The sequence below is a fragment of the Dromaius novaehollandiae genome, chromosome 2 (genome assembly GCF_036370855.1).
Source record: "Dromaius novaehollandiae isolate bDroNov1 chromosome 2, bDroNov1.hap1, whole genome shotgun sequence".
In the NCBI taxonomy this organism is placed as follows: Eukaryota; Metazoa; Chordata; class Aves; order Casuariiformes; family Dromaiidae; genus Dromaius; species Dromaius novaehollandiae.
In genome coordinates, this window is record NC_088099.1 from 118,058,597 (window position 1) to 118,130,685 (window position 72,089).

The following is a 72,089-nucleotide window of genomic DNA, read 5'->3' on the forward strand; positions in this document are numbered from 1 at the left end:
TAAATTTACATCACATATATTTAAGGAAATCTGTTTAGCAAACCAGCTACACTGCAAGGAGAATAGCTGAGCCAGACTGACTGGCAGTTTCTAAACATGAAGTTAGATTTCTGGCTGGAATGGCACAAAACAATGGGAGCACACCTGTAAACCTACATGACTTTGATTTTCATGATGTCATATGACAGAGCTAATTTGATTGTACTTAAAAGCTAACCTTTTGAAGTCTGATAAAAAAGTGAATGTTCCCTCCACCCGCATGGTTGCCTCCATGATCTTTCTTGTAGAATTTGAGATATCTATTTTTTAAAATATTCTCATCTTCATTTTCCAGTGTAAAATATTGCTTAGTCTTAATTACTTCAAACTTTTAATGCATGCAAAATGAAACACAAATCTTTCTGTGTTAAGACTGCCACAAGAAAATGCCAGGTTGCTATGGTAAATAGCTGGAGTTATCCACTCAGTAAAGACTGTGGACTGATTCACACCAACATAAATTACTGGCTGCGCTTATTAAAATGTTCGTTTGTCGTTTAATGATGACTTTAAATGAGAAGTTACCTAGTTTAATATCTTATTAAAAATTTAAGAGCTACATGCCTATCCATTAATTTATATATTACCAAAGATAAAATGTAAGGAGATAAATTCAGGTAAATGTATGGGGCTATAGAGCTTAATCATACTAATATCTCCATCCAAGCTCAGGGCTCTGCCTGCCAAAAGCTGGTAGTCTAAAATAGAAACTAAACCAAAGATCATAGTTTGAAATTCTTTCTTAAATATCTTCATCAAAAAACTTCTGACGCCTTTAACCAGAGCAAAATCAAATCAGTCTTCTGGAGGACTTTTGAAAGTGTTTTTCTCAGACATAGAAGTAGAGATGTAATACAACTGCAAGGACAGTGAATTCCCCACAGGAGGTATCTGGCGAACAGACCTCTCGGACATGAGGAGTACTCATATGTTGGGCTAGTGAAGAGGTAGTTAGGGGACAGTGGCGAATCCACTGGCAAGTTACCAAGAAGTGTCCAAGAGCCTGTGATTAATGGTGCTGAACAGACTTTTTACAAATGCTAGGAGAAAGAGGGGTTGAGGGTAGCACATTTTGCAGTTGACCTCACTTTCTTTAAATCAGTCAGAATTAGAATAAGGATAAAGATGGAAGAACTGACAGTTTAAATCTAGGTGGCTGAGCAAATTAAATTAAATTTTGAAAAAGGAAATCAATATACATGAGCATAACTAATAATAATAATATTCTCCAGTGCCTGCCTGGGAACTCACAAATACTATTAAATAAAAGAGCTTCAAGTCACTGGGAGCCATGTGACAATAATTACAACAACTAAGGTTGAGAGCCATGATCAGTTTTCACATGATACCCATATCTCTCACTGGTAGAAATAAGGGGAAAACAAGTGGAAACACTCCTCCCCCCCACATTTGGAAGTAGATAAATCTGAAGATAAAATGAAAAGCTAAGGTTGTTATAATCCAGAAAAATGTGCTTTGCCTTCCCGGAATAAATAATCCCAGAGCAGCAGTCCTCAGCAGTCCTCCAGCCCCTCTCCTTAGCCCGAAGGAGATCAAACTGTGAAAGACTACATAGGTATGATCAGTTTGAGAGGAACTTTGCTATTGATTTTCCTAAGGTATCCTTAAATGCTTCCTCACATTCACACACGGTCATACCAATGCTTACGGTGCCCACGGTGTTGCAGGCATAATGGTGGCTTGCTGGATCTTGCTAAGCCCCGTCAGCATCTGTGCCCAAGCACCAGCACTCACAACCACAGCTGGTGGCTACAGATCAGAAATGGCAATCAGCAGGGCTGTATTATCCTCAGGGATGTGGAAATCACACATTTTGTTCGTTAAAATTCCTCAAAACTTGCCCCCACCAACAGTTAACAAATAAGTGTGATTGGTCTGTTTTACACCCATCTTGACATTTTATCCTTCTCTTTGTTGCTATTTTTTTTAATTTATACATGGATCTTGCTTAGAGAAACAATTTTTGCAAAATGCTTCTGATTTGAAAGGGAATTCATGCAGATAGTGACAACATGGCCCTGTTATGTTTTATAGGCTAGGAAGGTAGGAAGCAGCAGTGACATGTTTTCCCTGTCTGTGCTTCAAGGTAGCTATTTTTTAGATAGATTTTCAGTAAATCTTGACCTGACAAATGCTCGATCTTGATCTTAAGGGATACATCATTTAAAAAAGAAACATTGCATTAAACACTATCATGCAACTTATGAAGTAGCAAAAAACAGTTCAGTGCCCTCAACATGAAAGGGTAACTGCACTAACATAGCAATTTATTTCTGTTTAACATAAGATTACTTGTCATGTTTGTTGAGTAAAATAACATTAAGTATAATTTGACTAAGCAAAAATTATATATACTAAATACAATTTATTGTACCAACTTTTGTATTCTTTTCTTACATTATCCTTCTATCTTCTAATGCCACTGGTATCACAAGAAGCTGTGCTGATGATTCATGCATTTATCAGGGCTTCAGCTCTACAAAACTGTTTCATCAGCTTGAACATTTAGTTTGCCTCTTTGTTTGCTTCTGTACTAGGATTGCATTTGCTTAATTATCTTGGATGATGAACAAACATGACAAAAAATAAGGAAGCGAGGAAAAAGTTTGAGGAAGTTCAAAGAACGGTCTCTCCTCTTCACTGCTCTTTTAAAGTCCTGTTTAGGCCCAGCAGTGAGACTAATGAAAAGAAATCCATTGATTTTTAGGAGGTCCTATTTTTTTATAGAAACAAATTCCCCACTTGAAATTACATTGTCTATGTTAAAAATTAAAGTAGATAGCTTATAAATCGCCAGCAAATATGAGGCTGTTGACTCTCTGACTTCCACCTCTCTCCAGAAAGGAAGGGTCTTTATGTATCTTCATACATGTTTATCCTTGTGTATCTGTGGGTTTGTGATGGTGGATCTCTCAAAGTATGCCTGCTTTTTTTCCCTTGCCTTCACTTGTGGAGCCAGTTCTGTTGAGGAAAAGCAATCCAGTAGCAGCAATAGTCTGTAATAGTTTGATTAATGCTGTCATTCTTGATATTTACATAATATTTCTGGTTTACTGTACTTCACCCACGAGTTTATGTTCCTTCAGGAACTGTCAGAAATGTTCCTAATATTGTTTAGTGCCTACTTTTGCATTTGGATTTCTTAGTGAAAAGATAACCGCCTGACATCTCCCAAAGGACCTCTGCCATTTGTCTGGAAAGTTCAACGACATACTCTAAAATAAATGATTTGAGTGAAAATGAAACTGTTTCACCAAATGAGTTTTTATCCATCTTTCAGCAAATTCCAAAAGCTAAATATGAACCCCAGTATTCAGGGACTCTGTGATTTGTGACTCTGCTATTTGTGACTCTGCATCCATAAACAAACAAATGGATTAAAGTGAAATATAAATATTGAGAGTTATGGGAGCACTTAAGCCATTAGTAAAAGAATATTTTTTTTACTATCCACAGAGGTAAAAGATTGACTTCTGATTCTGCTGCTGCTGCTATCTTTGGTACCTTCAGAGGAACATCCTTCTGAGCAGTGTTAGACCCTTGGAGAAATGAGTGGTGTTGCCTCAGAATGCAATGTTCTTTAATTCTTCTGCTCCTCTGTTTCTTTCTTACTTTTTATCAAGGCATTCCCAACTCACATGCCTCTGGTGACCCCAACTGTGATAGTATTACATGAAACAGAGACATCCCTAACCATTTAGACCTTCCCTGATGAAAGCCAAGATATTAAAGCCCACCAAAAAAAAAAAAAAAAAAAAGAAAAGAAATGCAAGCACAGGTAATTTTGAATGCTCGTGTCAGGTATGCTAGTAAGATTCTTTGCTCTGTAAGGGAATTGCCTCTTTTTGCAGTAATTAGGTCCCATGTTGATTCACACTGTTCTCTTTTGCAGAATGTATTGCATTATTACAACTTGGAAGACAGCAAAGCCCTACACTGTGGACAGAGTTCTCCTGCAAATGAAAATGCTTGTACTTTTCTGGATTGTCCTGCTGAAGAAAGCTGTCATTGACAGTACTGCTAAGTGCCTTATTGCTCAGGAATCGATAGGACATAACACTTCATTTTCATTAGGAAGATCTCTGATTCTAAAGCCTTTCCCCCCCCCCCCCCCCCCCCCCCCACTGTTGAAGCAACATCTTTTTCTCAGGACAGGGAATTTTTGAGTAAAAAGAAACAACATGACAGACTCATTCAAGTAGAAGGACTCTCCATATGCTCTTTATATAGGGTTTGCTCTTCACAGCCAGCTTTAACACACCAACATGGCTATTTTGGTCTCTAAGGGGCAGAGACAATTTACCTGTGGCTGTGATTCATGCTGTAGAGAAAGGAGGGAGTTTAGACATGCCCTTGTGCCTATCATTCCTATTGCCTGGTTCAAGATAGCCCTTAATCAGCATGTACATTGCACTTCAGAGGCATCAAACTCTCTGCTGATGGGTGGATGGGGCTGGGAGGGCTTTGCACAGGTGCTCTGTGTCATTGTGTTTTCTCAGGCTGGAGATGCCTTAATACATGTTCTGGCAATAAAGAGACAGGGGAGCAATGCATTCAGTGAAAATGAGACTGCTTTGTTCTCTCTCACTCAGAATTTTAGGACTGGGAATGATTTGCAGTTCTGGTGTGCATTCATGTCCTCCCTCTCTAGACAATTTAGTAAAGTGATTAATCTCTATAGACTTCCTTTGTGTAAAACAGGGTTCTCTCAAAGTAAGATACATATTTAGACCCATAACTTGGGGATTGGGGGAGGAAGAAACAAACAAAAAAAGCCTGCCCAAAACCCTTTGTAAGTATTCAGTATGAAAGGTGAATTTCCTGTGAAAATGTTGTGTCTATCTTTAAGTTGGTGTAGGAAAACTGATAGGCTAACATTCTCCTGTAGGCAGCTTTGCCCACTAGGTCATGTTGCTCAGTTAATCCCAGTAGGCTATTTTTGACTGGTGTGGGAGACCCTTAATATACTGAATTGGAAAGAGAACATGGCTTTGCAATCAATTCTCCTTAGAACCATATATTTCAGCTCAGCTGCAACAGCCTTCTGGAGAGGTTTGGTAACATTTCATCATTTTGGCTCATGAGGCAAGTCAGCTTCCAGGTTCTGCTGATATACATTTCTACCTCTTATATCTTGTAGTCACCTAAGTGACTATTTATGGGTACAAAAAGGGTACACAGCTATATTGCTTAGGGAACTATTGAATTTTCCTCCTAAGCAATTCTAAGTACACAGAAAGAACAGATAATCGTTAGAGACTTTTACTAAGGTGAACTAGACGCCTGTGTTACCGTCACAGATTTATCAAGCAGAGTGGTATAAATACAACCAAATTCTCTGTTACCCTCAGTGGGAACAAAAAAAACCCCAAAGAAATCCTCAGGTAAAAAGCTCATTAGAAATTTTACTTGATACATGCTGCTATGCCTTGTAGGTGAAGAAGTTTGCAAATAAAATAAAGCCAGCCTTAACCCTGTGTGGAAACCTGTTTCATCTTCTCTCTAGGTCTATTTAGACATTTGAAATGAAGAAAATATGAATATACTTTACTTGGTGCTTAGAAAAATCTCCTTTGTTTTTTTTCCCCTTTCTTCCAGCCTTTGAGACTGCTTCCCAAAACCTTTCTCGTGATAAGAAACTGAGGAAAAATAATCTCTGATAAATATGTACCTGTGTGCGTTTTTGTTGCTAATTAGACCTGAATACTTTACTGTTGTGGAGAAGCACACATGGCATTTGCAGCCCTTGGAATGCTGCTCTTTACTGTGCATGGGAGAAGTCAAACTGCACTGCTCATGGAATTAATCATGTTTAACATTTACCAGTCCATGACAGAAATTATTGCAACAAATGTCTGTTAATACGCAAATGAGGCTCCTATTGCTTCAAGCATCATCCTGTAATTACTCAGCTGTTTCTCAAGTGTGATTTATTGAATCAGCAATTTATTAAGATGGAGTGGCATAACCTAATCTACTTGTGGAGCTTCATTAATGATTAAGGGGTAGAAATATGCTTCCTGTCACTTTCACGGTAGTATTTGTTAGCACTAGAAGTTGATATGGGTCATTTAATTCGTCTATGCTAATTCACCTACAGCATATTTGGGGATCAGCAGCTTCTCAACAAGCATGTCTCTCCAATGTTTCCTGCAGTATTCCTGCTCATGGTTTGAGCATTTAGCTTAAAGACAAGCTCTGAGAAAACAGCAACAGCTGGTGCTAAACAAAATGTAAATGGTTAGATTAATTGAGTAATACAAATATTGGTAATTAGTGAGGAACTGACTGCATTCCTTGCTATTGTGCCATTGCTGAACACAAAGCTAAATGAAAACTGAAGCTAATGTAGTCTAGATTTTGAAACAACATATGTAAAAATCAAAATAATTGTGCACTGTAATTTTGTTAATGACCAATAATATGCTAGGGATCTGAGTGTTGAAGCCAATCACAGTTACTGTTATACAATCACAAAAAGATATATAATATTTGCAGCTTTAATTCTGTTCCTTCAGTGCTCTCCACTGCTGAAAATCTCAGCTAGAGGAATGGATGGATAATGCAGATTAAACTGCACAGTCAGGTCCTACAAACAGGTATATGTATTTTCAAATCACAAAGAATCTTTGATTTTCAGGAAATTGTTCTGTTCTTGAATCCCTTTTCATCATTTCAGTCTTACAGTCTCTGCTCCATACATCAATAAAAATTGTTTATTTAACAGTTTCTCCATTTACCCCTCCTTTCAAATTCTTTGCTATATAAATTCATTTTGGCAACATTATCTTGATTTTTTGTGATGTCGATTTGGCAAATCTGTCTGTATTTGAAATTCAGCAGACAAGGTTAATGATGGCCTCAGAGTATTTTCTCATGATATCGATGGCACTATTACGTTGGAAACTCAGATCTTCAGAAGAGAATCTGTGGGTATGCTGTCAGGTTTTATACCCCAAATTCTGGGGCAAGAGTCTCTATGTTTGTCTGCAAGTGACTTACCACAATATACACTGCACAGTCAGCAGAAGCAAATCACTTAAACTTTAGGGAACTTGTCATTGCTCATCTGCACTCACAGGATCAAGTTCTGAACAGCAGATTTCTTCAAGCTTTCCCTCACTGTTTATTTCTTTATTCCAAGAAACAGGCCTTTGATTAACAAGAGATCAGTTATGGTATAAGAGGTTATTCAGCCCAAGAAAGGATGATGAAATCTGGCCTTAATTTAAAGAGAATATTCATTTAAAACATATCTAATTTGAAGATGGTATAAAGAAAAATGACCATGTTACAATGCTAGTTAAACACTGCTATTGCTATAGAAAACATAAAGTTTTAAAAAGATAGTTGAAACAGGTAACTAGGTAGAATCGAGCATTTTATACCTCAAGGCTGGAGAATGATTATTCTTTCCTGTCTGGTAAATTATTTTAAAACCTCTGACTTTGTGCAGGCAGCAGAAACATTCATTATTACACATGACAAAGAGCTGTCTTTTCAAAATGTTTCATTTAATCACCAGCAGAGTTTGGTACCTAGTTTCAGTGTGTTGGAATAATGATAACCAACTGCTTAGCCATGTATAACGGATGCTACCCCCTCATGAAAGGTCAGAGGAAGATCACAGGATGCCAGTTAATAATGCACATCAGAAGAGATGAACCTTATGGGACCATCAAAACTGCAATGGTCTGTTGAGAACTGTGTTTTGTTTTGTAAACCAGGCACTGATACTCAGGCTTATATCTTGACACAGGAATATTAAAAGATGGCATTGGAAATATGGGTCCTTTATTTTACCTCTTGTTGCAATTACTGTCCAAGGAGAAAAATGGCTTTTTCAATATCTCAAGAAGCAGTTTTTCTGGTTTTCATACATAGTCACAATGAAAAAGTGAGAAGCAAGGAATTTCCTCAGAAGTGTTTTTCCCTTAGAAAGACTCTTCCCTTGATCTGTGTGAACGTGGTCATCTGGCAACCACAACTTTAAGTATCATTTTAAGTAAATGATACATTAAAATAGCAACATAGCACGTTTATTGTCACGATTGAGGAAGATAGGAAGTGGAAGAGGCATTGTGACATGCTGGGAGAGCTGGGCAACTGGCTGGCCACACGGTCTCAGGGATATATTAAAGAGTTGACTTCAGTCTGAAACTAAGATAGGAAATCCAAAAATGCTCTTAAAATCATTTTCCCCTTTTTTTCCTGCCCTCCCCCCCACTCCTTCTCCAAGTGTTTTGTTCATTCATTCCTAATCTTTAGGAGACTGGCTAATGGATAAGAGCTTGGGCATCAAAGGAAGCAGATCTCTGTCAGGGTCCTTGGTCCTGCACAGCTCACTGCGTTCTTACTCATTTCACGTGCGAAGCTTTACAGAACTACGGTGCCAGCTGGGATGAAAAAGTTGGCCTGCCTGGACTTTATTCAAGTGAGAAATGGTGTCGTCTGAACCTTTCACAGGACCAGTTCCCAAAAGTTCCTTCCAGAAGTACAGAGATACCAGCTGAGCTTCGCAAGGACTCAGTGGGCAGGAGAGGACTGGTGATGGGGGAAGGTTACGCTCAATCTGTTCTCATTAAGCTGCTTTTCTCCAGATGATCTCCTTTTGTTGGTCCACTGGGGCTAGTAACTGAGGGACTTGCTTTACAGTGGAAAAAGCTACAGCGCAAAACAGTGCTGGGATCTCCTCCAACTCCAGTTCAGCTCCTTCTCCCATTCACTTGTAATGTGAGTTCACAAGTGCCCATTGCCTCCACATGTGCAAATGCCAGTGCTCTACTCCTGGGAAGGGTGAAAGTGCAGGGAGAGGGCTCAAGATACTCCTCTAGTCCTCCCTCCTTACCGCTGCTGGGGCAGAGGTGCAGCTCAGCTCTGGAAGCGGCAGCATGCCAGAGAGTAGTAAAATAGGCGTTGGACCAGCTTTGTTATGTGTTACTATGCACAGTGTCGGCATCTAATTGCTTTGGCATCCTGCAGTATAGTGGACAATTCAAATTGTGATATTCCAGCAATGCCATTGCCTATTATTATTCTGTTCCTAGGTCTGGCACTGACTTGCCTTGGGAAAATTACACAATCTTTATGCCTCATTTTCCTCCATCAGGAAGCTAATATAATTCTAGAATTATATTACATTACAGTGCTATGGGGACATAATATGTCAAGTTTTGAAGCAGAACACCTGCCTCCAAGCAAAGCAGTGCTTCCTATAGTAAGCCCTATCTCAGTATTAACAGCCTCAGACATCACGTCCTCAAACATAGCTCCTCTGCTATGGGGGACACAAAGTCACTTGGGTGTCTTTGCACCTAAGGTCATCAGCCCATCTGATTCTCAAGCAAGCCAAGTTGAGCGTTTGCTGCTGCAGAGAAGAAGGGACCCAAGAGCCACAAAACATGCTCTAGACTCAGGAATGCAAGAAGGCAACTAGATCTGGAATCATCTCCTCCAAGGCTGATTTATTTTCATAAAGACACAAAAAAAACCACAGCACAATTGCATTAATATCAAAACATGCTTTATTACAAATATACTGGTGCCTGCTAACCTAAGACCACAGGCTAAGTTTCACTGCATGTCCTTCACTGAAGTAGTAACACCAACATCAGCACACTTTCTGCTTGCATTCTAGTCTGATTCCCCTTAGCTTTTCCACAAATTGTATGACTGTTGGACCAAATGTACAGTAGCAGGACTACCTGTACCCAGACAGCAAGACAGTAGGTTCATAATCCCACCCTCTTATGTGTGGGGAATGTTACATTTTCTTTAGCTATCTCATCAGAATGCCAACAGCATAATGATGGGGAGTACTGATTTTAATATGAAACAAAACCACTGCTTTGCTTGCACGCAATGCTTCTAGATGTCCTACACATGAAACTGAGAAGTCCTCACCTTCCTGTACAATATAGCAGATATACTGTTGGTATTAGGGCATCTATCTCTATGAGACTAGCGGTGAAAGAATTTGGCTCCCCAAGTGTACCTGTGGGCAGCTCCTTCTTATGAAAGCATCTGAACTCATCTCCTGCTGCCCTAAAGAACTTGGTAGTGACTTAAAACTACTTCAGATACACTCAGAGCTGACAGCTGAGGCACTTGCACTTAATAGGACTTCTTTTGCAGCATGGACCAGGCTCTGATTCTGGTCACACTCAGTAAGAATCCCAAGAGGCTTCAGAGTTACTCTAAACACATTCCCTCATATTTGTCTGCAACTGGGAAGAGTTTTCTCTTTGTGTTCTGTTCACTCAGATGTATCATATCGTTTTATCCTGCTAACAGTAGGTAGAAGCATTAGGTAAGAAAGAAAAAACTAGGAATTCATCATTCTTCAGAAATATGCCTTTAGTTTAGAAATGATGCAATTCTGTTGTGGGATCATAGTCCTATACAGATGGATGGCGCTAGTATGATACTATGCAGGTCTGGAAAAATCCTCTGCAAACAGGATATCTGAATCCTCCAATTAGACTCAAATATGCAGCCTGCCAAAAATGGCAAATTAAGAAAATAAAGGGTAATACAACATCCAAATAATGAGAACCCTAGAGAAGTGAATCCAGCCAATTTAAACCAAGGAGGCAATAGCAGCAACCTTTTTAATAGTTCTAGAGACATTTGATTATTGCATAGGGATAGAAGATATCTTCAGGAACTTGCCTTTTATCATAAAAAAGTAAAAGGCAAAGAAAAAAGTCCACTTTTCCCAATAACAAGGAGGAGTAAGAAGAACAATTTCCACTTTCTGAACTAATATCGCAGAGAAAATTGCCAGCCTCACATTAGCTACAAGGAAGTGCAGAAGACTGTGACCTCGCACCAACACACACATATCAGGGCCAAAACTATAACCCAAAATATAGGAAAAGAGGAGAAATTACTCCCTGGACACTTTCAGAAATGACCACTTTCCTTTCCAAAGTCAGTCTTCTGTAACAGCAGAACATGGAAATCTTTCAAATGCCTCATACCTCTTGCTTCCCTCCCAGATATGCAAAGTGCATGGAAGTGCATGGCACCACTTTGAATAAGCATCATGCAGCTCTAATAAACAGAATGCTAAGCAGTGGAGCAGTAAATCAGGTCCTCAGCATCTAAGATTTGACATTTCAAATCTCTTGCCAAAACCAGAATTAATTAAAGATTATTAATTACTATATAAGTAAGGCCTTCACAGGATAATAAATACATAAGTAAAGGAGATTGGAATATTTGACAACTGATGAGGGACACTTCTTCATTTCATCCACTCTTTTTTGTCTTATTGCCATATTTCAAACTGCATGAATTTTTGATTACAGAGAAATAAATGCACATTTTTATGCTGGCACTAATTCTAATGCTGAGCTGGAGTTCCCATCCTTCAGAAATCTAGTACTATCTCTGAAAGATAACAGAGCATTTTAGAAGTTTAAATCTAAAATTTTAGCTTTACTTGAACTTGAACTTCAAAACCAAGAGCTGGTTTAAAGAAAAAAAAAATTATGATGTATCTTTTTAAACATCAAAGTACTCCATTCTGATATTCTCGAATCTCGACTTTTTGGAACAAAATACTGAAAACAATGTGTCTCATGAGACTTTTTGAGTTTTGACAGGCTATTATCTCTAGGTGAATATATTTCATGAAAACAAAATACTGAATGGTTATTCATTCTTTGAGTACAAGCCGTTTACATAAAATTAGAATAGAACAACTCCTTTTTGTATTTCTCTTTTTCTTTCTCACCTTCTGTAAAGATGATCCTCAGAACAACTGTCTGTAAAATGTTTCCCATCTACACTAGCTGTCTTAAAGCTGAAATTCTTCTGGAGTTATGAATTCAGGTTGCTTAAGGCAAAATTACCCTTCTGCTTTCTAGGGGAAGGAAATGTAAACTCCTACCTTGAACTAGGCCTGCCTGAGATCTTTACAGCTGTTAATCAAACTGATTGCATTGTTTCCTACAGAGTTAAATTGATTCAGGCCACCCGGGCTTCCTGCTCTTCTCACACTCACAAAGGAGACTCTTTGTTTGTGTGAATCACAGAACTAGTGACATAAAGGACTTTTCATTATCATTATATAAAGTTCTCTGAATTTCCCATTCTGAAGAGATTTTGAGCTATTTAAACCAATATTAGAATTTATTCTCAGCTATACCATTGTTAAAAATTGGTCAAAGAAACATTATGCATTTAAAAACTGTAATGTAGGTTCTCCTCCAGATAATCCACAATTAAAGCAAACATTTTACGATTAGACTACACATTTTTATTTCAAGAAAAATTTGTGAGAGAACAAGAATTTTATTGAAGGATTTTAATAAAGACAATATTAGAAACCTATCCCTTTCTAATCAAAACCTTAAATTCATTACTCTGTGCTCAATTACTTAAATCCAAGAATTAAGAGAATTTGACCTTCAAGAAAATAATTTGTGTACTTCTACATTTTCAATATACAATTGTAATTTGCAGAAAGTAAAGCTTGTTGATGTTTGCCATCACTGTCAGGAACATTTCAGGATTTTTACCATCTACCATTCCAGACTTGTTGCAATTTTTACTTGAGCAGCTGAAGATATTCCAAATATTAAGTAAATATTCAGTTATATACTACTGCAAAGATGAGTTAGTCATATTTGACCCAAGGCCACTATTCATATCTTTTCTTTGACAGGAACTGAATTGTAAGCAGAGAGGGATGAATCAAATGCATTTTTTCTAAATCCAATAGAAAACAGGAGGGGATAGTTCTTTTGCTAATGGAGCTATGTCTCTTTCAAAGCTCATCACAAAACTAGTTAAAATTAGATTGTCCATGTCCTCCCGAAATTTGAATCCACGTACCATAGTTGGATTTGCCATGGTAGTCTTTGTCCTGTTTACATCCCTATGTTTATTTCAAATGCACTTAACCATCTACTTTTGAAGTTCCTGCACAGTTTGCCTAGAAGATTCCCCCATTTCCCAATACCCTTTGCTTAGTGAAACAATAGCTACATGTCCATATAAAATCCAAAAGAGTATGCTACACATAAGGACAGAATTGAAAAGAAAGTGTATTCGCTTATCAAAGAAAAGACCTTTTAAGCCCAAGACCTTCCTTTGCGAGGTGTGGTAACTGCTCTTTTTGTCATATTCTGAACAGGGAGAAATTACCTGAAAAACCTTTAGAAACAAAACAGGGCAAAAAGTAAAACACAGACAAAATCATCATACCCTTTGGCTTTGGCTTTGCCTGCAGCCCTACCCATCCCTTCCCCTATTGCAACTCAGAAGTAACCATTATCCCTCACACACGCAAATTAAAGGGAGCTTCCTCACCTCCTGGCTAATCTGTGATTCTCACTCTCATCCATCTGGCCCTACAGTAACCGTTAGGCTAATTACCCTCAGTTTCCCTCCGTCTCTGGGCTAATTGCCAATATAATCCACCTGACTTTTCCTATAAGAAAGAAAAAAAGAATTTGAGTAAGGGGAAGGATAGCTTATAAGTAGTCAGCAAGAAAGGGCAAATGAAAGACAGGACAGACCAATCTGTCATGTCCCTTTGTTTATGTCAATTAGGAGATTCCCCTCTGGAAACAGGCCATCTAGAGCTAAATATTAATTTAGGTGACTAAAGGCTGACCATTTTCATCTTGATGTTGTTGTTTGTGACTCTCATCCAGTGACTTGAGGTGGGAACCCTGGTCTTGATTGAATCCTCTGTAATTAAACAGATAGTCATGTAGTATAACTACAGCCATACTGTGCAGCTGCTATACAGTCACAGCAACCAGGCTGGCAGCAGTATAGCTCAATATATTGGTGATTCAAAACCATACACATCAAAGGGGAATTTTACCTGAAAAACCATCCTGGTCTTGCATACTAGTATTAAAAGTAAACCTAAAAACATGAAGAAGGTTAAAGGAAGCTTTTTTCTTGCATTTTTCAAGTGTGCAGAGGAATACTCTGCTGCTTGTTTCCTTTTCCCACTGGGCTCTCAGTGCATTTCTTTCTCTTTGATTGGGACTTTCACTCAGGAAAACAGTGACTGCCAAACCCATACCTTTAGCAGTTGAAGCAGTCTAAACGGTGGGTTTTGGCTGGGCTGGCCATCTGAGGGGCAGAGGCTCCCAGGCTGGCTGCGGGATGAGGAGCTCATAGGCTGAAGGAGGCAACCACTTCCCCTGGCGCAAGCTAACTTGCCTTTTGGGTTTACCCAGGGTGAGCCCTGGGCAGGTCCGCAACTAGATGTTTTGTCAGTGTTGCCTTAACATATTTTAGTAAAACTGAAAAATGCATTAAATTTAAAAGTGTATTTTATTTTAAAGTATCTCATGTGTTTTCCCACTGTTGCGTATTTCCTATTTAAAAGAGTATTTTCTTGCTTCAATCTGTTGTGAACATTTAAACCTGTTGATAATTACTGACATCTGACCATTTTATTTCTATTTCTGTGATAAATGATAAACAGTAAGTTCGACTACAGTTAGTTTAAATAGTGTTTTTTTATTCAGAGTATCTATTTGATAAGCTATCTTTATCTTTGGAGCACATATAGCGAATATATTTTACGGACAAAATCAAATTGATATTTTCCCTAGCAACTTTACAAGAAGAAAGAAATTCCAGCCTCCTTCGTGTTTACATATAGTTTTCTATATTTACCATGCAAATAGCACAAATATCTTCCTCTCAAAGAGGAAGTTTCATTAAGAAAATAAAGGAATTGATTGGCAACTATAACTAATAAAGCCACATTCTGCCTATATTTCCACTGCAACTGTGATCCATGTTCTGATGTTTGCTGCCAATGCTATTCTTACTATTGTGCTAATATTAAGTGTCAAAGGGGAGCTGTAAAAAGAGAATACAGCGCTTATATAGCATTTTTCTCCTCTCTCCTCTACAGTGTATCATGAAAGATGTAAGATGTGTGAGAAGCAAAGTGCCTGAAGCATCTTTCATGTAAAATTAATTATAAGAAGAGCCAATGAAGAAAAAAACTCTATCATTATCTCCTCATAAAAAAATGCCGATATAACCAAATTATACCAGCTGATTACATCAGGATCTTCATAATTATCCCAGGCTTAATAAATCATCTATCCATGTCCCTGTCCAATATGGCACCAGTACTTCTTTCAGCAAATTGTGAAATGTATGAATACAGGTGAAAACCAGAGCACAACTGAAGGGTGAATTGCTTGAGGTTCAAATATGCATGTGAATTATAGCATGGACAGACATTAGTACAGAGAGAGCCCACAGGTCCTTCTTCAGTGTTTGTTCCTCATCTCACATACCTCACTGTCTCTCCCACCTGAGTCATTTCATGTGATGCCCGAGCAGGCTGTCATTTTTGACTCAGTTCCACACAAAGTCAGTGAGACTGCTGTCAGCTCTGAGTTAAAGAAAGCTGTGCCAGATGCAAGCTCTTTGCAGTTCCAGTTTCCTGTTCCTATTCCTGCTTCTAGCCACACATCTTTTTCCGTTATTGACATGGTTCTTACATTGTCTCTCTTCCTGTGGTCATCTGTATTTCTGAAAACTAGGATCGGAGGTGAATTGAGGAACCTGTGGGCTGATGGACTACTATTAATCTCAGTAACATGTTTGGTACAACTGGCACCATACTGGACTGCTCTTTGTCCAACTAGTAGCATCCTCACATTCAAGAGATACCTCCTGAGTGAATCTCCTAATCACAGCTCACACTTCTTCCTTCCTGCAGGAGCTGACACCACTTCAGCACTCACACAGAGATTTTCCAAGAGACTTGTTTTGGTGGAAACTTAAAACCTGCTCTCCATGACTGCGCAGTCATGCTTCCTTCTCTTTCAGCCATCATTCATGTGATCATATATTGATCATGCACATGTTCATAAAATTCACATGCTCAGAGTACACCCAAGTAGGCAACTGTATTTTAAAAATTAAGGGGAATAGGTCTGCAAATTTTACTTGAAGCTGCACAAAGTTTGTGTATCATGGATATACAATTCATGGATAGAATTCACATCTTTTGACTCAACTATTTCCTCAGGTAATGTTGTTGTTGCTTGTTTTATAAAGAAAATATCTGATCAGGACAATGTGAAAGAAAATGCTTTTGCTGAGTGAGCCATCATTGTTTCTTACACAGATACTTATTAAGGCAATAAGTGGAATTTTTTTGCAAGGAGTCAACATTCTGCTGTTTTGAAATATGATCACAATATAGTTGTAAATCCTAAACCTAAAATAGAAAATGGAACCTGACGCCAACATTAAATCATTGTATATCTTAGACTGTTAACAAGCTCTATAGCATCATGACAAGTGTAGATGAAAGATGCAACATCTAATTCATCACTTCAGTACTTACAATAAATATGTCTTTAATCTTAAACTGTTTGTAGCAAACACATTATGTGACAAACCATGCTATAAAGGATAGCATCCTATCCACTCCTGGGTGGATACAAATTTCAGACAAAATTTTCAGAGAAAATACATGTATAAAACTTATTTCTTACAGAAAACATTGATGTGAGCAGTGAAGGCACCTACCAGAAAAAGTAGTATATCTTGTAGTGATTTTGTTTCTTCTCACACAGGTCTTATAGCAAAAATGCTACATGAGGCCTCAATGACTGTTTAGTGCCCCAGTGAAGTCAGTGGGGTTGTACATGCACCCAAAAACCCTGTGCTAAAGCATAAGCTCTGCAAATTGCAGAAATCATGTTTATGGATTTGTCTCCACTTTCACTTGTTACTAACTGAAATTGTTGTGTTTTATAGTTAGACATGAAATGCCTGTGTGGGTGTCAATAAGTGTCCTTGTGTAGATGAATGAGTTTATAAGCATGAATAGCAACAAAATATAAAATTAAATGGTTTCCTATGGACATTTTGGTGGGTTTCTTTTGTTTTTGTTTTTAGTCAAAGCTGTTTTACAGTAATGGATGGATCTTTTCTACAGTCCATGGGAACTTATCTGGCTTTTAGAATGAAAGATACAATTATATTTGATGACTTTCCTATGTCCATCACTTTATGTTTTTAAAATTATCCTGGTTTACATGAAAGCATGCAGTTAAGAGAAAGGAAATATGAAAGAGTCAGCTCTCCATAAGGGAACACAGGTATGGAGGATTCATTGATGGCTTTTTTTGCCTGGCTTTATTCAAGCTGATGGGAGAACCTAGGATTAAAGGCAATACTAAATATTAATGGATGCAGGAGCCTCAGAAAAGGAGGTTAGATGAGCTGATTGTTAGCAGCTGAAGACAGGCAGAAACTCAGAAGAGACCTGAAGATGCAGAAACTGCAGAAGACTGTACCTTTTTATCAGTCCAGAAAAGAAGGGAAACATGGCTGATGAGAATGGACCAAAACTTGCAAGACCAAGAGCTAGGTAAGGAAAGATATGAATATACAACCTTCTTTCTCACTTTGTGCATGAGATGTACCTTTGCGCGAATAAAAAATTATACAATGACATTTACAACTGAGTGAATAAACACATTTGAGTGAATAAATCAAAACTTTGTTTCGAAAAAGCCAGATTCAAGCTGTAGTGTAGATTCAAACCACAGATTGCCCTGTTCCCTGGATAGGTTACCATAGATTCCCTGGATAAGGGAACTGGCCATGAATCTGAACGAAACATCTGACCAAAAAGGAAAAGTCAGTAAAAGAGAGAGTTATATATGAAAGTCTGGATAAGAATGAAAATCTATAAAGCCTCCAGGGTAGCGAAAGCAAGCAGGACTGAAGAACTGAGGGACTTGAAAGTTCTTGAAGTTACAGAAAAAAGGGAACTAAAATGGAGAAAAGAAATTGGTTAATAAGTAAAGCTAGCAACTGAAAAAGGAGGAACAGGAATATGGCATTCAGAAGGCTCAAAATAAACAAAGACCCAGGGGAGAGGCAAAGAGAACAGGTCTAGACAGCAAGTGTCTTGAACACAGAGGGGGAAAAGGGCAACCAGAGCTGCTTTTAAGACACCAGCTGATGGCTCTACATTTTGAATAGCTGTCAAGATACAGCAGAAATGGATCTGACTAACTCACACATCAGATACTTTTTGTAACTCCAGTGCATCAGAAATGGTTCTGTCCCAGTGACGATAGATGATAGGTGTTTGGTTAATGGACTAGAAATAAATAGTCCTTTTTTAATAAGTGTATAAAGGGACAAAGGGAGAAGCCTGAATATTTTCCCCCATTCCAGTACGAGACCACTATTTTTGGAACATGTTGGGAATTTTTGTCTGAAATATTATTTTACTTGAAAATTTTAGTCAGTTAAAAATGAAACTTTTTATTGAATTAAACTAATACTGCGGAGTGGCACAATTTCTAGGAAAAAGAAAAAGGCAAAAAAAGAAAACCATGCAGAAAAGTCAGTAAGTCAATGGGCTGAGCTTCATATTAATCAAGCAGGGTATACAAAGCCTTATTATATTCACGCCTCCATGCATTTTGTTTAACTGATAAATAAGCAATTACAAAGTTCAGAAAGAGAAATCTGCAGGAGTGTTAAGAGTAATAAAGAGTCTTTTCAAGTTTATTAGAATGAAAATGGAGTGCTAACATTACACTGTTACCATTATTAAATGGAAATTAAGCACTCTCAGTAATAGTGTGGAAAACTCAAATTGTCCCATAAAGATTTGTGTGAGCATTTCATGAAAAAGCCATATGATACAGATTATGAAGCATTTTCCATTCCAGCAGTGACTAAGGAGAATGTTAAATATCAGTCAGACATTTTAAAATTATCATGTCCATACAGCTTGTTTCTAGAAATATTATCAGAGCTGGCTCTGGAGCACTGACATTTGATTACAGTAGGTCTGGGGATGCTGCAGGAATTGCAATATGTTGGAAGAAAGCTGCCATTGTGCCACGTTTTTAAGAAGTGAATGGAACTGTGAAAATACCTATAAGACTATCAGCCTCACACAAGGTCTCAGGTAAAATAATGGAAGAAGTGACATGGGGATTAACTATTAAAGAATAGAAAAATTAAAATACAAAGCCCTTGCCTTCTCCCCTCCCACACCCTATTTCCTCATTCCTTCCAGTTTTGATCCTGCCCACAGGCCTTTCCCCATTCCAGGCTGAGGGAGGCACAGGGGAGATGTTAGGGAGGGGAGGAAGGCCATTTTCTTAGAGATGGGTGAAGGCTGGTGGATATGGAGACACGAGGGGAGACAGGCAGGTCTTCGAGGGGAAGAGAATGAATAAAGGAACAGGCAAAGGGTGGCCTGGATGCAGTTTAGGAGCACAAATATGGGATCATACATTTAATAGTTAAAGGGAGTCTTCACCTCATAAACAAAGCAGGGGAATGCAAAGCCAGAGAAGCACAAACTCTTGAAGCAGCAGACATCTGCTGGCCCACAGAGTGGGCATGGTGCATTTTCCAAAGGTCATCCCACAGTTCAGTCAAGAAAATCCTGCCTCCAGTAGGGCAGCCAGAATAACTGCTTCCAGCAGCCTGTCCTCTCCTCTCACAAGGTGTTTTTGAACATGACTTCTCATATTGGATTATATTATATAGTGTAGCACTTTGTTTTATGTTTGATAAGTATACATAGAAGACTTGTTCTTTCCTTCTTTCCTACAGTATCAAATGACCAGGCATGAGCTCTTGATACTTTTGTCAAAATTTGAAATGACAGATCAAAAACCAGCAAACAACAAATTATAGTGCAAAGCACATTCAAACCTGATTCCATAGAGAGGAAAGGTGCAATTAAGGCACAGGAGAGAATTAAAGAAAATTACCAGCAGAGAACAGCTCACCAAATCAATTGTGTTTTCTTGGTTGCTGCTTTAGATTTGCTAAGACAATGCTGTTTGCATGAAAAACAACTTCTGGAAAAGGAAAAGACAGAGTTCAGGAGACACCTCAGTATCACAATTTAATTTCGTTTTAATTCGAAACTTACATCCAACCTACACTGGGATGATTTCAATATTTTAACCTGAAGCTTGCTGAGCCCTCACCACTTTAACATTTGTCGTCTATGTTTTCAAGACAACCATGTCAAACTTTTTGCTCTGTTTTTCTTTTGACTTTTGGTCCTAGCATGTTCATTGCAAAAATATCCTAATGAGTGCTGGCTGATGCAAAAGGAGTTTAGGGGGGTGACATCCACAGTATTAACATACAGTTCACCTCCAAACATTTGCAGAGCCCAGGGGAGTAGAGAAGTTCTCCACTTGATCATTGGGAATCCTATTTTATTAAGGTGTTCAATTTTTTTTCCTTGATAAGATCTGAATGGGCACCTCAGATACCTGAGGCCACTCATCAGTACTCTCCACTTACAGCTGCTAGAGCAGACCATCACCCGTGTGTCCAGCTGACATGGGCTAGGTCCCTCTCCCGGCTGCCTGCAGTACCTTCTGTCTCTTCCCACTTACAGCCTAAAGAGGGAGGGAGATTTTAAGTAGGAAGTGAAAACAAAATACATTTTATGAGAAAAACATAAAAACAGCTCAGCTGACAATTCATTTGGAAGACAAATGTATAAATCCGACTCCTACAGAGAGTGAACATTTTCTGAACAAATTTGGATGCGTATTTGGATGCTTGTGACTTCAGGCTCAGGTCTTAGTACTGCTAGCCCTCTGTGGGTAATTTTCAGAGCAGTAATAAACAGTCCTATGTTAAGAATAGGAACACTGGTATTCTTATTAAACGTTTTCCTTATTTATTAATTAATGAAATTAAAACATGTATCTTTACACATAAACTGAGACAATACATGGGCACGCTCATTGCTGCAAGCTAGTGATCAAAAACCACGTTACCACCTGGCTGGATTGAGGTTTCCTGTGCATTTCTTAACTTTTGAATTCATTTAACATTCTTAAAAATAATATATAATGTAGTAATACACAATATAATGACTTTATTTAATTATTTACCCATCATGTAAACAAGCTGTTCTTGGTTATCAATATAACGTGAATATATGGTCAGTGTCAAACTTACTATGGGGAAACAAACTTTTGTTCTCAAAATGCTTCTACATATGCAGGAGACAAATCTGAACTGCGCAGTGGCTCACAGGGCAGAGATGCCCAGTGAGTGGAAGGAGAGGCGGCCAGGAGGCAGGGCCAGGAGCCAAGGTGACTGCTCCCTTTTACTGCATAACACCACCGCAATGCTTACACAGCCTATTTTAGTTTGCTTAGTTAGGCATGCCAATACACCTGAAAACCTTTTAGTTAGCTCTGTTGATATAAAGGGGCACTTAACATGAATTAATTGAACCGTGCTCAGCTCACACTGGTGGAAGTGTGTGTTTTTGTTGTAAATAAGAGTCAGGGAGAGAGTTAGCTTATAGATAAAACCTGTTATTTCTGCATGACAGTGCCTAGTGTCTCTACAGTGTCACTGAAAAAATGCCGTGCCTGAACGCTGCGAGCCCTCCCAGCGGCCACAATTTCCGTGGGAGCTGTAGCTCGGCCATTGATTTCGCTTATCGGCCTAGCGGAGTCTCGCTGCGAGCAGCACATCCCCAAAGTCGGCGGGCGCCGCCGGCAGTGCAGGTGCTGCAGGGTGGCCATGGGCTGCGCTGGAGGTGGTGTGGGCAGATGGCCTGCCCGCCAGCTCGTCACGACCCACCTTTCGTCGCCAGCTGGGCACGGCACCTCTGCCCCACACCCAGCCTACCCCAAATCGCACTGCCAGCCTATTTCTGTGTGAACCTAAAGGTCTGAGGTATCTTTAAATTATGCTATTGTATTACCATATGTCTACGTTTGCCTCACAGCTGCTGTTTGTGCGTTTGCTAAGGAGGCAACGGAGAGCTGAATCATAAACATCCGCTACCCAAAAATAGCTGCTGTGCAGCAATTATGACAGAAGTTTATTTATGTGATTTTGATATCATCATCAACCTTAATCTACCATACCTGACTGTAATCAGAGATCCCAAGGTAAACGCTGCCCAAGTGCTGCTCTGTAAACAAAGTTACAAATAAAGTCTTAATTTTCATTAGCTTGTTGTTAAAACAGATTTTCTCATAGAGAATTTCTTAATTTCTGGTTTCCTCAGATAATATATACAAAGTGTGACCAGATTTTGTGACTAGAGACCTAATTTACAGATAAATGATAATTAAGGGAGTTAAGACTCATACTACAAGAATGAATTGACAGAAATGAACATATAATTTTATCAACTATACAGGCACAAAGCCGCTTCCAGTTACCCATGTGAGTCAGATGTTGCCACAGATTATATTTTCATTCATTACCACTACACCTTCTTTCTCCCTTGAATCCCTTTGTCTGGTTCCTAAGCAACCGTACCCATGTTCCTGTTCAGAAAGGCTGTAGTCATGACCCCAAAACAGGATTCCTCAAGGTAGATTGGAAATGGTCTTGGGAATTTCAAATGCCTACCACAGGATCTCATCAGGAACTGAGTAGCTCACGTTAAAAGCATAAACTAGAGACACCAACACAGGGCGAGAAACTAGATCTAGAGGCTTTGCCCAGACTATGCAATGGATATAATTGCATCAGACGTTTAGCTATCTGCTGTAGCTTAACTTTGCAGTTTTGCAGACTGAAAGAGACAACTCATTTATTTATCATGTACTTACTAGATATAATTATAGCCACCCAGCAAGTGACTGTTCAATTGAATATGTTAGCTATATAGAAAGACAGTTATTTTTAGTGACTGTTGAGGAGCCAAAAAAAAAAAAAAAAAAAAAAAAACTTTACTCCAAAAACGCCAATGGCTGCCTGTTGGACTTTGAGTAGGTTTTAATTTTGGTTCCCCACGCCTCAGTTTACTATCTGGAATTGAAGTATAATGCTTTCCTACCTCACAAAGTTTGTATTAATCACTGTCTGTGAAGTTCTTAAAGTTTCCTAAGCAAAAGACAAGACACACATGAAGAAAATACAAATGGGAAATGTCAGCAATATGATAACACTTGATCTTTTTGATTCATTTTTCTTAATGCACACACTTCTGGTTAGGCAGGGATAGGCCAAGCTAATCTCCTCTTTTTAACAATGAACTGAATTTTGCTTTGAAAAGTTGCTTTTTTCCCTCTGTCTCCAAATGTAAGGTACTATTGAACATGAGGGGAGAGGACAAAATCTGACCTTCAGGGCCTTTTCTTTTCTTCAAAAATACTCTAATTTTAAAACCAGTGTTAGTGCTTGTAAAGTAACTGACTCCTGATCACAGATTTTTCTGGAACCAGAAAAGTTCCTCCTGAGTAGGCGAAGAAATGTTCTGTTTCCAAACCTACATCTCAAAGTCATGTTTGACATCTTCAGAAATGCCTATTGACAACAAAGTCCTAAATTATACTTATTTACATCACTGTACGTTCCCAATACCTTCCTCTGACTTTAATGGAGCTTCCTAAGATTCTAACAGTTTCACTCTTTACAAGATAAAATCTCTTTCCTGAGATTTTAATAGAGTTCAAGTAATACCTTAGAAGAAAATTTGGTCTTAGAAACCAATGCTGGTTGGTAACATAGTCTTAGACAAAACAGTTGCTATGGCAAAGAATGCATATGAAATTTTGGAAAGAATGGACATTTTTTTGGCAATTTTCTCAATGGAACTTTCAGAAAGACACACACTGCATTTCTCTTTTCCATCCACTTTGTGCAAGGAGATACTGCATGTGACATTGGACTTGTACAGACTGAGGAATAGTAGTAAATGTGATTGTATCTAATAGTGTGTGTCTTCATAGCCCTTTGGAACAACAAAGCAATAAGAAGGAACTGTTTATCCTCTTTCTTTTACAAAAAGATATTTTAAGCCTTACTGTCATGATGGTTTGCAGACTGGTTGTAGGAATATAATAGCTCTAACACTGTCTACACTGTTTTTCTATAATATTAGTTTGAAGAGAGATAGAAAAGCCTTTCAGGCCCTGAAGTCTCACTTTAAACTTATTTTTTCTCCTTTTCTCTTGTTCCTCAATTTTTGCATTGAACGATCTTTTCTTTTTCATTTCAGAGCTCTCCAAGAACAAAACTTCTGAAAAAAAAACAGTATCCATCACCATTGCTGATATCTCTGTCCACTATGGGATTTCTGCTTTTGGCCTTTATCCAGTTTTCTATTTCTGCTATCCCCTGATCCAAATATTTTCCTTGTTAGTCAACTGCAGTTAGTGTTCCTGTGAATATAGTATCCAAACTTGTACAGTTTTCCCTGGCTAGACAGTTCAGCTCATTTCCTTTTGCAACCGATCTTTTATAACTGCAGTCAGAAGCAGTTTTGCTGTTGCTTAATACAAAAAAAAAGTTTCAGCCATTTATTTTGATTTCAGTGTCATCTAGCTCCTCTTGCCCTGTAATATCATGTGTGGGTAGGGGAACTTCCAACTCAAGCACAGTCACCTCTAATTAGCCCTGACATCCACCTTGTTGACTTACATTTGTTTTGATAATGGCTTTCTATATGCCCATGGTCTTCTGCATCTCCAGAATGTCCAAATCTGTTTAACAATGCGTCATCTACATTTGAGATGTTTGACTACCATGCTGGAGGTTGTAATATTGACCCTACCACTTATGCTTCTTTCAGGTATTTCAGGTTTCCACATTATTGTTCAAATCACTCACTGTCTAAGAAGAAATGTCAGTCAGCCTGTGTGCAGTACCCAAGAAAGGCAGCAAGATTGCTTAGGCAAGCTTAGCTGTTTCTGAAATCTCTAAACGGCATTGCCTTATGCCATATAAACATTGCCTACATATCCAAATACAGGTAACACAACTCCCTTTTTTTGTTGCCCTGCTTGAATTATGTAAGTCAGGTCACCTTCAAAAATGAAGAAATCACAAGGAACTTCAATTCTATGAGCTTATCAATTAAGTGCAACCCCTCCCTTTGAACCTCAGGAATAAAAACCTGTACTCAAACAGCATTATCCTTATTTTCTACCCAGGTGTCATTATTGCCATCCCAGGATGCATGGTTTTCAAGCCCTCATGAGCTGCACAGGACCAGCTCCTTGGTGAGGTGCAAGGAAGGGACCCTGGGTGGCACCAGGGTAGGAGGCACCCACAGTTTCCTGAATTTCCACGAGCCTTACCTTGGTCTCCCAGGGCTGTCTGCTTGCTCATGGTCTCCAGTGGCTAGAAATTCAGATTATCCAGCCACCAAATACTTGGACAATCACTCCCTCAGGAGCGTAGGGGAGACAGAATGGCAATCTCACTGAAACTGCTTAAGAACAGCAACACCTGATGCTGCTGTCTTCATGATGTCATTTCCAGAAATATGTATTTTCTCCATTTTTGGCAGGATCCTGAATCTCCTAAAATCTGTCTTGAGACTTCTCATCTTCCCTCTGTTCTGATTCCTTTTTCTCTCTTTCATGTATCTTTCAAATTAACTCCTCTACCTACTAGGCTTCCTCACATTGTTCACTGTCAAAATGTGGCATTCATGCAGGGTGCTATACATTACCTGCTTCTTCGGGATTTCTGGAGCACAGTTTGCGGAACTAGAAAAGTTCAGAAATGTAAAAGTGATTATGTTTAATGGGGGGCATTCAGGATTCAAAATAAAATGGACATTATACATGGAAATATGTGGTAGCAGTGACAAAGAAATAATAAAAGGCATTTTAGACTTTTTAATATCTTCCTGTTTTTGAGCGAAGACAGTTCTTACCGTCTTACTGGATGATAATAGAAGAAATGTGTTGGAAACATCTGAATGTCTTATTTTACTGATTTTTAATGGTAATGAGAAAAATCATCTTTTCTATTTATAAGAAAGCCTGCTTTAAATAGTAGATTAAAAAGGACTGCAGCTGCTAAGGTTATTATGAAATATGTTTTGACAATTTGCATTTTATGTAATACACTGTGATACTTTATCTCTTTACTTATGTCTCTTCTATGAATGCATAACTTTATTTATTTGTTTGATTTAAAAAGCTTGCCTTTTGATTCAGCAGCCCTGAAGATGCCGGACAATAGGGAATTCTTATAAGGGCACAATTCCTGGCAGTGTCAGCAGGCGTTATGGTGCTGGGCACGGTACCCTGCAACTGAGATGTAAAATGAAGACAGAAATGGAATGATGTATTGCATGCTTAGTGAAGTTAATCCTAGCACTTTTACCTCACATTCAGCCCACCAACTTTTGGGCTAAATTTCGTTTTGTAATTCCCAGCATTTTGCTTACCTGTAGAAACATCCACAGGCACAATTATGCTCCAGTCCTCTTCCCAGTCTCCACTGGTTACTGTGAAATTATGACAGATGGCACATTTTACTGAAGTAAGGACTGCATTTCCCTAATTATAGTAGGTGGCTTCCTCTAAATGCAAAGAGGTAAGCCAAGTGCTCTCTATGTTACTGATAAACATAATTCATGATTCTAATCATGTATTTTCTTCTAAGGTAAATGCACAGATCTCTTAGGCAGTGCGAAAGGTGGATTCAAAGTGGGTCTAACCAGTGGACTAACTATGTTGTCTATATGTTGTATGGGGGGAGACAAATTGGGTAGACAAATAAGATAGTGAGTTCTAAAAAGGCTACTCCAGAAAAAAAGTGTCCATTTAAAATACATAATCGGTTTTCAAACCTAAGTATCAGTTAAGAACCCCATCCCCCCAGAAGAGTAGAAAGTAATTTTTAAATTAAAAAAAAAGCCTACTTCCAGATGGGAGAAAATATATATTATATAAAATCTGCTCACTGTTATAGAGTTGAAACTAGAGAAATTTCAGCTGGTAGATCACTGCCTTGGTCCAATAGTGCCTACTCATGAGAAGAGCCACTGGACTTTTACCAACCTGGACAATCTTGGATTGCATTTTCAACTGATTAGTACAAAACCAGTCCTACCTCCTAGGAAGTTCAGAGAGAGTTATCCTGTCAGGCATGCAATCAACAATTTGGAGAGGAGAAGCAATATGACTTATATTGGTTCAGTATTTTTCTTTACAGGTAGTTTGCTTGTCTCTTCCCACACTTGTGCTAGAACAATGTATTTCCTATCTGTTGTTTTGTTGCTCGAAACAAGTGGAAAAGTCACTGTCCGAGCACAAGTTAAGTAAGCCCCACATTTGCCTTCTCTTATTTAATGCAATTTCTTTGCAAAATTGACATAACTATGCATGCCCAGCAAAACATTTCTGAAAGATGCATATTTCTTATTGGCATTAAGATCACCTTTGATTGGTTTAGTCAGGTTTAGCAAACCCAAGCTTAAAGCAAAGAACAGACATTTTTCTTTTAATTTTCTTCTCTAATAAACAGAACCTATTAGAATCCATTGCAGTAATGTATTTAAATCTACAAAAAAACACAGTGGTGTCAAATTTCATAGGAACAGCTGGATTTCTTCTCATTTACCTTGAATCTCCAACAGTGTAGCTTCAGTGAGTTCAGCAGACTTATGCTGCCTGTCAGAGGGAAAAGACTCGAGACCAATTTGTTTGTGTAATGCATACAAATAATACCAACAATGCAAGTTTGTTAGTACAAATCCCATTTCCTTTCCAGATTCTTCACGAAAAAAGAAAAGGAAGAAAAATGCCTCATAGGTGGAGTAAAAGCATTCACAGAAAAATTCTTAGATTTTTACATTTTGAAGAAAAATCAGTACAGAAGCTTTGACTGAAATGTTGAAATGACTGTGATTTGTGCTATGCAAGACTCCACACTAGATAATCACAATGGTTGCTTCTGGTCTAAAATCTATGAATTTCTGAATAAAATAATTTAGATAAATGTGAGTTGAGGGAAAACCTTTCTGTCTGCCTTAGCTTAATAACTCTATTGTCTGAGCTATTTGAGGGAAATGGAGTAAGTGGAATGCAATGATTGAAACAAATCATTGATATAATTTTTATAATATCAGTATAGGAAATAACTTGTACTGTCAGTTCTGTCACTAACTGAAGGGGTCAGTAGGAACAGATGTATGCATTGCACTCAGTTCATTTCTTTATAAAGTATTTTATATGAGAAAAGTAGATAGAAAAATCATTAAAAATGTCATTCAAATCTTATTAAAATTTGAAAAAAGAGTGCTTAACACTGAACATTTTCCCTTGAACATTCCACAGTGCAAAAGATCAAATTCTATATTGTGCATGTTATTTCAAGCAGGTGATATAGTAGTTGCCACGGTAACAAGACTTTTTTTAAAACCTAAAATAAAGGATGTTGCTGACATGACCCATCTTAACAATAAGTCACGTGACCATGGGTTTCTCGAAGACCTGATATCTAGGGAAAAAACACTACAGAAAAGTAAAAAAAATCTTAGAATTGTATCTAATCTTCTAAAGAAGTTTCTTCTCTCTTGTCTATCAATGAAAATAAATGCTCAGTCTTTCAAAGTTGTAGGCAAATATGTATGTCTGCAGGTAGGGTGGTACTTCAGGTAAGGATCCACCCTATTTTCACGGTGCCTGGGGAGCTGTCCCCGCAAGCAACTAGGCCTGTGATGGCAGGAAGGAAATCCCGCCTCCCTGACCAGCTCCCGTCCTCAGTGCTGCCTCCTTTGGGAAAGTATCTGCGTCGGCCTCCACTGCTGGTTGCTGACTGAGCTTATTTCCTATAATTTTTTCCATAGCTGAACATTTGCCTGGAGGCGTGTTCTGCTACTGTTCATGAAGAATCTGCAATCTGTTAATAGGTAACTAACAGGCATTGCAAGAAAAGTATTGACATAAAAAGTGTATTATAAAATGCAAGAAGAAGCGCAGCAGTACTACCAAAGATATTAAGCCCACATGTCTAAAGATCACCTATGGCACTAACAACATTTGTAATAGGCATTCATAGTAATCTCCAGTAATATGTTATTAAAGGTTTATTAGCCCTTAAAAGATGCACAATAGTGGATCTACCACGGGACCAGGGTGGATGACTTGACATGAATTAATGCCGTCTGGGATTATGAAAGCTCTGTGACTGGGAAGTAGCCCTCCAGCGCCATCCCCGTCATGGCAGCAGGCACCCATGATCTCCGACCCAGGTACTTTTCCTAGGTGCAGAACAAATGGTGATCAAAACTGCTTTTGAGTGATCCCTAATGTTCAGTTACCTTCATGTGTGACTAGACTTTTTTTCTAAAATTCCTTCTCTTTTGATTCATTTCAATGATGATAATTTCTTCACATCGTTATTACACATTTCAGACTATCTGTGACCAATGATAACAGGGGAGTTTATATGTGCACACATGCTTAAACACATGCACACAGACATATGTATTCACACATATGCATGGTAAGATGAACTTTTCATTCATTCATTCATTTTTTTTCCTATATGAAAATCAGCTGTAACCTGTCAAATAGAGCTTTCCCAGTATCCCTTCAATTTCTATGAAGTATAATATATATATTCTCTATCATTGTGACTGGGCAGAAAAAAATGAAGACCACATTAGTTTTAATGCTTTGTACCTTAATCTTTCTTTTTGAACCAATCAATCACTGTTTGTATTTATAATTTCTGTAATATTAAGTAACTGACACCATTTTGAAAAATAGGCACAACATGTGTTTAACTGAATTATTAGAATGAATGTGGCTGAAAATAAAAGAAAATAAAACAAGCAGTGGTTTACAGTTCATGTAAAACTAATGATAGGGAACTCACCAAAACTGAGATCCAGTGAAACATACTATCACAGTTATGTCTTCATACCATTAGTAAGAAAATACAAAATTCAAACTCATATTCAAAAAGAGACCGGGAGACTGAAAGACCTCTTTCATGGATTAGCTCAGCAGTTGTTTTGAAGTGAGGGAACGCAGCTGAGTGCTCAGCCGTAGGAACTTTCTGAATCTTTTTCTTCCCCTTCTCCAAATGCTAAGAGTGGTACATGGCTGCTTATATTTTATTTCTGCTTACAAAGTTAGTGCAGAAGTTTGCTTAAGGACAAAACTGAAATTTTTGCCTAAGCACCTAATTGGCACATTTGTTATAAGTCTGTCCATTTGGGACTAAAACCAGAAACTGAGTCAGAAATATCCAGAGTTCTCAGAGGAGAATGTCCATAAGTCATGTTCCCTAGCAGCAATTACAGACTATTTCCAGCCTATCATACCCAGATTTTACCCTTTTAATGAACTTTTACTGTAAATCCTCCTTTTCAAGTGCCCATAACTTAAGGTAAGTATAAGTTCTTCTTTAGACTTGCTCTTACTTTTTCAAGCAACTAACTCCTTTTTTACAAGAAGGGTTCACAAGGGTGAAACTTATTAAAATTTTATTTAACTGTTCTGAAGTTCTTAGAATTAAAGAAAAACCCTTACAAAAATCAAGAAGGCTTTCAGAGGCATTTATGTTATTTTCCCTGCCTCAAATTTTTAAAAAACTATCCTTTCCAGCTTTAGAGAAAAATTGGCTGAGAAAAAAAGGTTATAAGTAAGTTGAAACAGCATGTGAGACATACGTTGTGTTCTCCGATACCATCTTGTTCTTGAATATCACCTTGCTTACAGTCACTGAGGTCAACTGATATATACAGCAGACTTAATGTGATGCCAAATGTAGGTTCTTAGCTTGAAATACAGATGTATCTAGTCCCAGCCACCATCTCCTAGCTAACCCTTGAAAAAATCCTGTATGCTCGGTAGAGCAGGTTAGTTGTTGCTTTAAATACATTGATGAAAATACAAAGTAACTTTGATATTAATGGAATAACACTGAATTAAAATTAATTTTGTTGAAGGAATGGCAGACACAGATATTAAAAAAAACAGTTTATTGGCACTCTTCTGCTGCGAGGGGAAATGCCATGAAAGGAGAAAAAATAATCTTTTTTTATATTGATTGTTTAACTTTGTATCATAGAAAGCAGAAATTCAAAACTAAAGTTATCCATTCTGGTTAAGATCTAACAGAGAACTGTAAACAAAATGTTCTTGCAGTTTCGTTGCTGAAAAAAATGAATATTAAAATCAAAAATTATTGTGGTCAAACAAAAAATTTACTTTGACCCAAAATACAATTGTCATATTTGATTTTCATGTTCTTTAAAAAAACTTCTGAATTAAAAAAAAATTCTAAACATAGTTATTTTCCTTTTTGAGAAGGAAAGAGAGAGAAAATGGCAACCTACAAAAAGCAGATCAGGGAAAATCGTTAAAATGCTAAAAAGATATAGGAGTTGGTAAGAAGTTACCGGGCTGCTTGTTCTGATACGGCATAAGACCGTAACTTGAAACATGTCCTACTGAGTCAGACCTGTGTCCTGTCACCTGTGGCAGCCAAAGCTGAATACCAATGTAAGTATATAGGAATGATGAAAATTTAGAGTGACATTTCCCCAGAATACTCTCCTAGCTTCCAGTTCTTTGTGGCTCAGCCCGAGGTGGTTATTTAAATTGAATAACCTGAATGGGCTTTTCTTTTTCGAATCTCTCTTCTCACTTTGTGAAGCCGCACACGTTTTACATCAACTACATCACATAGCAGAGAATCCCAAGCTTAACTATGAGCTGTGTCAAAATCCATGTCCTTCTGTTTGTTTTGAACTCATCACTTCTTAGTTAAATATGATTTTCTCTAGTTCTCTTCCTGAGAGATACAGTGAGTAGTTTCTTTCCTTGTTACACCCTCCATGCTATTTGTTTTATAAACATGTATAATATTTCTTCTCACTTGCCTCTTTTCCTGACTGAAGAAGTCCTATTTTAGTCACCCTTCATAGGAACTCCATCCCATATCTCTGATCATCCTGGCTGTCCTTCTTCTAAACCTCGTCCTGTTCTGCTGTATGTTTGCTGAGAGGAGGGACCAGAACTGCATATGACAGCTGAGATGCCGGTGTGCCGTGGATTTACGTGATACATTAACGATGCTCTTGTTTTCTTCCTGCTCCTTTCTTAGTGCCTAATATTGGATTTTCATTTTCTGAGCACTGCTAAGCAAACCAAACATTAGGAACTCTCAGGAAAGGACTGTGCTGAGAGGATAGGTTGCTAAGGCCTGGAGGAGAAAGTTTGAGCGACTGAAGCAGATTAAAAAAAAGTGGATTTCAAGAGAAGTCTTATCCAGATATACTCAAAATTTGCATGGAGACAACTGGGTGATGCCTACCTCCTGCTTTCTTTAACTACATCATTGCAGTGCTTCATGTTGGACCCTGGCCCTCCCAGTGCAGAACTATGATGTTACACAGTAAGGATCTGTGTCAGCTTGAATTAAAGGAGAGCAGTCGCACAGACGTAAACCCTTCTTGTAGTGTTCACAAAAACTGGTGATGGCAAAAACTGAGGGGCAACATTTCCCTTTGCTTTCTGAACACTGTCTTTGTCTTGTCATTCTAAATCAGCCGAGCTGGGAACAGCACCTCCTTTCTGTAATTAATGCCTCCCATAAAGCAAGCTAATAGAAAGGCTGAATTTCAGTATGACTGATAAAAACACAGTTATGAAATGGTGCATTTTGCCAGAAACTGAATTTGATTATATCTGTTAAAAACTCTGAAGCAAAGTTATTAATTCTGAGTTTTGTCCTCTTCTTGCAAAGGAAATCTTACATAAGAAAACCTATTGCATTTATTCAAGGTTTGTTTAAAATATTTCAATTCATATGTCTGCTCAAAAGAAAGTAAAAGCCTCATTGCCTGCTATTTTCGCAGATGTCTCTTTGAAAGGGAATATTATGTTCTTCTAGTAAAAATAAGAAACAATTTGAACTTAGTGCATTGAAATTTTAAACAAATATATTTCCCTTTTCCTTTTTCTGCACCCCACAGGTCACTTGCATGTGCTGCAATCTGTCTTAGTGGGCCTGGAAGTCACTGCTACTCTTGTGGCTCTCTTCAAACTGCATGAATTTCTGGACTTTTCTAGGTTCAGATCTTAAGAGAAATTAAATCCACAGACAATCTGAAGAAAAGTACACAGGCACAAGAAGAGGAAAACGAAAAAAGAAATACTTGGAAATAAATACTTACTGCTTTCTGTTTTTTGAGGAGATTGTATTGTTCACATTCAACAAAGGGTAAAGCTGGAGATTATTAAATAAGTACTTTTGAGATTATATATTTTTTGTAAATTAAAAAAATGCACTTAAAGTTCCTTGTTCTAAAGAAGGTCCTACCAGTCTGTTCATGCTCTAACAATAACAAACTAAAAAAAAGATATGAACATTAAACACTTGAACAATCACTTACAAGCAATATTTGGTGATGGTGAAAATGGGAGATAAGGAGGAGGAAAAGAGTGGGTGGAAAAATACAAGAGGACTGGAGAGAAGGCAACTGCAGATGCAGTGGAGGGTGGCGAACAGCCGTTTTCAAGGTCTAAATTCTCTATTAGCTTGCAAGGAAATGAAGTAATATCATTTAAAATTAGCAAGGTGGGTTGCTGAGATACACACAGAAAGTAAACTTCAGGAGCTTCAGGAACTTTCAGAGGAAGCGCAAATTATCTTCTGAAGATCCGAGTGTCCTGCACTCTTCCCATTCTTTTAGTGAGCAGGGCTCTCTGCATGAAGAAGGAGCTGCAAATAAATACACAGCTTTATGTTGAGCCGTGTTTTTCTCTCTGTTGGATGTCAAGTGACAATATTGTAAAAAGCACAGGCTGTCATGACCTTGCTCGTATCTTTTTGCATCTAGATCCCAGCTGAGTATTTAGCAAACCTTCAAAAATACTAGCTCACCCATTTGGTGTACCATCTGAGCTCCAGCAAGCTGAGAAGCAAGCCTGGGGTGTTCACCGTTTTAAATCTGAATTATTATCCATCAGTGCTTTAGTGTGATAACTTTTTACAGGAGTGAAAAGCCACACTGGTTTGAAAGAGACTATCTGTGTTTACATGAGCTCCTGGAACGTACTCTCGATTTTTATACATGCATTGATTTCTCTTTGCAAGTGTCTCTGTTCCTTTTTGACAGTACTTTCTCTATCATAGTGAAAGGATAAGAAAACTTTCAGAGACTATGAAAATGTGATATGGCAGAATACAATGTAATGTGAAAAATTATGCAGAGGTTAACAGTAAGTCCCAAAGATGACATTTACTTTTTAACTGTTTTTTCAAATCAGTCTTTATTCAAAGAAGTTAGAAGCAGTTTGTCTATTAGTGAAGAAAATCCAGTCACAGCCAAAGGAGTTCTTTCTCCTTTAAAAAGGACAGAAACTGTCACTTGCTATTTTAAAATTAAGATTTTTCCTTCCAAGTGTATGTCATTATCACTAAAAATAATTTAATCAGCAGATGCATTTTCAGATAGCTACTGATGCTGAGGGGGGGTAGTGTGCCCAGGAATCAGTTGCTGCATACGCAATGTTTGTTGCCTTTCTTGAGTGACCCTCAGGGCTTGAGAACACAGACAGCCCAGGAAGATGGATCTTTGTTATCGATTTGCCTTCCGTTGGTGATGATCCCCATGAATGGCAGCTCCTTCTGCCTTGGGAATCTTTTCTGCTCTCAGTGCTGTTCTGACAGACACATAGGTAGATAATCAGGCATGTTTATGATCATGCCCATGTTTCCCACTCTTTTTACCCAAATGAGGTAGTGGCAGAGAACATTTTTCCTAGTATGGTTTATTTCCTTCATGGGAATGCATTCATATGTCTCTTCCAAACAGCATGGTCACATGAGAAGGGGCAGGAGGCTCCAGTGGAACAAAGCTGAAGCTACACCACTTAGGTGGCAAGGAAATCTGAAACTCTAATATGGTAAAATAATTTAGTCCTGTTGCCCATGAAAACCTAAAAAGCATCAAGACCAAGGCAGGCATAAACTGTCTGCTATAAACTTCTGCAGCAAGCTTTTTCAAGCATTTGGAAGGAACTCCGATATCCTTTAAATTAATTTTTTCCCTCTCTTCATCCTTTCCAGAGAGGAATTAGAACTATTTCTCTGCTAAAAATCTCCACAAAATTTTTTTTCTTTTTTTCTTGTTGTTTGGAGCTAAGTTCTTCTTAACAGCTTCATAAGGTTATGGCTTACTCCTGAAACTACAGGGCTCAAAGAAGTACAGAATATGGCTGGTTGAAATTTTGGTACCTAGTTGCCATTCACTCTGTGAGCATCTTGCAATGAAAGTCCCACTGATAGAAAACATGTTTACAGCATCAGACATGTCTTCAACAGTTATTTCACCTTTGGTCCAAAAACACATTTGATAAAGTTTATAACTGCAAAGAGAGAACAATTTATTGAATTGTTACATTATGTACACTTAAAATATATTTAGAAGCAGGACTTATTTAATATTGAGGATATCAAATCTGACTTCCTGAAAAAATACCACATCCAAATCAGATTGCTAACAGAACCGTATTGAGGGTCCTACTGTATTTTCTACTTTGGAGGAAATTTTACAGTGACAAAATCTGCTTTGACTCCAGATGGGAATAGAAATAAAAGCAGAGGCAGAAAACCTGGTTTGCCTAAAGTCATACTGGAAATCAGGGCAGAGACAGACTTTGAATGGAAAGTTTCCTGTTTACTGTCTCTCTCTTCTTCTTCCAATAACCTATACAGGTGTTCAGCACCTCTACTTTGCAGGTCCCAGGCATCCCAAATGAAGCATCCAGATGGGAGAACAAAATTATTATGAAAAATGTAACTTTAAGGAAGAGGCCGGGAGACAGCTTTGTTGCCTCTGGAGTGCTTTTCAGTAGCAGTAGGTACAAGACTGTATTTCTCTCCCCAGCTGCCATTCACTACGCTCTCCAGCTCCTCGGATGAATGGAGTAGGCGCTTCTCCAACAATAGCCTTGTTACTTATACCTGTCTGAGCCATTCTGTAAAAACCAACCTGGATGTCACTGAACAAGACAGAGATTTCTATAGAAAAGAGCAATGGATTGTGTAATACAGCAAACCCTTCCCTAGGTTCCATTTTTCTTTCCTGTGTGTAAGCTAGAGGGTAGAAAGCAGACGAAGATTTGCTAGTCCCATTTAGATGGAGAACTTAAACTGCTGTAAGAACTGTACTGTGCAAACCAGAATATCCAAACTTCTGAAGTTTTTGGCAGTTTTGATCTTTACTTTCCATTTCCATTTCAAAAGTCTGCATGTCTGGGTTTTTGTAGACTGAAAATTTTTGATTTTCCACTTTTTATGATTTACCCTCCTCCTTCTTCACTATCTCTTTTGGAATGTTATCTCTCTTTCTACTCTGCTTTTATATTATAATGCCATTCTTTCTGGAACTCAACTTTTTTTTCTAGAAGACTATTGTCTTCTAGAAAGTTAGAGAAAGATGAAGAATGCAAAAATTCTAACCCCTCACTGAAAATTCAAAACTTCTCGCAGAATTTTTCATTTCCCAAGTCACAAAGTGAAAACTTTGGTAAAAAATTTAGCAGTAACATCTAAAGTTAATTGTACATATCACTCTTTCCAAACTCTGATTTTATGAAGTCAGTATCCTTGAATGTAGTAGTCTGAACAAAATATCAGCAAAAACATATCAGTTAAAATACTTTTAAAGCAAAATACATATTTGGAACAACTGAAACAATTTGAGAATTCAATTCAAAATGTACTTACACAACTTTTCTAGCTATAAGAGATCTGGAAAAACATCAGAAAAATTGGTGAATATAATAGGTGTATTAGAAGTGGAAAACTATTTGGTTTTAATTATGTCTAATAATTACATGATGAAGCTGTTTAAGATGTTAAGAGACCAGAAAAATCCAGAAGCTTCTTCTTATGTTATATATTCCTGTGAAATGTTTTAATTTTAATTTTTAAATGATGTTTCAAAGAATATCACTTTTCCAAATGCAAAAAGAAAAAAAAACTTAATGAAGAAATTTTGATTCATTTATGGTATTTTTTTCCACTTGGATTTTCACATTTGGTGGGAAAATAGATTTCCATTTTAAATTGCTTTGAACTGACTTTTCATTTTGCCCAAATCCACAGTTTTCAAGGCCTTACTTTTAATAGCACAGGAAAAAAGAAATTATATAACTGGAAGATGGCCTGGAGTTAGTTTAAAGGCACTAAGTCCCACAGCAGCAGTAACAATATTGTAAAGGAAGAGGACCAGAGCATAAAATTTGACTCTGACAATATGACTTCTACATAGCAACAAAAAACACCTTGCAGCTTTTTCTTCTTGAGTTGTACTAAGTTTTTTCTACTGAAAAAGTGGATCCATATTAAAACATAATGCAAAGAAAAACTGAAAAGCAATACAAATATGTTTAAAGAAATTACTTTGGTTTGTCTTTATTTTGATGGAATGGCTTATTTCTTATGTGAGCGATTGGGGTAGCTATAATGGGACTTTATTGTATGAGCGAGAGATTAGAGTCTTTGTAAATCTGATTTTTGATGAACAATTGAGCATACTGCATATGGTAGTAGTTGGTAGAGGACAGAGAGAGAAAGCCAGAAGGCTTTTTTTAGTGTAGACATACATACATTAGAACACCAGGGCACACCTGGAACATGACTCCCAGTAAATTGAAGCCCAACAAGCTTAGACCTCTTAGAGAGGTCTAAGTGTATACATAATAATTCACTGCAGTCTGCAAACTTATATGCATGCATAGTTATTGCACTGCCTTATTGAAGTATTTATCACATAAGTACTACTGACACAGAAGTAGATTTTGGTCCATATTACATAAATAAGCTGCAAACAACTATATACCGCATTTTGGGGTAAAAAATAAGCCACTATAAAGGCTTGTCATCAAACAGTTTGTAATAGCTGGTGAACACTGACATATCTGAGCATTTGTAGTTGCTTCTGTAGGGAGACTTGGACATCTCTATATTTTTTACAACTAAAGGAGAATTTACATCTTTAGTTCATTTTGAATGGCCTTCTAAGTTAAAATTATATAACTAACAGGGAAGACCAAAGAACCTTCTTCAACTTAGCTTTTGCAAAAAAGATTGACTGCCCAGTGTTAAATTAAATTTGCTCTAATATCAGAATGGGAATTCTGCAAAGAAAATATTAAAGACTACTTCAGTAAGTTTGATGTATGCAAGGTGTTGGGACCTGAAGGGCATTTTCTTTAGCATACTTAAAGCACTAGTAGGAGACATTTCTCAACCATTAGATGGTTTTTGAGCTGTATGAAAGATAGTTGAAGACATGAAGAGTAGCAGAAGTGAAATTGCAGCACGCAGCTGCTAGTTGATAGTTGACTTTTTTTGTTTCGTTTTAGGAGGATAAAGGGAAGAGTAAGGGAATTTTGAAGCACTTAGACTAGGTTTGACAACAAAAAGATCCTAAAATAGTCAGTTTAGAAACATCTAGATAATACTCTAGATTTGACATTTGTGTGAGGTAACACTCTCCTAAGCAGAGTTAAGATTTACAGTGTAGATGAATCACCAAAATGTGAATGCATAATGGTTGAAACAATACACATAGAGTGTAGATAGCACTTTATTATTGATTTGGAAATTGTGTAAGTATTTTAAATTGAAAGCACTGCACTAATTTAGCACACACTGTGAAAATAAGTGAGAGAGGATAAGAAAAGAGGTAGTGATAAGAGAGTCATGATAAAAGTCTGCCGGTAAGTAAAAGATTTTGATAAAGAGGAGTGTCTTTAACTGTTCTCTGTGCTCTGCGGGCACAGTGCAAGAAAAAATTATTTAATACTAGGCAAAAGCAAGTAGAAAACTTTCCAGTCATGAGGGGACTTCATATGAGCTATTGGCACATAAAATCTGCTGCTAATTTTCCTTAACCAATGCATTTTTAGAAAAACATTGCACAGACATGGATCAGGAACACTACAGAGATACCTGATCAAAGCAAAATACAAACTAAACATAATTTCCTATCTCTTCCAGCACCACATTTCTAATTTCACTACAATTTTTAACAAAAGGGTCTATGATGTGGCATTAAGCACCATACTATCTGTTTTTGTAAACCAGTGTAGGCCCTCTGAAGTTGCTAGATTTAATCTGATTTCTGACAAATGAAGATTTGACAGTAGGAACCTCATTACTTGGTACAAAAATAATCTATATTAAAAAATTATACTTTCCTGTTAACAATCAAAAGACTTAGAAAGCAGAACTTTTCAGCTAAGGAAAAATAAGAGATCCAGCAAAATAGTTTTACTGCACAGGCAGCTTCTGATGTCCCTTGGCAGCACAGAATAGAGATCACAAGAAAGAACCCAAAATATTCCCTAGGAGACAAAGACAACTCTCCTTGAGCACTTTTTTTGGCAGAGCTTCTTAGAAACTTCTTAGAAAGTCACATTTTCTTAGGACAAATTAGCCCAAACATTCAGAGGTCTCAAACAACTTCCATTTTAGGGGAATGTTCAAAGACCAGCTGCGTGCTGCTTATTTTATGGCATTTATTTATGCCCAGTTCCTAAGCACATTGGCCTGTTGTTATTCTCTTACATCGCTAAAAACTTTTACTCTAGAAATAATTTTTAAAATTATCTCACCTCTCTTTCCAGAATGAAAAATGAATTTCTGAGGCTCTAGACTGTGTAAATGCATTGTTTATTTTGAAGAGGATATTTTTTCCTTCTCATTTACGTCTGGAATCTGAATGTGGAGTTCTTAAGATACTGGTGTCCAGTTACTCACACAATGTATTTCTACTCCTCTCCCCAAAGACACTTTTATTCTTCTTATGAGATTTTTTCAGACTAACACTGCCCAAGAGATCAGATAAGCTGCCAATTAGTAATCAGAATTGAAGACTTTTATAGAAATCAACAGAAACTGAAAGCTATCCCTGTATTTAAGAACAGTAGTAATTAATGAGAGAAATAATACAGGTCTACCTAGCAAGGTGAGTATTGGAGACTGAGTATTGCAAAAGACTAAAACATTGCAGGAGATCTGGATCTGACAAGATTTTAAACAACCAAAATAAACAACCAATGCAAATATCTCTTTGAAAAAAGATAAACATGGAAGTGAGATGTACCACTAGCATCTTTGGAAAAAGAGAGATTTTTAACACTGAGCTCTCAACCAGAAGATAGAAATCTGTGAATAGATTTTAGGGCAGCTTCTGAACTTGCTGAGCAGGGCTCAGCTTTGTTTTTATACACAGCAGTGCATGGGGAAAAAACAGAGGTAGCTGTCTGGGGTATAAAACAGAATAAAATAAAAGGAGAATCAGCCTTGGAGCCTGAGTTCATTTGCACATGGAGATCACTCATTTTCATTCCTGGTTTACTCACAACACACACACACACCTGATTTACACCCTATTTCAGTGGGTCCTATTTCAGTGGGTCAGGACGGGTGACCTACAAATTCAGCACTCTATTCAACTGGAGTATTCTCTAGGAAGTTTGGCCCAAGAAATTCAGAAACAAAGAAAATAGAGGGAAAAGGGAGTTCCAGTTAAGTGAAAGCATATTCTAGGCACAAAAACTGCTAATAAATGGCATTAGCAGAGAAGTTTTGTTCTTGTGGATTTGAAAAAAAGTATCTGTAAGGTAGAACAAAGTAAATCAGGAAATCAAAGTGAGTCGTCACTTAGAAGGACATGAGAAGGGCAAGAGTTGTTCTATAAATATATAAATAAAGGGTAACAAATGCAAGTATTGAGCTTCTTATTTTCAGGAGAGATTGTAATTAACAAATGGCAAGAAAGAGATGAGAATACTTATGGCTTTACTTGCTTCGCTTCTCCCTACATCTGTAAATATATTCCTACCCTGCGGTAATAATGTACTTATTACAATAATAGGCAAGGGAGGTGGTAAGGGAAAGATCAGAAAAGAAATCTAAATGGAGAGCATAGAAAATTGAGTCTAAAATTTGACTCTCATCTTAGTTATCAGTGATCCATTTTGTGTGTATTACCTGAAAAAAGGTTATGTTTAAAGATGAAAGCAGTCAGGGAAGCACCGTTCAACACAGTTTATTACAGCTAAGTAGCAAGCTCTTGGCAGAGCACTACTGAAATGGAGCTGCTACACACCCTGATCACCCAGACTGGGCACCAAAATGAGTGCCAGTATGAAACAATCACACGTAACGGGACAAAGCCTGCACAGTAGCACCAGGAAAGAGCAGGGGAAGATGAAGAATTCCTCCTCCTCCTCCCTGTATCTCTCACACTGGCCGCAGTGCTGAGGAAGCAGGCTTCGTGGAGCTGGTGAGCATGCAGGCGAGGGCCACAGGGCAGAAAGCGAGCACAGCTTCATACTCACTTTGTCAGGACCCACTGGCACAAATGTTACACACCAATTTTGGGGATAGCACCTTGCTTCTCTTCTGGAAGTCATGGGAGAGCAGATCCTCTCAGCTCTCCACCCTGGCTCCTCCAGAGCCTGGCTGCCAATGCAATGCCCAATGCTAACTGCAAACTGTACCACGATGTCTTCCTTGGTGAACAGGGATTAATGCAGGTCCATCCAGCAAGGTAAGTATTGGAGACTCAGTTCTATCATTCCGTGGCAAGAAGGTTGGGAGACATCTCCTAAAAAAGCTAATGAGGAAATTCAGGTAAAGGACATTTCAGCACTGGTTAGAATAAAACAGGAGAGTGGGGAGAGGGCATCTGTCAGGAGAGAAAAAGAGACCTGAATGTCAATCACGCAGCTGGACAACTAGTGAGAGCAAAACTAGGGAGCTTTTTGAGAAACAACTGCTTGTTATTTCAGCCACACTGTCACTGAGGAGTGTCCAGCATGAAAGCAGAGTGCAAGAGATTTTGCCCTCCTACAGCTACTGTAGATATTATCGCTCTGTCTGAGCATAACGTGTACTGTGTCTGCTGTATGCAGACAGCAGCATGGCCTATCAGAATAGATGTACCTTTGCTATGATCCAAATATAATGAAACAACCATGACAATTTTGGTTAAAAGCCAAAAATACTCCTCATGTCTAAGCAGACTGATGTTGCAAAGCGTACATCATACTGTACTTTCTAAGAGGAGCCTGATTTTTAAGCTGATCTGTTGTTTAACTTTTCCAGACCACTTTGGTCACTGCAGGCTTTTCTCTGAGTTGGGAGCTACCATATGGGGTTTTCATCCTTTTTCCAGGCAGCGAACATTGGTTGCAATTTAGGTGTAAACGGCAGAGTTGGTAAAAACAGCCCTGCAGTGCTGGGGAGGTCCTCTGCAGTTCTGCAGGACACCAGGTGAGTACCTGCAATGTGATAACTGAGCCGACCTCAGGACACAAGAGAAAATATTTATACACCCATGCAAGGTATATGGGTGGCAAAACAGAGAAAGCAGAACACCTGGGAGAGGAAAAATAGAATATTATAAGGACTCCATGAGAACAGTTTGAGAGATGAGAAAAAATAAGAGAGGACACCACAGCATCCCAACTGTGCAAAATCATTTATGAGGAGGTTGATACAAGCAGTCCTACTCAGCTAGTGTTGGCATAGAGATTAGACCCTCTCGGGGACAGGACTGAGTAGAGATCTTTACAGTGTTTTTAGAGAGAGAATACAAAGACCTCAGATACAGACAGAAAAACAAATTCAGCACAGATTTTGCTGGATTTGATAGCTGATGGATTTTGTTCACTAAATAGGCATTGAAACAGTGGAAAGCGATATTACTGAGCAACTGGAGAATAACAAATTTAGTAGCTATATTGAAGAATGCAGAGGATTTCAGACAACCACAAGCCCATTAATCTGACCTCAGTGTTATGCAGGGCTCTAGATCAAACTGTGAAGCAAAGAATAAAGGCAAGGAAGGGAAAGGGGAAGTGGGATAAACTGCAGCAGACTAAATGAGATTAATCTGATATCTTTCTGAGATAAGGTAATTAAAAATCTAGACTAAGCAGACATAATACGCCTAATTTATGTGAACTTCAGTAAAATGTTTGAGGCAGAGCACACTGGAAAAGACAGGAGCTGCTTAGATCAAAGAGTGAGTAAGGAACTCGCTAAAGCAGAGCAGGAGGGTGAGGTGATCAGACTTCACGGTGTCACAAATTTTGAGGCATTGCCAATACTTGAGGAAGATCAGAATATTTTATGGGAATAAGTGAATGATTATGAGGCTTGGAAAGACAGAAAGAGTTTAAATTAAAAAAAAAAAAAACCCAAAAAAACGCACAATATGCCCAAGTGCAAACCACGCCTGAGCAAAAAGATAGCAAAAATCACTGCTCCAAGTTGACTGATCATCAGCTGAGAGCTAAAAATGATAAAAATGTCTGGGTGAACCACCAGTGCATTCTTAGGAGAGCTATGATTTACCAATGTGTTGTAATAGTGAAAAAAAATCCAAGGCTGTATTGTTTACAATATTTCCAGGTGAGATAAAGATCTGTTAATACCACTGTACAAAGCATTGAGGAAATCCCATCTGGAGAATAATTTATAATTCCAATCATTCATACTCAAAAAAGACAAAATCAAACTGGAACACATGCAGAAAAGGAATAAGCCTGTCTTACCAAAGGAGACAAAAACAGCTTGTTTTGTTTAGCTTAGCAAAATGAAAACTGAAAGGGAATATATTTCCATGAAGTGGGGTGAACACCATGTAAATAATAACTATCTTTATAATAACAGAGACACTGGCAAGAAAACAAATAGACAATTGTCAGATATTTTTAAGCCACAGACCAGGACTAGTTATATCACAAAATGCGTACGGAACTGGCCTATGGGAAGTAGGAGAGTCAGATAATGTATTTCCTGATGACACAAATTTTGAGGCAAACAATAAAGTGGAATTCTAGAATGGCCTTCTAAACTTAGGTTAGAGGAATTAAAAAAAAAATCAAAATTAAAAACCCTGATATATTTCAGAAGTACTCTGTGAGTTCATGAAAGAAAGATTAATATGGCTGACTGTGCTAGCAGGGGACTGGACCTAGTGACCCTTGTAGTCCTACAGTCCCACATTGCCATTTTAGAAATATTTCACTCAATGTTAAAGTCCTCAAAAAGCAATGAATTATATTGGATTTCTAGAAACACCTGACCACCCCAGCTGTTTCTCTTCTGAGGAAAACAACTAAACCAACAAAAGCCCACTGACATATAACTAGTAACTATGCAAATTTAGAAATGAGTTCATCATGAGAAAATATATCCCTTTATTCCATCTTTTTGGCAGTTATGAAATAGCATCAAAGACGAAAAAGAACCTCTTTGTTCCCTTCCATTTTTCACTTGTAGGCCATAAGGAATTAGATATTCTTCTTTTTCCTTGTTAAGTGTGCAACACAACACTGTGATTTATACCCTTTAAAGGGATTCTACAATTAAGTACCCTTCCACCAGTCCTGATGAAAGCCATTATGTGCTCTTAATATGCGATTAATGTATGTTTCAAATTAGTGGTTCTCCTTATTAATGCTCTGCTGTTATGCTTATCTGATGTTTCTTTATACGAAACAATGAAACAAAATAAATGAACCCTTGTTCAGCAGGAGCTGTCAAATTAGAAACAGTTACAAAGTAATAATTAGGGAAAATGGATCACAGTGTTCAAGCTTCAGCAATGATTGTCCCCCTGTGGGCCATTAACAAAATCTAGTCATTGGATCTGCATGCAATTTTAATGAAGCCACAAGTAAACAAACTGCAAAATGATGTGGGCAGGAGTTTGTTCACTTTATGAGACTGACTTTTGTATTATACTTTCTTTTTTTCTCCCTCTTTTCCTACCCTTCTGGTCAAGGCGGATTAATTTAAGACTTACTCTCATGCTGTGGTATTTGAAAAATTGTGTCGTCTACTGACCCCTATAGTATAGGTCAGCTGCGATTATTTCAGTGGGCTAAGCTGAACATATTTATTTATTTCTTATGAGAAAGATGGACTCATAAGGGCAGTCATGAATCTCTGTAACAAACCTGAAATTCCTCAGAGCAAGGGAAGAGCTCCTGAGCAGGGAGCACCCATGCCAAATGCCAACGGGCAACCCATTTCCACCGTGACCTCCCGCCAGACCTGTTTGCACTGATTTCTCCTCTTTCTGTTGCCATGCAGGAAGAACGGTGGGTACTGTGGCTTCTAACACCTGCCGAAAGGTGGTGGCAGTCTGAGCCTTTCCTTTTTGGACAAAGTTTTGGGCAAGCCAGCTGCCTATTAGCAGGCTTGCCGAGCGTGAGTGAGTAACCGCTCTGCCTGCCGGTGCAGGTGCTGCGAGGGCGGATGCGCTCGGTTTTGCGGCGAGCGGGGATTCGCTGCCCCACCTTGTGGTGGCGGAGAGGCGAAAGCCGCACCGTGAAGGATGAGCAGATCCCAGGGCGGACTCTCCTGGGCTGCTTGGCGTTTTAACACTTCTCCGCAAATTAGCTGGTTTATTGGGGGTCAAAGGGATTTCTGCGCTTTTGCTTGCCGTTGTAGTGCTGGAGAGTGTTGATAGAGCTAGTGATGATGCTTATGAGGTTCACTTATTTTCTTGATAAGCAGCTAAAAAGAGAGATGAATCCCTTGTTTTTTTTAAGCAACAATACCATTGCTTTCAATATCTCTGATACTCCTTCATTTAAAGACTCATAAACTGTTCCTTTCTTTTTCCAGAAAGTTTCTTTAGGGAACTTACTGACAAATGTAAACTGGCTACTCCATTTGGACAGGAGAGGCCCATCATCTGACTGATTCGGATTTGTTTATTAAATGTTTGAAATTAGAAACTGTGCTCTGAAAAATATACTTTTTCAGGTTACAGGAAAAGGAGTTTGAGCCCTAGAAATATTTAAAGACCAGAAAGCTTTGAGGAAGGAGATGTTCCAGTTAGGGGACCTTCTGCTCCTCACTCATTTTTGGCAATGCATGACCTGGGCAGGCAGGTCAGCAGCTTCTTTGCTTCCTCTCTCAGGACCACTGCGGAGTCTGCAAAGCTGCCAAAAGTACAGCCTGGGCAGTCAGTCTGCCCCTGTGGGCAAGGCTGGCTATGCAGGGAGATTGCTTCATCCTGAACATGTTAAACAAGGCCTACAACTGCGCAAGAGGTTGAAGTTAAGTGCTGCCACGGCCAGCTGCAAAGCAATTTATTCACTGTCTATGAAGAAAGTTGCTGTTCTCATCAGCCTATAAAAATGTACTAAGACAACGGGCTGGGCAGAGAGGCCATTGCAATGAGAGAAAAGCTGCTGTGGGGTTGCAGCAAAGTTGTTTTTTTTTTTTTTTCCAGTTGCAGTGATCCATGCTCCCAGGATACTTCACTGTGTGCTCAGTGCTATATGGCTAATTACAGCAACTGCGGCAAAGCAGCAGGTGGCAAAAGTTCAGGAGGTAATAAAGATGGCAGAAAATAGTTGGACATGGGTTGACTTTGAGTCAAGCAAGTTAAGTGTAATTGCATGGCTGAATAGCAGATAGCAAGTACTGAGGACTGAAGGGTATACACATCGACACTGCACCCAGCCAGCTTGCTTGTAAAGTTATTAAATGTCCTCAATTTGGTTACTGTTTTCTTTAGATGTTTTTTAAAAAGTTATATTCAGAGGCAGACTCACCTTCAGATGTGCTAGATGAAGCTTATATTACCTGAACTGTCTGTTGTGACAGACGTCCCAATCTTGGATAGCAGAAGCATTATGAGAAAAGAAGACGCTTGTCATTGCTTCAGTAGAACTTGATTGTACTTCAACAACATTCAATGAGGAAATGGGCATACAAAGCTGAAGCACACAAGTGCTGTCTGCCTGGTAAATCACTCCACGTATAACATTCACCAATAAAGCTCAGGTTCAATTAGCCCGATTTATTCCCAGTGCCTGTAGTCCCAGCATCACATTATACATCCCCTTGGATCCCCAAATGGGTGCTTTCATGCCATATGACATGGCCAGTGTGTGCTGGCTACACATACCTTCCCTGTTTGGATCACAGATTTCAAAGCCAGATTCAATGATCTTTTCCAAGAAAGAGGATGACTGGACAAAAATAGTTTTAATTTGAAATTCTAAAAATGAATTAAAACTGTAAATCTGACAGCAAGTTGGAAGCTAGTACTGTGGAGAATTCACATATTAGGCAAAATTACTTCTACTGATGCATTACATCTAACTTCAGGTTAAGTTATTCCTCCTTATTCTAGAAGGTAGATTTTCCCTTCATTTTCTGAGGAATGGCTGTTTTGCCTTTTTTTAAAAAAGGGTTTTTTTGTGTGTGTAAATCTGAATATCCTAAAGCTATGTTGACCCCACAGCAATGAAGTAGCCTCAGAGAAATTAGCCATTTCCTACCCTCCCAATCCTCCTGCAATTTTCTTGTACAGGCATTGAGAAAGACAGAGACATTGCCAACAAGATGTAGATATCAAAAAATCCCAAAAGGGAAATGAAAATGACATTCTTATTATCACACATTTATCTTTAGTGCTTATCAAGAGCTCAGACTAACAGAAACCACTGTCTCAGAGTTTTTTTTAAAGACTTTCTCCATCATTTTAGCATAAAAAAGTAAAATTAAAGGCATGAATTACAGAATCTCACTAAAAATATTCTATACCTGAATAGCCGTATAAATACACACCTCTCTCCTACCACTGTAGATTAGTCAAACCTGGAAACTTCCAAACTTCAGAGCAAGCCCCATCCCTGTGCTGGCTCTGTGTTGAGATCTGGTCATGCAACAAGACCCTCAGCACCTGTCCCTCTGCATCCTTGTTTCCACAGGATGGAAAGGAAGGTGAGTCATTACAACCAACTCCCAGATTTGGATCATCAGGGGACCATGAGCTTGTGGCAAGCTGCAGTGCCCTTCCACAAATCGGTGCCGAAATGGCCATGAGGGCCTACTTCATGATCAACAGAGCTCAACCATGGCCAGAGACATGGTGTGTCTTGGCTGAATTCCCAGCCATATCATTTGCTTTATGCTAGAAAATGTAAAAGTGTACCTCACCTCATTTCACTATCATTGGGTGGATTTAGTTCTCACAACAAGACAAACAATCGTCTTTTCCTGATAAAGACAGGTTTCTTTTTGCTATCACCAGTGCTATATTTTCTAGGATAAGTTATAAAAAAAAAGTCCCTCAAATAAGTGTGTCTGCCACTGGCATCACACACACAAATTCAACTGCAGGGAACTTGTGCATATTCTGATTAAATTCTCATCAGGGATCACTACATCTACAGAGAAGAATCATCCGTTGAAAGATGTAGCAAATATAATTTTCAGCTTTCCCTCCTAATATGCTACTTGATGCACCATAAAGGTAGAGAACGAAAGAGTCCAGTAGTCCCTGATTCAGCCAAGCACCTCTCTCTTTTGCCATAACTTGTTATTTTCTCACTGACCATTTTTAGGAGATGAAAAGACGGTGCTTCAAGACACATTTTCCTTCATCTTTTTTTAAAGGAAACGAACTGAAAAGATTCCTATGACATGGGCCTGTACTGATGCACTGAATCATTAAAGGTTTATTTTGTACTGATGGACTGTTGTGTGAAAACAAATGTAAAGAAAGCCGGCATGGAACAAATTCTGGTTCCTTTTGCAAATCCACTTTGCTTTTGTGTATAATCCACAGTCTCTGGTGGCAACACATGCCACAGTTCTCTGCAGGAAACTTAGAACAAAAGAAGGGTCTTGAATAAAATATTTCATGAGGCTTGTTCCTGTTGCTTGTTAGTGGAGACAAGTCTGTGCTTTCACAGTTGTATAAAACTGACTTCTCTTAAAGATGTCACTCTATGCCTGTTTGTTTCCACTATGAATTCTCTCATTGCAGCTGACAGCTAAATAAACTATTTGGTATCACTGTTAACTTCAAGCCTGCTGTGGATCACCTAGTAGGAAGCAAGACAAATTCTATGTGCTGGTGTTTTTAAGTAAAAATATCCAGCTATAGTCCTCTCTATTGAGCTCATTTAGCACTGTGTACCCACAGAGCACCACCTTAGACTATTTCTTGGGCTATTTTATTTGCAGAATATTGTGACTAAGTAGCCTTTATATGTGACTGAATTCCTACTGAAACAAATGAATGAAGGATACAAGAAGTGAGATTAATATATGACACACAGAAAATTTGCTGACAACCTGATGAATGGCTTGATTGCCACTTTGGAGGAAAAAAAAGTTATAGGACTAAATTCAGAATGTAAGTAAGCCTAGAGGCTATATAATTTACTGCAGCTTACATCAATTCTAAGTAAAGTCTGGAGCCACTGTGCATATGTCAAACATATCTAGATCTTCTTGCAAAATCTGGCTGCTCTTAGTTTCCTCTATCTCTGCCTGAAATTTCCTTAAAGCTGAGGAGGTATATCCACTTATTTTCCTATACATTTGCTGAATTACCTAATTTCTTGCCACAGTGAGGCAGCTTATAAACTAAACCAAGTTAGAAGAACCGCAAAGAAACAAGGAGGAAGGACCCTAATCAGAAGCTTTTGATCTGAAACTGGAAGCAGCAGCAAAACACAGGTTCTCCACAAAAACAAGCGTAGAGAGTCAGCTGCCCTAGTGATGAAGCTGTTGGTCTTTGGCAAGCCTTTGGAAAGTAAGAAACTGCGGTAACTGGCAGGTTATCATTCCCTTACACATCTTTAGAGTTTCTAGAAACTCCCTAAGGCCCAGGCACCATGTGGACTCATGCCTTATAAAATGCAAAGCAAGTATATGGTGATAAAAAGCTGTCAGCTGCACTGAGGTCGATGCACCTTCAGGTGGAAGCTACTTGCCTTTCACAGGCAAAAATACACACAGGCATTGCCCAGAGCAGAGAAAGAAGTTGCTGTCTTTGAGCACGTGGCTTCCCTTTCTCCCACTTTGCAGGAACTTGCGCAGACTGCAGCAGTGTACTCTATGCCTTCATGGAGGGTTAAAAAAAAAAGATATATGAGGGAGATTTCCTCTGTACACTGTTATCTGAGACAAAAATAAAAAAAAACAGATCTAAAACACTTGAGCATCTAAACCTACTAATCCCAGTCCTCGAGTTATTGAAAGCTGAGTCTGGGTTCAAGTTCATATCCTTACCAGCCAAAATTCTGCATCCAGAAAGCCTGAAAATCCAGCCATCGTAGTCTGAGTCACCTGTACTCTTATCCATTCAGCAATAATGAAAAGAAAATGTTCCTTAAAAATGCTCATAACCCTCAGCTAACTGGTGTGTTCATGTTGCCAAGCAACCACATTGTATCTCTACACCTCTGAGACCCACAGGTCAAAACCAGATGTCAATAGAAAAGTTTTGGAGTCCAGTTAGGACTATTCCACATGAATATTAATAAGAAAAAAGACAGAAGAGGGTATTTGCAGCCCTAGTTTTGAATTAATGTCGTTCTCATTGGGGCTACTAGTAGAAGAATCAGGTGCTTTTCAAAAGCTCAGGACAGACAGAGGTACTTTTCACCTTGCAAATACTTGGGTACTTCAGTTTGCAGGTCAAGCAGGTGTTTTGCAACTACTATAGAAGCACTTATGAAAACCCAGAGTCGTGTCTTGTCCCTCTCTGATTTATTCCAGAGGGAAGCCGCACTGTTTCTCACCACTAACAGTAGATACTTCCCAAATGAGTATATTTTCTTCATGTCTCCTCTTGCTGAATGCTCTAGCTAGGGCCGTGCTATCCTAAAATATCAATTACTTCTGCAAACAGCTAGCCAGGAGTGGCTTATATCCTTCCTTTGCACTCCAGTCAGATTGTATTCAGGTCGATGTCCAAGGCTAAGCAGAAGCAAAAGCAGGGAAAGATGGAGGAGAGATTGCCTGCTGCGCCTTCCTCAGCAATGTAGTTCACTGGAGAAGGAATGGCAGCCAAGAGAAACACTGTGAGCTGCAGGCGGATTACAGTGGGTGTCAGGAACCCAGTTATTAAGCTTAATAACCAGTTTAATTGACTCATCTCCAGAACAACCCTTGAAGGAGTTATATGGAAGTAGGGACTGTGTTGGGGAATCAGTGTAATTCCAGGGAATCTCAAAGCGTTACCAAACAAGAGTCTAGCGAGAGAAGCAATTCAGAGGATTTGTAGGAAGAGGGAGAGAAAGTAGACTAAAGCATTTCTGCACTAAAGCTCCCAAGGTTTGCTCACTGTCCTCACAAGCAATACACTGAACTTCACCAAGTAAAAGAATTACAGCAATTTATCAGGCACATGTTGTGCTTTTATCACAAAATCTCACTAGCAAGATGAAAGTAGGTGAGGGAAGGAGCAGTTGGATAGCACAGCAACATCATCGCTGTTACCAGCAAAGCAGGATTAACCAGAGGGTGAAGATTTGTAACTGAGACCACAGTGCAGCTGGTAGAGCTGTTTGGGGTTTACAGGTTGTGAATGTGATACAGAAGTGATGTGGAAGCCAGCAGAGTGATTCAAAGAGAGAGGCAGCCAACATTCACAGATCTCTGAAATAACATGAAGAGAGAACAAGATGAAAGTAAGGCAGCCAGAGAGGAGGCAGAGACAATTCTTGAGTTGGAGATGACCAACAAAAGGAAAAACATATTAGTCACAGGGTCAGTGAGAAAGATGTTTTGTTTTATTTAGCAAATCCTATATGAATTCCGTTATCAGGAAACAAAGTAAATCTTTTGAATAGTACGGTTGCAAGTTCAAGCGTGATCAAACATAGCTTATGGTAAAAATCTAAGTTACTGAAAAGGTGATTTGAAATAATCATACAAGCACAAAAAAGCTATTAAGCCCTTGATAGCTCTGGCAAAGAGGGCAATAAGGGCATATCCAATTTAGATTACAAACAGTGAGAACCATCATATTTCAGACTGCATTATACATTGCCTGTGGAGTGATTTATCACTTTGAAGTAAGACTGTAGCAAAACAGAGGATCACTCTCTAGACATTGCTTCTGTCCCTGTATGTGACACACCATGTTTGCATATTCCGTATCCTTCCTCATCAATAACTTTTTGTGTGATTAACCAAAACTGATGAGGCATGTGCTCAAATTAGAGAGCTTCAAAGGCAAAGGCATGTGCTTTGGTCAGTGGTCCCCAGCCAGTGATCTCTCTAGTGAAGTGAAGGTACACGAGAGATGAGAGGCAGCAGCAAAAAGGGCATCATATTTGCTCCCCCCCATGCCCAAATTCACAGGCACTTGACTTCAGCAGTGTCCTTGGAAACAGGTATGGTTCATGATATGCAGCTGGGGGCTCTGGGTCCCTGTTTTCCTCTGGCTGTTGCCTTTCACCTCCCTTTTTCTATTTCTCATTTTCCCTCAAATTCTCCTCCCAGAGCAAAGGACCCCAGACTTTAGGCAGGCAGCATGGTCTTGTACACCAAGTCATGCCTCATGAGGCTCCTCCTGAGAGGAATATGGGGCTTGGGAAGGTGTTGCTATGTCTATAGCACTTGACCAGATGGTTGACTGGAGGGTGCTTCGTTTTGGCTGCTTTTCCTCTGTTTCTGGCACATGTGTGTTCCTTCTTGGTTGTTTCTGAAGGAGAACCCCAATTTGCTGGCAGAGATAGATGAAGAGGTTTGTGCATTTGGGACTCTGCAGGACCTTTGAAGAGCTGACAGACAATGTAGTTTGGAAACTCAGTGATCTGTGGAGGCCAAATAAGTTCCACCAGGTAAAAAAAATTGGAAAGTACTAACATTTATATACAGTCTGATTGAAGAGGCATGCCATGCTGCTCATGGGGATTTCATATAGTCATTTCATCCCCTGTGAGATGCTGTCCAGCAGTAAAGTTACTATGTTTAAAAAATGCTCGTGGTTTTTATGTGGAGAAGAAGCTCTACTGTGAGGGCAATTAATATCATGAGGGTACCAGGACATTACCAGTTGTTGCAAGCAAAGCTCAAATAAACTGTCTCAGGCCCCAATTGGGAAGCCGTGTCCAGTCCCTCAGCTAGCAGAGTCACTCTCATTTCACTGTCAGGAGCCTGCTACGCAGTGCAACTACAGAGGTGCAGCAGGAGCCCCAGCACTGGTGCCCCTTGTTCCTCCTGGGTCTGGTGACACATCCCCAGCTCAGGCCACCTGGGCACCCTGAAGCACAGCTCTCCCATCACCAGCAAACACTGAACATAAGCCTCTCCAGAGTGGGACTGTGGCAGGTGGCTCCAAGCATCTGTCTCATTTCCCTCTGCATCACTGAATTTCAGAGGTGAACTATGGGGGAAGATGCAGAGTTTGCCCTGGAGTAAAAGTCTACCTGCTCTTCAGAAAACCCTGCTAGAAATTTCAGATAATTCAACAGATTTCCATCAGAGGGTTGACAAATATTGGACCTCAAGAGTAGTACAACCAGCATGGTTGTAGTAGTACAGATGTAGCAGCACATTGAGACCAAAGTGGAATTTGCATATGGGTATGTGATTTGGTTGTTTATATCCATTTTTGGTGTAAGTTGCAGGAAGAAAGAACTAGCCGTACAGAGAAAGGCTAGGGACCAAGGGAATAGAGATCAAATATTCAAAATAATGTGTTCACAGAATATGACAGTTTGAGGAGGAAATGACTGGTTTTGGTGGTATATTAGAAGCGACTTGAAGACATTCTGTTTTACCTGTTACTTTCCACATGTGCTGCTTTTCCTGACATTTTCATACAGCCTGATGTCCCCTGGCAATCTGGCTAAGTTTGCTAGGGATGATAGGTCAGACTTCCCAATATATGTTGGGATAACAGGTTTTCTGTGTTTCCTCTGAGAAGCAAAGAGAAAACTATAGGAGAAACTCTCCATTAATTTACAGGGAAGTACAGTACAAATACAGTACAAATGTTCAAATTATTTACCTCCAACATACTGTCTCCTTTATGTGTTCTCCTTTTGAAAATATTCATAAAATTGAATTTTACTGGCACAGCTATTTACAGGAAGTTACATCAATGTAACATGCATGAATATTCACATAGGGATAAAAATTTACATTTACAAGCACCAGTATGTATGCCAACACATTCATTAAAGCAGAGGAAAAAAATAAAGCCACATGACTTATCCAGCCAACTACAAGTAGCTATTACTTGCAACCACTGAGCGTTCACAAAGTACTATAAATGAGCAGTCCAAAGAGACAAATCCATTAACATTTGCAGAATTCACTGGCTAATGCACACTTTTAATGAAACAAGATTGTGAAGTTATTTTTATAAATGTCACTTATGAATTAAAGTGCTTCTGAGAATGTTGTAGCAGTGAGAAAACTGCTATCTCACAAGTAGAGAAACAGGTTATATCCACAGAATAAAGTGTGATATAATATTAATAAACTCTGTAGTTTTATTTTCACTTTATAGTAGCACCTATAATGAATCCTTCTCCATCTGTCAGCAGTGTTTGTTGACTTCCAATAGACCTAGGCACAGTCAGTCACATATAATATCTCAAATCTCTGGTGTATTATTTACACTAAAGACAGCTTTTTCTTTTCAGCTTGTGTCTTTGTCTTCACCTTAACCGTAACAGTATTTTCGTATACTCAGACACTGCAAATACACACAAAATGGGGTTAGAAACAAATATTTTTAACACTCTATTCTCGAAATGTGCATTTCTTTGTAACAGGAAATAAAAGCAATGGTCCTAAAGAGCACAAAGAAACATTTGTAACCTACCATCATGAGTGATAAAGGACTCAGTCCTGCAGAATGTTAAAGGACTCTATAATGGGTGTGTTCTGAAGCAATATTATAAACAACTCTGTTATCATCTCTTTATTTCTTCATCTCAGCTTAATTCTCTTCTAAAGCAGAAGTAAAAGTCCTACCTGATAAGGACTTTCAGGAAGATATTTTGGAGGTAGAGCTCTGCATGTAAAAGACCATGGATAATGAGCTTCCAGGCAGTTTTCAAAGGAAAATTGCTATAGAGATCCGTACTAAGGAGACACAGTACACATACAGAACTTGTACGTATACACCAAAGATAGTAAATAGTATTTGGAATACTAAGAATAAGTTTTAAACAAAATCTCTAGGAGAGTAAAGCTGTTGATGTTCTTTACACAGACCCTCCAAAATACATCCAATATAAACACATACTGCCAGCTAATACTCTGTTCCTCCTTAAACAGAGGAAAACCTAATCTCCATGGAACATGCTGTGATTTTCTTCCCTGCCCATCTTTCCTCTGTTAATGTTGCTCTTCTCCCCTGAACAACTGTTTTTCCTGTTCCCCAAACCTCTTCACTCTGAGCAAGCCTTGCACAGGAGCCCAGGTCCCCCAGCATCTGCTGCAGATGCTCCTTAGACCTTTATTCAACTACGTACATGATCATACAGTATTTTTAACTGCAAGTGTTTCAGAACATCCCATTTCACATTAGTGTAGTATCTTCTGCACATTGTTCGCATTTTTGGAGTTAAATGGGAAGTCTTTATCTGAAGGCAAAGTTTCTGTTTCCCCCTGTTGATCATCCATTCAGGATAGCACATGTGTTACTTGGTTTCACAAGTTCTAAATGAATAATTTCTGTATTATCTTGCTAGAGTATAATACTTTATATTATGAATTTAGCATTTGATCCTTTTGTTTGTTGTGAAGACAAGGAAGAGAGAGAGGAATTTTCTAGTAGCCCGACCTGTAGGGAAGCTACTGTACAATTTTAATCCCTGAGAATTATTCTTTTACTGAACGCATAATCTGTATGTTTTTTTCTTCTTCATCAGAACAGCTCTCAGTCCAACCTCTTTTAACCAGTTCAATTATATTTTAAACTGTAGGATAGATTTGTAACTTTTAGAGAGCATAGTTCATAGACAGATAGGATTCCTTACCACCTTACAAGTTTCTCTAAGTTTAGTCTGAAAAACACAGCATTCTCAATATTCAAGTTTATCAAATGAATTTTGATGTCCCCCTACTCTAATCCTCTTTTTGGCTTGGTCTTTTAGGTTTAGCTCAGGGACTGGAGTGGTAAGTATACCAAAGTTTAAATTATAGCACTGAATGGGACAAAGCCAACCTGAGGCCACTTCTGTAGTGCTAGGAACTGTGTCAGTGTTTCCTACCTTAGCCCAGATATTACTTCAGGAATATGGTGTCACCCTGAGCACACTTTCATTTTTAAGCTAGCTTCCTGGTTCTCAGGGATCACAGCTCTCACATGGGTAAGGTCCCTGATATCACTATAAGCAATGACTTCATCAGTATTTGCTTTGCCAAAGTTTAACATGTCTCTTAATTTATTTACAAGCCTCTGAAAAGTGTCTATAACCTTAAACACTTATACCCCCCAGAGAACAGTGAAAGCAGATTTTAACTGGGCAGCACCATCTAAGGCCGTTTGCCAGGACTCCATAGAATGGTCTACTGAGGTTATATATTTTGCTCTGCGTAGTCTATCTGTCATTTAATGTATTCCTGGCACTGGGTAGACATTCGATATTGTAACAGTGCCTAGCTCCTTGTAATAAATACAGCTCTCATAGCACTGTCTAGCTTTGTGACTAGTACAACTGGTGAAGCAGAGACTACGAGATGGACAGATTACTTCCACAGCCAAGATGTCAGTCTTATCCCTGTCATCTACATTTCATTCGCATCCCTTGTGATGTTGCTGCTGTGCAGAAACTGTCCTATGTTTACACCTTCTCTAGTCAGATAGGATTGATTTTTAGAGAACACAGGCTTGAAATCTCTCTCTCAGCTCTGCTTTCTGCCCTGGGGACAGACTGCCGCACACCACGAATGAATTTATACACTTCTCTGTTTGCCATGACAGAATGGGATCCACAATTGGATCCCATGAAGGAGAACTAGGCTTTTAAACCATGTTACTCCTATCACTGTAAGGTTTTGTAACATTTGTGTCACAGGTTTTGGCCTCCTGGCCAATTTTAAGTAAATACACAGATAATACTTCTTGGATATCCTTCTACAAAAAGTTATCTCAGAATACCATGAAATTTTTTTGTGTACAAGGAAGAAATATTTTCTTACTTCATAAGCTCTAAAATAAGGAAGATAATAGGTTCTACAGTGCAATAGTGCATCACAGTTTTGGGCATGTCTAGTTCTCTCTTGCTATTCCTTTCTTTCAGTATTGGTACATCTTCCTTCTAAAAAAAAACCCTACTCTTACATGAGATGTGTAGTGTTCTCCTTACAGGATACAGCACCTTTTTCTTTTTCCCCTTTGTCAACTTTTTCTTCTCCCCTAAAAGCTGATGTTCTCTCTTTTTTCCCTCAGTGTTTCAGACAAGCAGTTTCAGCAGGGTCAGCCCAGGAGACAAAACATCTATGTCTTTGCATACTCAGTAACTAGAGTCTTTTAGTTTATATTCATGTGCACACAAATTAACAGATAACTTTTGTCCTAAAAACAATCTCTCAGAATATGCCAGGTCCTATTAGCATTGTCTTTTTATGTGCCAGACAGCAGGAAAGGTTTCCACAAGAGTTAAGGAGAATCACTGATCCACAGGTACATACAGTATTAACATAAAAAATTGTGAACACCATTGCTCTGCATACATTTGCTCCTGTCATCTGTGGGATGAATAACAAAAAGTTATCAAGTAACTGGAGATGAATCTCATTTTGGACTTATTTCATTGACTATTAAACCAGCTTCAATTTAGAAGTGACAAATCTTCCAAAAGCCGCTGGGAAGCCTGATTTGTATCTCTGCACACTTTTACTGACTGTGATGAGCTTGAATAAATATGAATGTTCCCTTTCTGTTAGCTACTCAATTAATTACTGAAATTAGGCTAAATATGGAAAACTGATGTACTAAATGTATATTTCTTTGTAATACTTCATTCTTATTTGGCTGTAATTGTATCCTTCCACTAGCATCTTTTCTTAGCTATAGTTTCCTAGCTGGGTATAATACATAGAATTACAGCCTTTCTCTTGGCAGTATCTCAGTTCCTAAATATATTTGCCTCCACAAAACCCATGTGAGGTCAGGAAATGCTTAATACACCCCTCATAGATGCAGAACTGAGACACAGGGAAACTAAATGCCTTTTCTCAGGTTACAAGGCATGTCTGTGGAAGAGTAGGAAACAGATCCCTAGGCTAATCTCCTAACCAGAGAAATGCCTTTCCCCTGTCACAGCTGGTCATTTGAGTAGAGAGTAAATCCTTGTTTACTTCTAAGAATGTTTTGATGATGCAAAACTTATTTCCCATTTTCAGTTACACTGCTGAAAAACAACATAGATTCATGTTTCATGCTGACAGTATCCTGGTACGACAAGCTCCTCTCTCCCCTGAAATCTAGTGAGCCTCACTGCAAGAGCCAGGGCACAGTAATGAGCATCTTTCCAGAGAAGGCACTTAGATGGAAAAAAAGCAGTACTTTACCACTGACACGTACAGAGTTCGAGATTTAGGTATATCCAGTTCTTAATAAGAAATACAAACAAAAAGGGAAAGTACCAATGGACATACCATGGAAAATAAACCGAAGTCTGTCATTTCTGCTGTAGTTGATATCTGCTGCTGTTTTGTGACTATAGTGAAGTGCCCCAACAAATCATGCTACATATTGGCCAAAAGGGGTACTTTTTTTTGGTCAGTTTTAGTGCATTTTCTAGATAGACTGACAGAGGAATAGGATGTTAAAATGGTCTGCATCTAGAATTCATTTATTGCATAAGTGGCTTAGGACCTAGGATCTTTTTCCTTTCTGATCTATCATACTGGTAGCCCACAGAAGTTTCACTCTATTTTTGGCAAGAGACTAGCACCATTTCTAGACTAGCTATCATTAGTTATTCAAATGTCATGAAAATGCTGTATAACATTAACACATCAGCATTGTTTCTAGCACATCTTTCTAGACAGATATCTCTTAGAGTAATTCTTGTATATAAAGAGATTTTTTTCAATATCTTTCCAATAGGTTTAAATCTAGTAAGGGAAATGGGAGTTCATGCATGCTACCCTCCCACTAAAATAGAAGCCAAGTTTTTAAGATCAAAATCTGCATCCTGTGCATTTTTAAGCAGAAAATTACTTTGTAAAATTCAAATTTTGTGTGTACAAATGGACGTTCAGAATAATAATGCCATCAGGCTTTATTGGATTTATAAATGAATATTAATGTTGCAAAATGAACCCTCTTCAGCTCTCATTGATTTCAGTGGAAGTGGAAGTGCTTAGTCCTAGACCCACAGGGATATTTAGAGGTCTTGTAGAAACCCAGAGAAGTTTGTAGTCTCAATGCCTTTGTGGATATGAAGCTATCTGCTTGCAGAAAGAACATAGCACTTCCTATGGTTAATTTATTTACATTTGTCTTCTATTTAATGTATGCTGTATGGTTTTAAGCTACCATTAAGCAGGCATGTAGTCTTCTCTGATATCTGTCATTAATTTTATGTAGTGTTATAAAAATAATTTCAATAGTACATGCAAAAGCACTGCACTTCAGAAATATAGTGAAAAAGTGTGAGACTTCTTAATAACACAAGATACGAATAAACTGAGCTTGTTAATTTTTCCAATCAGAAACATTTTGGAAAAGGAAATTTATCCTTTTTGCTAAGTAGTTTTTTAAAGTTCTTAGATTTCTCTTTAAGAAAGACACAAAAAAATGAGGATTTCTTCCTCTCCATTGTTTTTTCTCTACTTATCACAAGGCAAAATGAGGCAAACAGAGAAAAAGAGAACTAGAGGTGACACTCCAAAAAACTGAAATAATAAATATTCTGCTTTTCAAAAACCAAAAGTATAGTTTCTCCTTTTGTGTTAACTTTTTTAGATTTCCCTGAGAAAACCAAAAAAGGTTAACACTTCAAAAGTTTTTTGAACACAACTATTAAAAATGATTTTTTTTACCCTACCTACCATATATAATTACAACTCAGATATCTTATCTGTGATGAAAAGAGAACTTTGCCCTTGATTTTAGGACTTTGTCCAGTCTTACAAGACCAATGAATAGAAAAAGCAGTGAGATCAATCATGAGGCAACAATTACTTTTTCAGTTCATTCATTTTCTCTTTTACTTTTTTTCTACTGAAAGAATGGAATAGGTACTGGGGTGTGTGGGGGGGATGGGAGACAAAGAAAAAAGTTCTAGTAAGAATTGTAAGATAAATCCTAACTACAATGTATTGCCTTCTTTCTCACTTTATGAATTACAGGCTCTTTTAAACAGTTTACCAGAACCTCCTATGCAGTGGAATGTGCAATTACTGGTGGGGCTTGCTGCAGTTTCTGTTGTGCAGACCCCAGAAAAAGGGACATGTCCCTGCACTGGGAGAAAACGCCTCTTCAAAATTGATAAAGACTGATCCGGTCAGAAATCAGTAATATACATAAATGCTTTTTCTACTGCTCTGCAGAGATGGAAAATGCAGAACACTCCACTGCACAGCCTTACAGAAGGTTTAGATTCAGGTAGGGTCCAAGAACTGACACTATCTAAATATCAATAATCCAGTTCTTTATGTTTGGTGTAGCAACATTCCACACAATGCAGGATCTGAGTGAACCAGCCCTGTTTTGTTGCTGTTTTAAGCAGCACACTGTTACCACCAAGCCTTACTGGGTATGAGGTGGAAGTTCAGGATAAAAGTTTCCAGCTTCACAACAGCATCAGATATTGCTGCTGCATGATATTTAGAGTCCAATATCCCTCTTGTCTTTGATCTACTGTAGATATAGCACAGCTAACTGATCCATCAGTTTCTGAATCCTAAGCAGTGGCTGACTCAAGTAGCTCATGTTTGTGAGCAGGTTTCCCAGGGAATGGCAATGGTTTGGATAGCTAATGGCATGTGAATACTGAAGATTATGGTCTGAAGCTGACACTTGACAGTGACCTGTTACTGGCAATTGAAGAAAGACTATCCATCTAGATGCACCGTCTCTCAAAACTGACCGCTTACCTTTGGGGGCAGGAATGCTCTCATTTTCTTCCCAGTATTAAAGAAAATGGGTTATCATCTGTTCCCACTGTACTAGATGCTTTGCTGTAGCTACAGTCAAAGTCCTCTCTTTCTCCTTTTTTTTTTTTTTTTTTTAACTGTTCAGCAAATTTGGTCCTATTTTGCTGGTGATGACATTTAATAATAGCAGTTACCAGGAGCTTTTCTGCACAAGGTCTGCTCTGATTTATAGCACTAGGATTTGTTTATAGACAGTTGAGAGTTTACTGAATCTGTGAGTACAGCTCATCTGGAGACAAGCATCACTGATAGGTTGAGAAGGTTGCAATCCTTCAGATACCAACATTTCCATATAATTGACAACACCTCAAATAGAGAAAATGGAAACATTTTGCACACCCTATTTTGGGAAATCTCTCCTTTCCCTCTCCCTCCCTGCGTAGGCACACAAATTTTATTTTTAAAACTGCAGGCACAGTAGTGCAACCTTCATCACTATGATGGTCAGTGGCTGTGGACTGGCAATTTACATCACACTGATATTGTATGGGAATCAAACTCAACTCCTCTTTACGATGTTCTTTATAAGCAACTTGCTCCATCAGCAAGCTGATATTTAATAACCTCCCCGCCTTTATTAAGTGGTTTGTATTTAAGATTTTATGCAATTTCTATTCCAGTCCAACCTGTACTGTTGTTTTATTTACAGGTATCTATTCAAAAGAATATTCACCCCAAAGAAAGAAAGATGTAACCTGTCACAAACAGCTCCTGACACATGAGCATTAATAACATTAATATATGCTTTTTTCTTTTTGCTACCATTGCCAGCACCACATTTTTTCTTTCCAAGAACGTTAGCCTTGCTCTGTGCATACACAAGAAATCTTAAGAACTATGTCTCAATATTTGTGGTATTTTTGTTGTCTGGAAGCTGTAGTTCTCTCTTGAAGATATTGCATCAGGCTCTTAAAATATTTTCCTTCAATGCTGTTTGAGTAGACAGCCACAGCTGGTTCAAAGCACCCTATTTGTGCTCCTACCAGAGCTATTTCCAGTGGTCTCCTGGGAGCACATACTGCTCCTAAGGACTATTTCAGGAATTTGAGTTCCAAATTTCAGATGATCTTAACTGCACCTGAGTTACATATCTGACATAATCTGAGGTAGATGGTGTGAATACAGCCACTTTAAGTTATGGATTAACATCATTAGCATTGGAATAAGAAAATTCCATTAGTTTTGATGTCCTAGAAGATACATGAGGTAAGTGTATCTTATAGGCACTAATTCTCAACTACAAACAGCACATTTACAGAGGATCTTAAGATTTTATGGCAAATCTCAGAAGTGCTGAGCAAAGCACAAAGTTTCAACAAGAGTTATTTCTTTTGTGGTATTTTTGTTTCCCCTACTCTTTATAATTTCACTGTGAAGCCCAATATTATAGTCACACTTCTCTGCTTCAGCCTTGAGAAGAAGAGAGGATTCTGACCTCTTGGTGGTCTGACCTAAAAATCAAAAGAATTACCATGGATACTCGATCCTTGTCAATCAGGGAAAGAAAGAAATTGCCTCATAGTCAACAATGCACAGCCAGGTTTAAAGTTAACTTAAAAGGGATCTGGGAAATAAAGCAGATCTGCTGTGAATATGAATTCACTGCTGCTCAGCAGAATGATGGAGATGGCAGGACTGTGAATGCAAGCGAGCTTGTTGGCCAACGTAGCCACTTCCAAATGTGCGGAGCAAGTCCTTGCAGGTGTTCAGTTGTAACATCGCCTATTCAGCCATACACTGCCTGTTAATGACCATCAGCACTGACATGTTGGTATCAAACAGATCAGTATAAAAGTCAACCAGCGGAGAACATTCAGTGCCAAGCTACATGTAGGCGCCATCACTACAACACTGACAGAGTAATACTGAACAGATTAGCTTGAAGTAGACATGAAACTTTTCAGAGGAAATAAAATGCACTCTGCTTCCAATAGAAACAATTTCTCTTTACCATGCTGCCATTACCCACCAACCACAATGCTTATATTAGCCTAGTTGTGAGCCTCCATAGTTCATACTGCATCCATATTTTAAAACAAAAACCAAGGTTGTACTGGCATAATACAAGTGACAGAAGAAAATCAGGCTTTCTCACTCTCCATCTGTACCATAAGAAGATGTAAAATCTTTGCGTAAAACCATAGGTATTTTCTATCCCCTCCCACTATTTTCTCTGTTGTAGAACATAATAAAAGCAGTTAGGAATCTGAATATTGCATTCATGTGGCAGGATATCATGAGACACTTAATAGTGAATGACAAATGATCTGAAAAATGTTGCCACCAACACTGTGTGAAGAGATTACCTGAGCTATTTCAACAATACTGACCATATCTCAGATGCAAATATTTTTTCTGCTAAGTGTGGATTTACAGCAAGTAATATTTTAGGTGGGGGGAGAAAAGGAGAAGGGAATATTTTAAAACAAGTAAATGTAAGGAGAGTAATGATGATGAAAAATGACTTCAATGAAGATTTGTTTGATGTAAGAGTTTGGTGCTCTGCTACTGAGATAAAAGGCAGATGATCAGCTGGGAAGAGTGTATGTGAAAAATGTATGAAGGTCTTACATTAAATTAGCGAAGTACACCAAAGGGGAGAATCAACAAAGAAAACAGTATTTTCAGGACACCATCAAAGTCTGTGGGGAACTTTTGAATCAGGGCCAAAAGCACAGCTATTACTGTTGCCTTCAGCTTTTGCTCTGCCATCAAAGAAGGACACCCTATGGTTCACTTTTAAGGGAAATCTACTGCAATGTTATGCATTTTGTGCTACCTCTTGTGTTCTTTTAAAGTACCATTAAAAAATAGTAATTACTGTAAAAGACTAAGCTGGAAGTCCTGAATGACAGTTCTGAACTTCTGAACAGGACTGTCAATTGTATATGGTGGACCTAAGTCTCTTTTCATAAATGGTCTAGCAATATAAAGGAGTCTTCATCTGGGTATAATATATATTAACAATGTCACTTTCATCCTCTGCTTCAATGGAGAGAAAGCCTTAGAGTGAATGGTAAGGAGTGCTGATATGCTTTAGGTCAGGATCTCACAAGGAGTTGTTCTTGGATTGCTACTGGTATACAAAAAATCACAATAAAAATAATAAAAAAAATTTATATGCTTCAATTTCCACATGTGCACACATGAAGAGAAATACAAGGTTTGAAAATAAGAGCAATTAACTTGCAAAGTTAGGCTAACCATTCAAATTTTGACTTAATCTTTTTGGTTTAAACAAAGTCATCATGGCAAAGCAGAGCATGAAGGGCTTTGAATTGTTTTTTTTTTAAGATTACATAATTATGTGTTTTGTTAAAAAGTGCTGAGATAAACTGTTCAGCTGTGTTGTAAGCACAAATCTTGAGTTTCGGGGGATAAACAAACAAAGTACACTAAAAGCATGTGTGTGTGCATGTGTTTCCCTGTGTGCTTGTATAGAATGATTCAAATCATTCAGTTTTCATCAACAAAAAGTAAGCACTGAACATTTGAGCACATTTTAAAGCCAAAGATCCTGTCTGCTGCAGCATGCCTCTGTAGCTTCCTCTCTGTAGACCAGCCCTACAGTTTTCAATCCAAAACACAGCTCCCTCTTCCCATCTTGCCCGTAATCCTTAGGCAATACCACAGATGATATTACTTACTGTGTGAATAATAGATTCATATAATCTACAAGCTATCAAAGATATAACATGGACCACCTTTATGATACCATATACCACATCACTTGCCTCCTTCTCCTTTTTCTGTGTGGTGTAGCTGAAGCCTATAGTTAGTTTGCTATTTTGTGGTACAGTGTCTGAAATGAATTAAAGGTTTGGCACTTTTCATATGTTATGCAGATATATTTTCCCTGTTACTACATTCTTCACCACACATTCGGTGTTAGAATGCACAGCACATTGCAGGCTAGATGGGTGTTGTTTCTACAAAAATAAAAACTGTGAAATGGAGATTTTTAATGACTGAGAATAAAGCATATTTTTGGATCATGCAGATAATCTATGAGTCTCTTTTAAAAATAAAAAAGCAACAAGTTCTGCCTTCTTTTTTCTACTTATGCCGTAATGATTTAGTTTTCTCAAAGCATATGGTGAGAATCAGAATTATCCCTTCTCCACCTACTACTCACAATTTCTTGCCTACTGATTTCAGCACCTAATCTATGGTGCTAAAACCAATTAGTGATACATCAAAGGTTTTTGCAGTTGTAAAGTTTGGACCACTACAGAACATTAGCGCATGAGCTCCTCATTATAGGCACAGATATATGTGATCTTTGATCTGTGTGATAAAAGATACATTCAAAATATGTTTTCTTTGGCAAGCTTACAGTCTCCTAATTGAAGAAAAAACTAATTATATAGTTCTTTACAAGGTTGGAATCTGCTGTAGTAGGGATTGTACACAAAAACCAAGTAGTAAATGAGAAAGGTTAATTTTACTTTTTTTTCTCTGAATTTTTGGCAATCTAAAGTTCAAGAAAGTTATTTCTCAAAAGTCATATGTTCTAGTAAATGGTTAGAGGTTTCAAGGAGGTTGCTGGATTAGTATTCTGAACAAAACTGAAGTCCTGCAGATGTGCTTAACTTTTGGCACTGAGTAGCTCCACTGAAGTCAACGAAGGCAAGTCATGCCAGCTAAAATTAAGCGTCAAAGCATAAATTAGTAAAGGCCAGGTTCTCCTATTGGCTTTTTCCCAGTATTTCCTTCCTATTTGCATGAAGTATGTGCACCTAAACAAGCGATGAAAGCAATGGTGAAGCAGCACATCATATGCTTTACTGTTCAGACTTCTTGATAGGCTATTCATTTTCTCCTGCCATTCCCCATCCCTTTACAAAGCACAAAGATTCTGCTTAGCCAGATATAAAAATAACAAATGGAGCATTGCCATTCAATATTAGATCACCTGGAACACTTATTTATAGTCCCTTTGCTTCCTCTCAGACATATCCTGCTGTCCTTTGGAAATTGTGCCTGAGCCCAGAGCACATCAGTCACCTTCACCTTTAGCAGAGCCTGGGAAGAGAGCCAAAAAGAGCTCAGGGCTGGCTAGGAGACATGTGATGAGTTTGAAAGGTCTGGTGTAAGTTGTTGCAGCCACACTCTAAAGCTGTGGGATGGGAGGGATGGAGAAGGCTGCAAGGCTGGGCTTCAAGTTCTTCCCTGTGTTCCCTGGATGGAGAAATGGGGTCTGTAGCAGGAAAGAAAAAGAGGGGAACGGGAAGGAGAAGGGGAAAGAGGGGGAGGGAGGGAGGAAGGAAGGAAGAGGTCTCCCTCTTTCTGCCCAGGAAATCGTTAATCTCTTTAGGTCAGACCAACCTGCTAAGATTGCCTGCCGAGACAAAGATTTTAACTTCCATCATAAGTGGAATCCTATCTAATCTTATCTAACACCTAATCCATAATGATTCAGAGAAGGAGAAAGAAGCTCTATTAAATCCCAGATATCAATACAGGAATATTACCCACATAACATTTGGTAATACTTTGCCCCAAGAACTATGGAAGTTTGTTAGAGGGAGATTTTGTCACTTCTGAGGAAAGTTTTCTAAAGTTAGTTTGCAGGAGATTGCTGTAGCTTTTTTGTGAGGAAGGGTGCAAAGATTTTTGATAACAGATTAAGTAGATTTCTCATTTTTAAGGTGCTTATTTCACTGATGAAGGGACAATACTAGAAATAGCACAAAGTGTAAGTGTACAATAAAGTTGTTTCTTAACTTATTGAGCTCAAATCAATTAATTCTCTTTTTTAGTTTTGAAGTATAGTAGTACTCTTAAAAGTAGCCTTGGGGGGTATCATTAGGTATTGCACAACTCCTTTTGCTAGCTACGCCTCCTACACTAATCCTCACTAGCCTCTTCCACACTGCCTAATTAATCTACTAGTTAGGGTTCTTCAAATCTCATTAATGTCTAGGAAAGGCTCTCTCTGATATAATTAGGTTCACCATACTTTGAATATCACTAGTATATGCTGGTGAAGACCATAGAGGAGTCAATATTAGGATCCTTTTTCTAGATTGCTCCTCCCTAGCTATTGAAACTCCCTAATATGACTTCTGAAATATCTACATTAAAGGACAATTAAATAATCCAATCTCTTTCTCCATTTCTGCTGCAGAATGGCATAAAATAAATCTAATTCAAAAATGATTTCTCTGGTTCAGAGGCAGACACACAGATTCTTATATTCCTCCTCCTTTTTCAAGACACCCACTTCCTCTAAATTTCATTTTCTCTCCATGCAATAAAAAATGAAATAACATTGATTTCTTCTTTATTTAATTTTTTTCCTAGTGTGCCTATATGACATGACAGTGAATAACTGTATATGCCAAGAAAACAATTACATGGCACCTCTATATTGATTTGTCTAATTATATCTCTTTACTAAAACCAAAGTTGTTTATGTGGACATGACTGGCAAACAGTAGTAGTTTGTACATCTATTTTGCTTTTCCCTTTAAATTAGTTAATTATTTTTTTTACAACAGACATCCAAAGAAATAGATTCAAGGTTGCACTCTCTGACTTTCAGGCATCTTTCTGCCTAGTAGACCTCCCCACCCCTAGCTGGGAGCAAGGCAGACAGACACCTGGATAGCTGTTTGTGCTGAAGTCTCACTGAAATCAAACATTTAAGTATTTCTGAGGATCTGTGCAATATCCAAACTGAGCCTGGCTTTGGAAACAGTGTGGTCACATACTATAGTACTGTTTGGGCCAATTAGCCCTGCACAGTGCTTTGCTATACCACTTCCAGCAACTGAGCAGGACTGCACGGCCCCAAAGTGTGTTGTGTACACTTACTTTTACTTGGAGCTAGCTGAGGTACGTCTGTACAGTGCCATGCATACATCTAGGTACCTAACTCAGCTGGAGGAAGGTATCATATCAGACAGGTTTCACAAACTGAACTTTTCTCTGGAGGTGAGTGCCTAAGCCCAGCCAGTCAGGTACTGCCAAACTCTCCAGGAGCAGCATGTGCATCAGCCAGCCTGATGTTAGAGCACTCAACTGAGATAAAGGTGACCAAATCCAGCATTTTCCTCTGCCTTAGAGAGCCGGAACTCGAACCTCCTTCAATGCAAAAGACCATCCTAATCACCGTGCTGTACAATATTCTTGATTTTCTTCCGTTGAAGAAAACTACTTAACATCACTAACGCATTAAGCAACACCTTGCTGGCATACTTAAGCATTCACTGGGGTAAAGGATCAGTATAATTTTACACCCAAGGGCTGGGTCAAACATACAGTGAACAGAACATCTGGATCCCAGTGCTTCTCCAAATGCGTGGGGAAGTTTTATATGGTGGAAGAGTATTGTACCCCAGCATGCAATAACCCACTGGCAAGGTGATCTCCTGAGGGAAGGGAACTGTGATGTCTACTGAGTTCTCCCTAGTAGAGAAATGCTTTCTAGTAGAGAAATTATGATGTGGGGCTGCCCTTAGTTCATTCTGGTGGCAAGTAGCTATGCTTTAGGGCAGGCAGAGTGGGCAGGCCCAACAGATTTGGGGGACAGCGCCTGATTTGTGAAGCCTCCTGCACGAAGAGCTGCTGAGCTCTCGTGTGTTCAGGACCGGGCCTGTTGAGCATAGATACCTTTAGGCCAGGTCAAGGGCTTTCCATATCTACTTTCTGGCTCTACAACTCCAAAATAGCAGCAAGGCAACAAAGTCACCCCGGTGATTCTCGCCCGTTACTGTTAACTGAAGTTTTCAAAGTCACAGTAAAATGCAGCGGCAGATTAGGAAACTTAGGTATCTCAGTTTTTCCCTTAGTCATTGCACTCCACTGCCTAGTACCGATTCGTGTCTCTGACTCACAGGTCAGTGCTACTGCTTTCCCAGGGACCTTTCGGGACAAGCTGACATGAGACAGCAGACAGTTACAGTGAAAAATATTATTTAACTTTACTGTGGCCAATAGTTCAATGTAAGTGTGTTGCTGTCAGATGAATTTCTTGCCATTGAAACAAACAAAAGCGAGATCTTAAAGAGGCCCCAAATTACTTGTAAATTGAAATGCTTATCTATTTTTGAACCATTTGCCTCACAAAAATCAGTTTCTCTATTCTCTCAGGCTTGTAAGATGAAAGGAGAGAAATCCAATGACATGAACCACTAATGACCTCTGTAAGGAAGTGTGTTTAACCAAATTATAAAGATAAAGACAGCATAGCTGCAGTTGAGTCTATTCTATTTCTATAGCTTGTGAGCTAGGAAAGTATTCAAATTACTTTCATGCCTTTACTTGAAAAATTGAAATAGATCTAAACTTTTTTTAAATATATATACTTATATTTAGCAAATATGTAAAGGACATTCTTCTGGCAAAAAATATTCTAAATATGTTGGGGTGACTCTGGCCTAAACAGAAAACATTCAGACTTAGAAAGGGCTGTAGTTTTAATTGTTATAGTGCTTAATTTCTAACAGATTTTTAACATGTCACTTTTTTTTTTCTAATAAAATATGTTTATACATATATTCCCTACTTTTCCTCTGCAGATTGCTTCTTTGTCTTTAATTATTTTATATGATAAAAATTTTGTTCAGGGAGATCTTATACATTCATTAATCTGTATTAAATGAAAGGGGAAAAAAGGCAAAATATGTTTAAAACCTAAGTGTGACAAAAGCAGAATCTGGGCAGATATGAATAAATGAGGGCTCTAGGCTAAGTAGAAAAGAAAAAAAAACATTCAGAACTTTGCTTACATTGACGGGATTTTATCTGTCATGAAAAAAGCTAAAGGAGAAATAAGCAAAATCATCAGCTATTTTACTTCAGCAAACAGCATGTTGAGTCCAGTTACGAGAACAGATCTGCTGATTTCCCTACAGAACATCATAGCCCACTGGTCTGATATATATATATATTTTTTTCATATATATATATATATATTTTTTTTTTTTTCAACTGTAACCTCTTTGTGCTCTGCAGCATCTCCAATCAGAGGAACCAACCTCTTATTCAAGCTTTTTTTAATCAGGTGCAGCTGAGCCTATTTAAGCTCAATCATGTCCAGAGAGGAAATTCTAGCAATGCCCCTTGTTTTTCTCAGCTAGGGAGGCTGCTTGACCTGGGAATTGAAGAGCCCATCTGGAATACCTGCTGGGGTTTAATTTCATCAGCACCATCTGCCCCCCACATCACTGGGGCTCAGCTGGTCCCTTCGGGCATAGCCGTGTCTGCAGGCGGTGCATCCTGGCAAGTGCCTGCACTGGGGCATGGAGGAACCGTGCAGCCCACCACCACCCTCCTAGTGGGATCTGAACTTGCTTGTCCTCATTCTCCTCTCATACATGTTAAGCACCGGTGTCATTCCCCTGCCTTGAAGGAGTTATTTCTGATTTTCCCTGGTGTAAGAGAGCCATCATTCCCCGTGCCACCTGTGGCAAAGGCAATTTATTAGGATGGACACTTTAACCTCTTCTCCCTCAGCAGCAGTTCTCAGCATTTTCCAAGGTACCTTGAAAATGTGATGCAGCTGGTTTTTCTACAGGCATATATAAGCTTTAGTTAATATAGCTGAACAAACTAATCACAGCCAGAAAAAAAAAAATTATATGCATTAGCATTTTTTGCTGATCCCAAATTAGCTGTTATCTAAAACCCTTCAATGAGTGGTTTCTGTAAGCATATCAGCCTGTAGCCTGCTCAGGAGAGAGTTGTTCTATTTATTATTATCTGCACTTTCCTATCCATGTGGTGGGTCCAATCATCTGAATCACGTGGTTTTCTTTCTACTCCAGGCTCCCTGACTTGCAGTGGGGTTTTCAGCTCATGGCAGAAGAGAGTTTTGGCACCCATATTTATGGAAATAGATGTTCACATGCATTTTGCACCATTCTTTCAATGAATATTTTTAGAGCAAAAGTCATGCCTTTGAATACTCACATAAAAACTACTAGGACAGGATTACAAATGCTGTTAATTAGAAAAAAAAAATACAGTGAAACAGTTTGGAAAGCTTTGCTTTACCGACATGAACAGTTTCTTCAGAAGCTGGAGAAGGCCGGGAGAACCCAGCTGGCCAGGCACACTTCTGGCTGAAAACCAACTGCTTTTCCCTTTTCCTTTCCCTGTCCCTTTCCTCTCTGAGCTTGTCACGGGGCTCCTTGGCAGCCTCTTTAGGGCCATCCCTGGGCCCCAGGGTATCTCAAAGTTGTAGTTCAGTGATGGCCAGCCCAGGCAATTGCCTCCAAACCCAAAACCTCAGCACTTCCCAGTCTGCGGCTCTGGGGCAGCATGAAAGGCAAAATGCTCTGCAATTGCAACCCCACTGTTTTTGGTGGGAAATACTGAAGTTGGGGAGAAGGGATGGAGGAAGAGCTATAATTCTGAAACAAAAATGTGGCAAGTTTTGAAGCAGGAAAGTGTTCTGCAAATCATTTCTCTTCCCAGCTGTAGTTACAAGCCATATGCAATCAAATACAAAGTTTGTTTGTTTGTTTGTTTCCCAGACTCCTGCCATGTTTAATCAGCTGCTTTGATGATTTAGTAATTTCTTTTGCGAGCAGACTTCTCACCTTTGGACCACTAGAGGGATTTGCTCTTGCTCCTAAAAAGCAATAAACAGCAGTGAATAAGGGGGAAATTCCTCCTTTGTATTTAGCTCTGCACACACAAAAATAAAAGGTTAGACTTATACAGCATGTCCAGCTTTTCTTTTCTTCATTAAAGATTTGCTTGGATATTTTGCTCAATACTCTCTTTGGGGATAATGAGCATGGGAGCAGCATACCCTTCTTTGCAGAGACCTGTCAGATGAGACAATATTCACTGACATCTTACATCTGTGATTATCATTGAGATTTAGGGGATTTAAGAAATTGAGATTTTGTGGTTTTATCATCCCTGCTATGTATCATAGGCTTAAGAAATCTTGCTTAAGTTGACTCACTTTTGGAGGAAAAAGAAAATCTGATTTAAAAATAAAGAAAGACCAGAATCAGATACTAATTCTAATATTTCATGTGTGCAGGACCATAGAAACTATGAGTTCTCATAGCATCCTCCACATCCTCCACAACTAAATTTTGTAATAATATTCTTAAACAAGTACAGTCACGGTTGTACACATCTTGTATGCTAACCACCTAAGCAAGTTAAGGGCTTCAGTCCCTTGTTTTGAATCACAAGCATTCTTTTTTCTAAAGTATCTCCACAGTCAAAATAGTAGTCATCATTATCAACACAGATAGATTTAAAAAATGCAAAAATATTTAAAACTCTTAATACATTAGCTAAGGGATTATTTTTCTTAGTTTAAACCATTACTTCAGCAGACCAGTTAAGGAGCTAAGCCTCCTTACTCCATC